The following is a 69,648-nucleotide window of genomic DNA, read 5'->3' as shown; positions in this document are numbered from 1 at the left end:
AAAACTCAGCAGTCCAGGTTCCTGATGTCAGTTTGTAGGGCTCCCTTGGGTCTATCAGGGCAGCACAAGTTTGAGGTGGGGACAACTTTGGTGTGGGGTCCATCCTTCGATATAAGGATTTTTTGTTGTGAGGACCCAGCCCAGGGCCAGGGGCCCCTGGGCACAACCTTTGGCCATTTACCCTGGGAAAGAAAACTCAGCAGTCCAGGTTCCTGATGTCAGTTTGTAGGGCTCCCTTGGGTCTATCAGGGCAGCACAAGTTTGAGGTGGGGACAACTTTGGTGTGGAGACAATCCTTCGATATAAGGATTCTTTGCAGTCAGGGCCAGGGGCCCAGGGCCAGGGACCCCTGGGCACATCCTTTTTCCATTTTCCCTGGGAAAGAAAACTCAGCAGTCCAGGTTCCTGATGTCAGTTTGTAGGGCTCCCTTGGGTCTATCAGGGCAGCACAAGTTTGAGGTGGGGACAACTTCGATGTGGGGTAGATCCTGTGATATAAGGATTCTTTGTAGCCAGGGCCAGGGGCCCCTGGGCACATCCTTTTTCCATTTTCCCTGGGAAAGAAAACTCAGCAGTCCAGGTTCCTGATGTCAGTTTGTAGGGCTCCCTTGGGTCTATCAGGGTAGCACAAGTTTGAGGTGGGGACAACTTTGGTGTGGGGTCCATCCTTCGATATAAGGATTTTTTGTTGTGAGGACCCAGCCCAGGGCCAGGGGCCCCTGGGCACAACCTTTGGCCATTTACCCTGGGAAAGAAAACTCAGCAGTCCAGGTTCCTGATGTCAGTTTGTAGGGCTCCCTTGGGTCTATCAGGGCAGCACAAGTTTGAGGTGGGGACAACTTCGGTGTGGGGTCCATCCTTCGATATAAGGATTTTTTGCAGTCAGGGCCAGGGGCCCCTGGGCACATCCTTTTTCCATTTTCCCTAGGAAAGAAAACTCAGCAGTCCAGGTTCCTGATGTCAGTTTGTAGGGCTCCCTTGGGTCTATCAGGGCAGCACCATTTTTAGGTGGGGACAACTTCGGTGTGGGGTCCATCCTTCGATATAAGGATTCTTTGCAGTCAGGGCCAGGGGCCCAGGGCCGGGTACCCCTGTGCACATCCTTTTTCCATTTTCCCTGGGAAAGAAAACTCAGCAGTCCAGGTTCCTGATGTCAGTTTGTAGGGCTCCCTTGGGTCTATCAGGGCAGCACAAGTTTGAGGTGGGGATAAATTCGGTGTGGGGTCCATCCTTCGATATAACGATTTTTTGCAGTCAGGACCAGGGGCCCCTGGGCACATCCTTTTTCCATTTTCCCTGGGAAAGAAAACTCAGCAGTCCAGGTTCCTGATGTCAGTTTGTAGGGCTCCCTTGGGTCTATCAGGGCAGCAGAAGTTTGAGGTGGGGACAACTTTGGTGTGGGGTCCATCCTTCGATATAAGGATTTTTTGCAGTCAGGGCCAGGGGCCCCTGGGCACATCATTTTTTCCATTTTCCCTGGGAAAGAAAACTCAGCAGTCCAGGTTCCTGATGTCAGTTTCTAGGGTTACTGTGGGTCTATCAGGGCAGAACATGTTTGAGGTGAGGACAACTTCGGTGTGGGGTCCATCCTTTGATATAAGGATTTTTGTTGTGAGGACGCAGCCCAGGGCCAGGGGCCCCTGGGCACATCCTTTTTCCATTTTCCCTGGGAAAGAAAACTCAGCAGTCCAGGTTCCTGATGTCAGTTTGTAGGGCTCCCTTGGGTCTATCAGGGCAGCACAAGTTTGAGGTGGGGACAACTTCGGTGTGGGGTCCATCCTTCGACAAAAGGATTCTTTGCAGTCAGGGCCAGGGGCCCAGGGCCGGGGGCCCCTGTGCACATCCTTTTTCCATTTTCCCTGGGAAAGAAAACTCAGCAGTCCAGGTTCCTGATGTCAGTTTGTAGGGCTCCCTTGGGTCTATCAGGGCAGCACAAGTTTGAGGTGGCGATAAATTCGGTGTGGGGTCCATCCTTCGATATAACGATTTTTTGCAGTCAGGGCCAGGGGCCCCTGGGCACATCCTTTTTCCATTTTCCCTGGGAAAGAAAACTCAGCAGTCCAGGTTCCTGATGTCAGTTTGTAGGGCTCCCTTGGGTCTATCAGGGCAGCACAAGTTTGAGGTGGGGACAACTTTGGTGTGGGGTCCATCCTTCGATATAAGGATTTTTTCAACTGAGGACCCAGCCCAGGGCCAGGGGCCCCTGGGCACATCCTTTTTCCATTTTCCCTGGGAAAGAAAACTCAGCAGTCCAGGTTCCTGATGTCAGTTTGTAGGGCTCCCTTGGGTCTATCAGGGCAGCACAAGTTTGAGGTGGGGACAACTTTGGTGTGGGGTCCATCCTTCGATATAAGGATTCTTTGCAGTGAGGTCCCTGCCCTGGTCCAGGGGCCCCTGGGCACAACCTTTGGCCATTTACCCTGGGAAAGAAAACTCAGCAGTCCAGGTTTCTGATGTCAGTTTGTAGGGCTCCCTTGGGTCTATCAGGGCAGCACAAGTTTGAGGTGGGGACAACTTTGGTGTGGAGACAATCCTTCGATATAAGGATTCTTTGCAGTCAGGGCCAGGGGCCCAGGGCCGGGGTCCCCTGGGCACATCCTTTTTGCATTTTCCCTGGGAAAGAAAACTCAGCAGTCCAGGTTCCTGATGTCAGTTTGTAGGGCTCCCTTGGGTCTATCAGGGCACCACAAGTTTGAGGTGGGGACAACTTTGGTGTGGAGACAATCCTACGATATAAGGATTCTTTGCAGTCAGGGCCAGGGGCCTAGGGCCAGGGACCCCTGGGCACATCCTTTTTCCATTTTCCCTGGGAAAGAAAACTCAGCAGTCCAGGTTCCTGATGTCAGTTTGTAGGGCTCCCTTGGGTCTATCAGGGCAGCACAAGTTTGAGGTGGGGACAACTTCGATGTGGGGTAGATCCTGTGATATAAGGATTCTTTGTAGCCAGGGCCAGGGGCCCCTGGGCACATCCTTTTTCCATTTTCCCTGGGAAAGAAAACTCAGCAGTCCAGGTTCCTGATGTCAGTTTGTAGGGCTCCCTTGGGTCTATCAGGGTAGCACAAGTTTGAGGTGGGGACAACTTTGGTGTGGGGTCCATCCTTCGATATAAGGATTTTTTGTTGTGAGGACCCAGCCCAGGGCCAGGGGCCCCTGGGCACAACCTTTGGCCATTTACCCTGGGAAAGAAAACTCAGCAGTCCAGGTTCCTGATGTCAGTTTGTAGGGCTCCCTTGGGTCTATCAGGGCAGCACAAGTTTGAGGTGGGGACAACTTCGGTGTGGGGTCCATCCTTCGATATAAGGATTTTTTGCAGTCAGGGCCAGGGGCCCCTGGGCACATCCTTTTTCCATTTTCCCTAGGAAAGAAAACTCAGCAGTCCAGGTTCCTGATGTCAGTTTGTAGGGCTCCCTTGGGTCTATCAGGGCAGCACAAGTTTGAGGTGGGGACAACATCGGTGTGGGGTCCATCCTTCGATATAACGATTTTTTGCAGTCAGGGCCAGGGGCCCAGGGCCGGGTACCCCTGTGCACATCCTTTTTCCATTTTCCCTGGGAAAGAAAACTCAGCAGTCCAGGTTCCTGATGTCAGTTTGTAGGGCTCCCTTGGGTCTATCAGGGCAGCACAAGTTTGAGGTGGCGATAAATTCGGTGTGGGGTCCATCCTTCGATATAACGATTTTTTGCAGTCAGGGCCAGGGGCCCCTGTGCACATCCTTTTTCCATTTTCCCTGGGAAAGAAAACTCAGCAGTCCAGGTTCCTGATGTCAGTTTGTAGGGCTCCCTTGGGTCTATCAGGGCAGCACAAGTTTGAGGTGGGGACAACTTTGGTGTGGGGTCCATCCTTCGATATAAGGATTTTTTGCAGTCAGGGCCAGGGTCCCCTGGGCACATCATTTTTTCCATTTTCCCTGGGAAAGAAAACTCAGCAGTCCAGGTTCCTGATGTCAGTTTCTAGGGTTACTGTGGGTCTATCAGGGCAGAACATGTTTGAGGTGAGGACAAATTCGGTGTGGGTTCCATCCTTTGATATAAGGATTTTTGTTGTGAGGACGCAGCCCAGGGCCATGGGCCCCTGGGCACATCCTTTTTCCATTTTCCCTGGGAAAGAAAACTCAGCAGTCCAGGTTCCTGATGTCAGTTTGTAGGGCTCCCTTGGGTCTATCAGGGCAGCACAAGTTTGAGGTGGGGACAACTTTGGTGTGGGGTCCATCCTTCGATATAACGATTTTTTGCAGTCAGGGCCAGGGGCCCCTGGGCACATCCTTTTTCCATTTTCCCTGGGAAAGAAAACTCAGCAGTCCAGGTTCCTGATGTCAGTTTGTAGGGCTCCCTTGGGTCTATCAGGGCAGCACAAGTTTGAGGTGGGGACAACTTTGGTGTGGGGTCCATCCTTCGATATAAGGATTTTTTCAACTGAGGACCCAGCCCAGGGCCAGGGGCCCCTGGGCACATCCTTTTTCCATTTTCCCTGGGAAAGAAAACTCAGCAGTCCAGGTTCCTGATGTCAGTTTGTAGGGCTCCCTTGGGTCTATCAGGGCAGCACAAGTTTGAGGTGGGGACAACTTTGGTGTGGGGTCCATCCTTCGATATAAGGATTCTTTGCAGTGAGGTCCCTGCCCTGGTCCAGGGGCCCCTGGGCACAACCTTTGGCCATTTACCCTGGGAAAGAAAACTCAGCAGTCCAGGTTTCTGATGTCAGTTTGTAGGGCTCCCTTGGGTCTATCAGGGCAGCACAAGTTTGAGGTGGGGACAACTTTGGTGTGGAGACAATCCTTCGATATAAGGATTCTTGCAGTCAGGGCCAGGGGCCCAGGGCCGGGGTCCCCTGGGCACATCCTTTTTCCATTTTCCCTGGGAAAGAAAACTCAGCAGTCCAGGTTCCTGATGTCAGTTTGTAGGGCTCCCTTGGGTCTATCAGGGCAGCACAAGTTTGAGGTGGGGACAACTTTGGTGTGGAGACAATCCTACGATATAAGGATTCTTTGCAGTCAGGGCCAGGGGCCTAGGGCCAGGGACCCCTGGGCACATCCTTTTTCCATTTTCCCTGGGAAAGAAAACTCAGCAGTCCAGGTTCCTGATGTCAGTTTGTAGGGCTCCCTTGGGTCTATCAGGGCAGCACAAGTTTGAGGTGGGGACAACTTCGATGTGGGGTAGATCCTGTGATATAAGGATTCTTTGTAGCCAGGGCCAGGGGCCCCTGGGCACATCCTTTTTCCATTTTCCCTGGGAAAGAAAACTCAGCAGTCCAGGTTCCTGATGTCAGTTTGTAGGGCTCCCTTGGGTCTATCAGGGTAGCACAAGTTTGAGGTGGGGACAACTTTGGTGTGGGGTCCATCCTTCGATATAAGGATTTTTTGTTGTGAGGACCCAGCCAAGGGCCAGGGGCCCCTGGGCACAACCTTTGGCCATTTACCCTGGGAAAGAAAACTCAGCAGTCCAGGTTCCTGATGTCAGTTTGTAGGGCTCCCTTGGGTCTATCAGGGCAGCACAAGTTTGAGGTGGGGACAACTTCGGTGTGGGGTCCATCCTTCGATATAAGGATTCTTTGCAGTCAGGGCCAGGGGCCCCTGGGCACATCCTTTTTCCATTTTCCCTAGGAAAGAAAACTCAGCAGTCCAGGTTCCTGATGTCAGTTTGTAGGGCTCCCTTGGGTCTATCAGGGCAGCACAAGTTTGAGGTGGGGACAACTTCGGTGTGGGGTCCATCCTTCGATATAACGATTTTTTGCAGTAAGGGCCAGGGGCCCAGGGCCGGGTACCCCTGTGCACATCCTTTTTCCATTTTCCCTGGGAAAGAAAACTCAGCAGTCCAGGTTCCTGATGTCAGTTTGTAGGGCTCCCTTGGGTCTATCAGGGCAGCACAAGTTTGAGGTGGCGATAAATTCGGTGTGGGGTCCATCCTTCGATATAACGATTTTTTGCAGTCAGGGCCAGGGGCCCCTGGGCACATCCTTTTTCCATTTTCCCTGGGAAAGAAAACTCAGCAGTCCAGGTTCCTGATGTCAGTTTGTAGGGCTCCCTTGGGTCTATCAGGGCAGCACAAGTTTGAGGTGGGGACAACTTTGGTGTGGGGTCCATCCTTCGATATAAGGATTTTTTCAACTGAGGACCCAGCCCAGGGCCAGGGGCCCCTGGGCACATCCTTTTTCCATTTTCCCTGGGAAAGAAAACTCAGCAGTCCAGGTTCCTGATGTCAGTTTGTAGGGCTCCCTTGGGTCTATCAGGGTAGCACAAGTTTGATGTGGGGACAACTTCAGTGTGGGGTCCATCCTTCGATATAAGGATTCTTTGCAGTGAGGTCCCTGCCCTGGTCCAGGGGCCCCTGGGCACAACCTTTGGCCATTTACCTGGGAAAGAAAACTCAGCAGTCCAGGTTTCTGATGTCAGTTTGTAGGGCTCCCTTGGGTCTATCAGGGCAGCACAAGTTTGAGGTGGGGACAACTTTGGTGTGGAGACAATCCTTCGATATAAGGATTCTTTGCAGTCAGGGCCAGGGGCCCAGGGCCGGGGACCCCTGGGCACATCCTTTTTCCATTTTCCCTGGGAAAGAAAACTCAGCAGTCCAGGTTCCTGATGTCAGTTTGTAGGGCTCCCTTGGGTCTATCAGGGCAGCACAAGTTTGAGGTGGGGACAACTTTGGTGTGGAGACAATCCTTCGATATAAGGATTCTTTGCAGTCAGGGCCAGGGGGCAGGGCCAGGGACCCCTGGGCACATCCTTTTTCCATTTTCCCTGGGAAAGAAAACTCAGCAGTCCAGGTTCCTGATGTCAGTTTGTAGGGCTCCCTTGGGTCTATCAGGGCAGCACAAGTTTGAGGTGGGGACAACTTCGGTGTGGGGTCCACCCTTTGATATAAGGATTTTTTGCAGTCAGGGCCAGGGGCCCCTGGGCACATCCTTTTTCCATTTTCCCTGGGAAAGAAAACTCAGCAGTCCAGGTTCCTGATGTCAGTTTGTAGGGCTCCCTTGGGTCTATCAGGGCAGCACAAGTTTGAGGTGGGGACAATTTCGGTGTGGGGTCCATTCTTCGACATAAGGATTCTTTGCAGTCAGGGCCAGGGGCCCAGGGCCGGGGACCCCTGGGCACAACCTTTTTCAATTATCCCTGGGAAAGAAAACTCAGCAATCCAGGTTCCTGATGTCAGTTTGTAGGGCTCCCTTGGGTCTATCAGGGCAGCACAAGTTTGAGGTGGGGACAACTTTGGTGTGGGGTCCATCCTTCGATATAAGGATTCTTTGCAGTCAGGGCCAGGGGCCCCTGGGCACATCCTTTTTCCATTTTCCCTGGGAAAGAAAACTCAGCAGTCCAGGTTCCTGATGTCAGTTTGTAGGGCTCCCTTGGGTCTATCAGGGCAGCACAAGTTTGAGGTGGGGACAACTTTGGTGTGGGGTCCATCCTTCGATATAAGGATTCTTTGCAGTGAGGTCCCTGCCCTGGTCCAGGGGCCCCTGGGCACATCCTTTTTCAATTATCCCTGGGAAAGAAAACTCAGCAGTCCAGGTTCCTGATGTCAGTTTGTAGGGCTCCCTTGGATGTATCAGGGCAGCACAAGTTTGAGGTGGGGACAACTTTGGTGTGGGGTCCATCCTTCGATATAAGGGTTTTTTGCAGTCAGGGCCAGGGGCGCCTGGGCACATCCTTTTTCCATTTTCCCTGGGAAAGAAAACTCAGCAGTCCAGGTTCCTGATGTCAGTTTGTAGGGCTCCCTTGGGTCTATCAGGGCAGCACAAGTTTGAGGTGGGGACAAATTCGGTGTGGGGTCCATCCTTCGATATAAGGATTTTTTGCAGTCAGTGCCAGGGGCCCCTGGGCACATCCTTTTTCCATTATCCCTGGGAAAGAAAACTCAGCAGTCCAGGTTCCTGATGTCAGTTTGTAGGGCTCCCTTGGGTCTATCAGGGCAGCACAAGTTTGAGGTGGGGACAAATTCGGTGTGGGGTCCATCCTTCGATATAAGGATTTTTTGCAGTCAGGGCCAGGGGCCCCTTGGCACATCCTTTTTCCATTTTCCCTGGGAAAGAAAACTCAGCAGTCCAGGTTCCTGATGTCAGTTTGTAGGGCTCCCTTGGGTCTATCAGGGCAGCACAAGTTTGAGGTGGGGACAACTTCGGTGTGGGGTCCATCCTTCGATATACTGATTTATTGCAGTCAGGGCCAGGGGCCCCTGGGCACATCCTTTTTCCATTTTCCCTGGGAAAGAAAACTCAGCAGTCCAGGTTCCTGATGTCAGTTTGTAGGGCTCCCTTGGGTCTATCAGGGCAGCACAAGTTTGAGGTGGGGACAACTTCGGTCTGGGGTCCATCCTTTGATATAAGGATTTTTTGTAGTGAGGCCCCAGCCCAGGGCCAGGGGCCCCTGGGTACATCCTTTTTCCATTTTCCCTGGGAAAGAAAACTCAGCAGTCCAGGTTCCTGATGTCAGTTTGTAGGGCTCCCTTGGGTCTATCAGGGCAGCACAAGTTTGAGGTGGGGACAACTTCGGTGTGGGGTCCATCCTTCGATATAAGGATATTTTGCAGTCAGGGCCAAGGGCCCCTGGGCACATCCTTTTTGCATTTTCCCTGGGAAAGAAAACTCAGCAGTCCAGGTTCCTGATGTCAGTTTGTAGGGCTCCCTTGGGTCTATCAGGGCAGCACAAGTTTGAGGTGGGGACAACTTCTGTGTGGGGTCCATCCTTCGATATAAGGATTTTTTGCAGTCAGGGCTAGGGGCCCCTGGGCACATCCTTTTTCCATTTTCCCTGGGAAAGAAAACTCAGCAGTCCAGGTTCCTGATGTCAGTTTGTAGGGCTCCCTTGGGTCTATCAGGGCAGCACAAGTTTGAGGTGGAGACAACTTCGGTGTGGGGTCCATCCTTCGATATAAGGAGTTTTTGTAGTGAGGCCCCAGCCCAGGGCCAGGGGCCCCTCGGCACATCCTTTTTCCATTTTCCCTGGGAAAGAAAACTCAGCAGTCCAGGTTCCTGATGTCAGTTTGTAGGGCTCCCTTTAGGTCTGTCAGGGCAGCACAAGTTTGAGGTGGGGACAACTTCGGTGTGGGGTCCATCCTTCGATATAAGGATTTTTTGCAGTCAGGGCTAGGGGCCCCTGGGCACATCCTTTTTCCATTTTCCCTGGGAAAGAAAACTCAGCAGTCCAGGTTCCTGATGTCAGTTTGTAGGGCTCCCTTTAGGTCTGTCAGGGCAGCACAAGTTTGAGGTGGGGACAACTTTGGTGTGGGGTCCATCCTTCGATATAAAGATTTTTTGCAGTCAGGGCCAGGGGCCCCCGGGGACATCCTTTTTCCATTTTCCCTGGGAAAGAAAACTCAGCAGTCCAGGTTCCTGATGTCAGTTTGTAGGGCTCCCTTGGGTCTATCAGGGCAGCACAAGTTTGAGGTGGGGACAACTTTGGTGTGGGGTCCATCCTTCGATATAAGGATTTTTTCAACTGAGGACCCAGCCCAGGGCCAGGGGCCCCTGGGCACATCCTTTTTCCATTTTCCCTGGGAAAGAAAACTCAGCAGTCCAGGTTCCTGATGTCAGTTTGTAGGGCTCCCTTGGGTCTATCAGGGCAGCACAAGTTTGAGGTGGGGACAACTTTGGTGTGGGGTCCATCCTTCGATATAAGGATTCTTTGCAGTGAGGTCCCTGCCCTGGTCCAGGGGTCCCTGGGCACAACCTTTGGCCATTTACCCTGGGAAAGAAAACTCAGCAGTCCAGGTTTCTGATGTCAGTTTGTAGGGCTCCCTTGGGTCTATCAGGGCAGCACAAGTTTGAGGTGGGGACAACTTTGGTGTGGAGACAATCCTTCGATATAAGGATTCTTTGCAGTCAGGGCCAGGGGCCCAGGGCCGGGGACCCCTGGGCACATCCTTTTTCCATTTTCCCTGGGAAAGAAAACTCAGCAGTCCAGGTTCCTGATGTCAGTTTGTAGGGCTCCCTTGGGTCTATCAGGGCAGCACAAGTTTGAGGTGGGGACAACTTCGGTGTGGAGACAATCCTTCGATATAAGGATTCTTTGCAGTCAGGGCCAGGGGGCAGGGCCAGGGACCCCTGGGCACATCCTTTTTCCATTTTCCCTGGGAAAGAAAACTCAGCAGTCCAGGTTCCTGATGTCAGTTTGTAGGGCTCCCTTGGGTCTATCAGGGCAGCACAAGTTTGAGGTGGGGACAACTTTGGTGTGGGGTCCACCCTTTGATATAAGGATTCTTTGCAGTCAGGGCCAGGGGCCCCTGGGCACATCCTTTTTCCATTTTCCCTGGGAAAGAAAACTCAGCAGTCCAGGTTCCTGATGTCAGTTTGTAGGGCTCCCTTGGGTCTATCAGGGCAGCACAAGTTTGAGGTGGGGACAAATTCGGTGTGGGGTCCATCCTTCGACATAAGGATTCTTTGCAGTCAGGGCCAGGGGCCCAGGGCCGGGTACCCCTGTGCACATCCTTTTTCCATTTTCCCTGGGAAAGAAAACTCAGCAGTCCAGGTTCCTGATGTCAGTTTGTAGGGCTCCCTTGGGTCCATCAGGGCAGCACAAGTTTGAGGTGGGGACAACTTCGGTGTGGGGTCCATCCTTCGATATAAGGATTTTTTCAACTGAGGACCCAGCCCAGGGCCAGGGGCCCCTGGGCACATCCTTTTTCCATTTTCCCTGGGAAAGAAAACTCAGCAGTCCAGGTTCCTGATGTCAGTTTGTAGGGCTCCCTTGGGTCTATCAGGGCAGCACAAGTTTGAGGTGGGGACAACTTTGGTGTGGGATCCATCCTTCGATATAAGGATTCTTTGCAGTGAGGTCCCTGCCCTGGTCCAGGGGCCCCTGGGCACAATCTTTTTCAATTATCCCTGGGAAAGAAAACTCAGTAATCCAGGTTCCTGATGTCAGTTTGTAGGGCTCCCTTGGGTCTATCAGGGCAGCACAAGTTTGAGGTGGGGACAACTTTGGTGTGGACACAATCCTTCGATATAAGGATTCTTTGCAGTCAGGGCCAGGGGCCCCTGGGCACATCCTTTTTCCATTTTCCCTGGGAAAGAAAACTCAGCAGTCCAGGTTCCTGATGTCAGTTTGTAGGGCTCCCTTGGGTCTATCAGGGCAGCACAAGTTTGAGGTGGGGACAACTTCGGTGTGGGGTCCATCCTTCGATATAAGGATTCTTTGCAGTGAGGTCCCTGCCCTGGTCCAGCGGCCCCTGGGCACATCCTTTTTCAATTATCCCTGGGAAAGAAAACTCAGCAGTCCAGGTTCCTGATGTCAGTTTGTAGGGCTCCCTTGGGTCTATCAGGGCAGCACAAGTTTGAGGTGGGGACAACTTTGGTGTGGGGTCCATCCTTCGATATAAGGATTCTTTGCAGTCAGGGCCAGGGGCCCCTGGGCACATCCTTTTTCCATTATCCCTGGGAAAGAAAACTCAGCAGTCCAGGTTCCTGATGTCAGTTTGTAGGGCTCCCTTGGGTCTATCAGGGCAGCACAAGTTTGAGGTGGGGACAAATTCGGTGTGGGGTCCATCCTTCGATATAAGGATTTTTTGCAGTCAGGGCCAGGGGCCCCTTGGCACATCCTTTTTCCATTTTCCCTGGGAAAGAAAACTCAGCAGTCCAGGTTCCTGATGTCAGTTTGTAGGGCTCCCTTGGGTCTATCAGGGCAGCACAAGTTTGATGTGGGGACATCTTCGGTGTGGGGTCCATCCTTCGATATAAGGATTTTTTCCAGTGAGGCCCCAGCCCAGGGCCAGGGGCCCTTGGGCACAACCTTTTTCCATTTTCCCTGGGAAAGAAAACTCAGCAGTCCAGGTTCCTGATGTCAGTTTGTAGGGCTCCCTTGGGTCTATCAGAGCAGCACAAGTTTGAGGTGGGGAACAGTTCGGTGTGGGTTTCATCCTTCGATATAAGGATTTTTTGCAGTCAGGGCCAGGGGCCCCTGGGCACATCCTTTTTCCATTTTCCCTGGGAAAGAAAACTCAGCAGTCCAGGTTCCTGATGTCAGTTTGTAGGGCTCCCTTGGGTCTATCAGGGCAGCACAAGTTTGAGGTGGGGACAACTTCGGTGTGGGGTCCATCCTTCGATATAAGGAGTTTTTGTAGTGAGGGCCAGGGGCCCAGGGCCAGGGGCCCCTGGGCACACCCTTTTTCCATTTTCCCTGGGAAAGAAAACTCAGCAGTCCAGGTTCCTGATGTCAGTTTGTAGGGCTCCCTTGGGTCTATCAGGGCAGCACAAGTTTGAGAAGGGGACAACTTCGGTGTGGGGTCCATCCTTCGATATAAGGATATTTTGCAGTCAGGGCCAGGGACCCCTGGGCACATCCTTTTTCCATTTTCCCTGGGAAAGAAAACTCAGCAGTCCAGGTTCCTGATGTCAGTTTGTAGGGCTCCCTTAGGTCTATCAGGGCAGCACAAGTTTGAGGTGGGGACAACTTTGGTGTGGGGTCCATCCTTCGATATAAGGATTTTTTGCAGTCAGGGCAAGGGGCCCCTGGGCACATCCTTTTTCCATTTTCCCTGGGAAAGAAAACTCAGCAGTCCAGGTTCCTGATGTCAGTTTGTAGGGCTCCCTTGGGTCTATCAGGGCAGCACAAGTTTGAGGTGGGGACAACTTCGGTGTGGGGTCCATCCTTCGATATAAGGATTTTTTGTAGTGAGGCCCCAGCCCAGGGCCATGGGCCCCTGTGCACATCCTTTTTCCATTTTCCCTGGGAAAGAAAACTCAGCAGTCCAGGTTCCTGATGTCAGTTTGTAGGGCTCCCTTGGGTCTATCAGGGCAGCACAAGTTTGAGGTGGGGACAACTTCGGTGTGGGGTCCATCCTTTGATATAAGGATTTTTTGTAGTGAGGCCCCAGCCCAGGGCCAGGGGCCCCTGGGCACATCCTTTTTCCATTTTCCCTGGGAAAGAAAACTCAGCAGTCCAGGTTCCTGATGTCAGTTTGTAGGGCTCCCTTGGGTCTATCAGGGCAGCACAAGTTTGAGGTGGGGACAACTTCGGTGTGGGGTCCATCCTTCGATATAAGGATTTTTTGTAGTGACGCCCCAGCCCAGGGCCATGGGCCCCTGGGCACATCCTTTTTCCATTTTCCCTGGGAAAGAAAACTCAGCAGTCCAGGTTCCTGATGTCAGTTTGTAGGGCTCCCTTGGGTCTATCAGGGCAGCACAAGTTTGAGGAGGGGACAACTTTGGTGTGGGGTCCATCCTTCGATATAAGGATTTTTTGCAGTCAGGGCCAGGGGCCCCTGGGCACATCCTTTTTCCATTTTCCCTGGGAAAGAAAACTCAGCAGTCCAGGTTCCTGATGTCAGTTTGTAGGGCTCCCTTGGGTCTATCAGGGCAGCACAAGTTTGAGGTGGGGACAACTTCGGTGTGGGGTCCATCCTTTGATATAAGGATTTTTTGTAGTGAGGCCCCAGCCCAGGGCCAGGGGCCCCTGGGCACATCCTTTTTCCATTTTCCCTGGGAAAGAAAACTCAGCAGTCCAGGTTCCTGATGTCAGTTTGTAGGGCTCCCTTAGGTCTATCAGGGCAGCACAAGTTTGAGGTGGGGACAACTTCAGTGTGGGGTCCATCCTTCGATATAAGGATTTTTTGCAGTCAGGGCCAGGGGCCCCTTGGCACATCCTTTTTCCATTTTCCCTGGGAAAGAAAACTCAGCAGTCCAGGTTCCTGATGTCAGTTTGTAGGGCTCCCTTAGGTGTATCAGGGTAGCACAAGTTTGAGGTGGGGACAATTTCGGTGTGGGGTCCATCCCTCGATAGAAGGATTTTTTGCAGTCAGGGCCAGGGGCCCCTGGGCACATCCTTTTTCCATTTTCCCTGGGAAAGAAAACTCAGCAGTCCAGGTTCCTGATGTCAGTTTGTAGGGTTCCCTTGTGTCTATCAGGGCAGCACAAGTTTGAGGTGGGGACAACTTCGGTGTGGGGTCCATCCTTCGATATAAGGATTTTTTGCAGTCAGGGCTAGGGGCCCCTGGGCACATCCTTTTTCCATTTTCCCTGGGAAAGAAAACTCAGCAGTCCAGGTTCCTGATGTCAGTTTGTAGGGCTCCCTTGGGTCTATCAGGGCAGCACAAGTTTGAGAAGGGGACAACTTCGGTGTGGGGTCCATCCTTCGATATAAGGATATTTTGCAGTCAGGGCCAGGGACTCCTGGGCACATCCTTTTTCCATTTTCCCTGGGAAAGAAAACTCAGCAGTCCAGGTTCCTGATGTCAGTTTGTAGGGCTCCCTTGGGTCTATCAGGGCAGCACAAGTTTGAGGTGGGGACAACTTCGGTGTGGGGTCCATCCTTCGATATAAGGATTCTTTGCAGTCAGGGCCAGGGGCCCCTTGGGCACATCCTTTTTCCATTTTCCCTAGGAAAGAAAACTCAGCAGTCCAGGTTCCTGATGTCAGTTTGTAGGGCTGCCTTAGGTCTATCAGGGCAGCACAAGTTTGAGGTGGGGACAACTTTGGTGTGGGGTCCATCCTTCGATATAAGGATTTTTTGCAGTCAGGGCAAGGGGCCCCTGGGCACATCCTTTTTCCATTTTCCCTGGGAAAGAAAACTCAGCAGTCCAGGTTCCTGATGTCAGTTTGTAGGGCTCCCTTGGGTCTATCAGGGCAGCACAAGTTTGAGGTGGGGACAACTTCGGTGTGGGGTCCATCCTTCGATATAAGGATTTTTTGTAGTGACGCCCCAGCCCAGGGCCATGGGCCCCTGGGCACATCCTTTTTCCATTTTCCCTGGGAAAGAAAACTCAGCAGTCCAGGTTCCTGATGTCAGTTTGTAGGGCTCCCTTGGGTCTATCAGGGCAGCACAAGTTTGAGGAGGGGACAACTTTGGTGTGGGGTCCATCCTTCGATATAAGGATTTTTTGCAGTCAGGGCCAGGGGCCCCTTGGCACATCCTTTTTCCATTTTCCCTGGGAAAGAAAACTCAGCAGTCCAGGTTCCTGATGTCAGTTTGTAGGGCTCCCTTGGGTCTATCAGGGCAGCACAAGTTTGAGGTGGGGACAACTTCGGTGTGGGGTCCATCCTTTGATATAAGGATTTTTTGTAGTGAGGCCCCAGCCCAGGGCCAGGGGCCCCTGGGCACATCCTTTTTCCATTTTCCCTGGGAAAGAAAACTCAGCAGTTCAGGTTCCTGATGTCAGTTTGTAGGGCTCCCTTAGGTCTATCAGGGCAGCACAAGTTTGAGGTGGGGACAACTTCAGTGTGGGGTCCATCCTTCGATATAAGGATTTTTTGCAGTCAGGGCCAGGGGCCCCTTGGCACATCCTTTTTCCATTTTCCCTGGGAAAGAAAACTCAGCAGTCCAGGTTCCTGATGTCAGTTTGTAGGGCTCCCTTAGGTGTATCAGGGTAGCACAAGTTTGAGGTGGGGACAATTTCGGTGTGGGGTCCATCCCTCGATAGAAGGATTTTTTGCAGTCAGGGCCAGGGGCCCCTGGGCACATCCTTTTTCCATTTTCCCTGGGAAAGAAAACTCAGCAGTCCAGGTTCCTGATGTCAGTTTGTAGGGTTCCCTTGTGTCTATCAGGGCAGCACAAGTTTGAGGTGGGGACAACTTCGGTGTGGGGTCCATCCTTCGATATAAGGATTTTTTGCAGTCAGGGCCAGGGGCCCCTGGGCACATCCTTTTTCCATTTTCCCTGGGAAAGAAAACTCAGCAGTCCAGGTTCCTGATGCCAGTTTGTAGGGCTCCCTTGGGTCTATCAGGGCAGCACAAGTTTGAGAAGGGGACAACTTCGGTGTGGGGTCCATCCTTCGATATAAGGATATTTTGCAGTCAGGGCCAGGGACCCCTGGGCACATCCTTTTTCCATTTTCCCTGGGAAAGAAAACTCAGCAGTCCAGGTTCCTGATGTCAGTTTGTAGGGCTCCCTTGGGTCTATCAGGGCAGCACAAGTTTGAGGTGGGGACAACTTCGGTGTGGGGTCCATCCTTCGATATAAGGATTCTTTGCAGTCAGGGCCAGGGGCCCCTTGGGCACATCCTTTTTCCATTTTCCCTAGGAAAGAAAACTCAGCAGTCCAGGTTCCTGATGTCAGTTTGTAGGGCTGCCTTAGGTCTATCAGGGCAGCACAAGTTTGAGGTGGGGACAACTTTGGTGTGGGGTCCATCCTTCGATATAAGGATTTTTTGCAGTCAGGGCAAGGGGCCCCTGGGCACATCCTTTTTCCATTTTCCCTGGGAAAGAAAACTCAGCAGTCCAGGTTCCTGATGTCAGTTTGTAGGGCTCCCTTGGGTCTATCAGGGCAGCACAAGTTTGAGGTGGGGACAACTTCGGTGTGGGGTCCATCCTTCGATATAAGGATTTTTTGTTGTGAGGACCCAGCCCAGGGCCATGGGCCCCTGGGCACATCCTTTTTCCATTTTCCCTGGGAAAGAAAACTCAGCAGTCCAGGTTCCTGATGTCAGTTTGTAGGGCTCCCTTGGGTCTATCAGGGCAGCACAAGTTTGAGGAGGGGACAACTTTGGTGTGGGGTCCATCCTTCGATATAAGGATTTTTTGCAGTCAGGGCCAGGGGCCCCTGGGCACATCCTTTTTCCATTTTCCCTGGGAAAGAAAACTCAGCAGTCCAGGTTCCTGATGTCAGTTTGTAGGGCTCCCTTGGGTCTATCAGGGCAGCACAAGTTTGAGGTGGGGACAACTTCGGTGTGGGGTCCATCCTTTGATATAAGGATTTTTTGTAGTGAGGCCCCAGCCCAGGGCCAGGGGCCCCTGGGCACATCCTTTTTCCATTTTCCCTGGGAAAGAAAACTCAGCAGTCCAGGTTCCTGATGTCAGTTTGTAGGGCTCCCTTAGGTCTATCAGGGCAGCACAAGTTTGAGGTGGGGACAACTTCAGTGTGGGGTCCATCCTTCGATATAAGGATTTTTTGCAGTCAGGGCCAGGGGCCCCTTGGCACATCCTTTTTCCATTTTCCCTGGGAAAGAAAACTCAGCAGTCCAGGTTCCTGATGTCAGTTTGTAGGGCTCCCTTAGGTGTATCAGGGTAGCACAAGTTTGAGGTGGGGACAATTTCGGTGTGGGGTCCATCCCTCGATAGAAGGATTTTTTGCAGTCAGGGCCAGGGGCCCCTGGGCACATCCTTTTTCCATTTTCCCTGGGAAAGAAAACTCAGCAGTCCAGGTTCCTGATGTCAGTTTGTAGGGTTCCCTTGTGTCTATCAGGGCAGCACAAGTTTGAGGTGGGGACAACTTCGGTGTGGGGTCCATCCTTCGATATAAGGATTTTTTGCAGTCAGGGCCAGGGGCCCCTGGGCACATCCTTTTTGCATTTTCCCTGGGAAAGAAAACTCAGCAGTCCAGGTTCCTGATGTCAGTTTGTAGGGCTCCCTTGGGTCTATCAGGGCAGCACAAGTTTGAGGTGGGGACAACTTCGGTCTGGGGTCCATCCTTCGATATAAGGATTATTTGCAGTCAGGGCTAGGGGCCCCTGGGCACATCTTTTTTCCATTTTCCCTGGGAAAGAAAACTCAGCAGTCCAGGTTCCTGATGTCAGTTTGTAGGGCTCCCTTGGGTCTATCAGGGCAGCACAAGTTTGAGGTGGGGACAACTTCGGTGTGGGGTCCATCCTTCGATATACTGATTTATTGCAGTCAGGGCCAGGGGCCCCTGGGCACATCCTTTTTCCATTTTCCCTGGGAAAGAAAACTCAGCAGTCCAGGTTCCTGATGTCAGTTTGTAGGGCTCCCTTGGGTCTATCAGGGCAGCACAAGTTTGAGGTGGGGACAACTTCGGTCTGGGGTCCATCCTTTGATATAAGGATTTTTTGTAGTGAGGCCCCAGCCCAGGGCCAGGGGCCCCTGGGTACATCCTTTTTCCATTTTCCCTGGGAAAGAAAACTCAGCAGTCCAGGTTCCTGATGTCAGTTTGTAGGGCTCCCTTGGGTCTATCAGGGCAGCACAAGTTTGAGAAGGGGACAACTTCGGTGTGGGGTCCATCCTTCGATATAAGGATATTTTGCAGTCAGGGCCAGGGACCCCTGGGCACATCCTTTTTCCATTTTCCCTGGGAAAGAAAACTCAGCAGTCCAGGTTCCTGATGTCAGTTTGTAGGGCTCCCTTGGGTCTATCAGGGCAGCACAAGTTTGAGGTGGGGACAACTTCGGTGTGGGGTCCATCCTTCGATATAAGGATTCTTTGCAGTCAGGGCCAGGGGCCCCTTGGGCACATCCTTTTTCCATTTTCCCTAGGAAAGAAAACTCAGCAGTCCAGGTTCCTGATGTCAGTTTGTAGGGCTGCCTTAGGTCTATCAGGGCAGCACAAGTTTGAGGTGGGGACAACTTTGGTGTGGGGTCCATCCTTCGATATAAGGATTTTTTGCAGTCAGGGCAAGGGGCCCCTGGGCACATCCTTTTTCCATTTTCCCTGGGAAAGAAAACTCAGCAGTCCAGGTTCCTGATGTCAGTTTGTAGGGCTCCCTTGGGTCTATCAGGGCAGCACAAGTTTGAGGTGGGGACAACTTCGGTGTGGGGTCCATCCTTCGATATAAGGATTTTTTGTTGTGAGGACCCAGCCCAGGGCCATGGGCCCCTGGGCACATCCTTTTTCCATTTTCCCTGGGAAAGAAAACTCAGCAGTCCAGGTTCCTGATGTCAGTTTGTAGGGCTCCCTTGGGTCTATCAGGGCAGCACAAGTTTGAGGAGGGGACAACTTTGGTGTGGGGTCCATCCTTCGATATAAGGATTTTTTGCAGTCAGGGCCAGGGGCCCCTGGGCACATCCTTTTTCCATTTTCATTGGGAAAGAAAACTCAGCAGTCCAGGTTCCTGATGTCAGTTTGTAGGGCTCCCTTGGGTCTATCAGGGCAGCACAAGTTTGAGGTGGGGACAACTTCGGTGTGGGGTCCATCCTTTGATATAAGGATTTTTTGTAGTGAGGCCCCAGCCCAGGGCCAGGGGCCCCTGGGCACATCCTTTTTCCATTTTCCCTGGGAAAGAAAACTCAGCAGTTCAGGTTCCTGATGTCAGTTTGTAGGGCTCCCTTAGGTCTATCAGGGCAGCACAAGTTTGAGGTGGGGACAACTTCAGTGTGGGGTCCATCCTTCGATATAAGGATTTTTTGCAGTCAGGGCCAGGGGCCCCTTGGCACATCCTTTTTCCATTTTCCCTGGGAAAGAAAACTCAGCAGTCCAGGTTCCTGATGTCAGTTTGTAGGGCTCCCTTAGGTGTATCAGGGTAGCACAAGTTTGAGGTGGGGACAATTTCGGTGTGGGGTCCATCCCTCGATAGAAGGATTTTTTGCAGTCAGGGCCAGGGGCCCCTGGGCACATCCTTTTTCCATTTTCCCTGGGAAAGAAAACTCAGCAGTCCAGGTTCCTGATGTCAGTTTGTAGGGTTCCCTTGTGTCTATCAGGGCAGCACAAGTTTGAGGTGGGGACAACTTCGGTGTGGGGTCCATCCTTCGATATAAGGATTTTTTGCAGTCAGGGCCAGGGGCCCCTGGGCACATCCTTTTTGCATTTTCCCTGGGAAAGAAAACTCAGCAGTCCAGGTTCCTGATGTCAGTTTGTAGGGCTCCCTTGGGTCTATCAGGGCAGCACAAGTTTGAGGTGGGGACAACTTCGGTCTGGGGTCCATCCTTCGATATAAGGATTATTTGCAGTCAGGGCTAGGGGCCCCTGGGCACATCCTTTTTCCATTTTCCCTGGGAAAGAAAACTCAGCAGTCCAGGTTCCTGATGTCAGTTTGTAGGGCTCCCTTGGGTCTATCAGGGCAGCACAAGTTTGAGGTGGGGACAACTTCGGTGTGGGGTCCATCCTTCGATATACTGATTTATTGCAGTCAGGGCCAGGGGCCCCTGGGCACATCCTTTTTCCATTTTCCCTGGGAAAGAAAACTCAGCAGTCCAGGTTCCTGATGTCAGTTTGTAGGGCTCCCTTGGGTCTATCAGGGCAGCACAAGTTTGAGGTGGGGACAACTTCGGTCTGGGGTCCATCCTTTGATATAAGGATTTTTTGTAGTGAGGCCCCAGCCCAGGGCCAGGGGCCCCTGGGTACATCCTTTTTCCATTTTCCCTGGGAAAGAAAACTCAGCAGTCCAGGTTCCTGATGTCAGTTTGTAGGGCTCCCTTGGGTCTATCAGGGCAGCACAAGTTTGAGGTGGGGACAACTTTGGTGTGGGGTCCATTCTTCGATATAAGGATATTTTTCAGTCAGGGCCAAGGGCCCCTGGGCACATCCTTTTTGCATTTTCCCTGGGAAAGAAAACTCAGCAGTCCAGGTTCCTGATGTCAGTTTGTAGGGCTCCCTTGGGTCTATCAGGGCAGCACAAGTTTGAGGTGGAGACAACTTCGGTGTGGGGTCCATCCTTCGATATAAGGAGTTTTTGTAGTGAGGCCCCAGCCCAGGGCCAGGGGCCCCTCGGCACATCCTTTTTCCATTTTCCCTGGGAAAGAAAACTCAGCAGTCCAGGTTCCTGATGTCAGTTTGTAGGGCTCCCTTTAGGTCTGTCAGGGCAGCACAAGTTTGAGGTGGGGACAACTTTGGTGTGGGGTCCATCCTTCGATATAAGGATTTTTTGCAGTCAGGGCCAGGGGTCCCTGGGCACATCCTTTTTCCATTTTCCCTGGGAAAGAAAACTCAGCAGTCCAGGTTCCTGATGTCAGTTTGTAGGGCTCCCTTGGGTCTATCAGGGTAGCACAATTTTGAGGTTGCGACAACTTCGGTGTGGGGTCCATCCTTCGATATAAGGATTTTTTGCAGTCAGGGCAAGGGGCCCCTGGGCACAACCTTTGGCCATTTTCCCTGGGAAAGAAAACTCAGCAGTCCAGGTTCCTGATGTCAGTTTGTAGGGTTCCCTTGGGTCTATCAGGGCAGCACAAGTTTGAGGTGGAGACAACTTCGGTGTGGGGTCCATCCTTCGATATAAGGATTTTTTGTAGTGAGGCCCCAGCCCAGGGCCAGGGGCCCCTGGGCACATCCTTTTTCCATTTTCCCTGGGAAAGAAAACTCAGCAGTCCAGGTTGCTGATGTCAGTTTGTAGGGTTCCCTTGGGTCTATCAGGGCAGCACAAGTTTGAGGAGGGGACAACTTCGGTGTGGGCTCCATCCTTCGATATAAGGATTTTTTGCAGTCAGGGCCAGGGGCCCCTGGGCACATCCTTTTTCCATTTTCCCTGGGAAAGTAAACTCAGTAGTCCAGGTTCCTGATGTCAGTTTGTAGGGCTCCCTTAGGTCTATCAGGGCAGCACAAGTTTGAGGTGGGGACAACTTCGGTGTGGGGTCCATCCTTCGATATAAGGATTTTTTGCAGTCAGGGCAAGGGGCCCCTGGGCACAACCTTTGGCCATTTTCCCTGGGAAAGAATACTCAGTAGTCCAGGTTCCTGATGTCAGTTTGTAGGGCTCCCTTGGGTCTATCAGGGCAGCACAAGTTTGAGAAGGGGACAACTTCGGTGTGGGGTCCATCCTTCGATATAAGGATTTTTTGTACTGAGGCCCCAGCCCAGAGCCAGGGGCCCCTGGGCACATCCTTTTTCCATTTTCCCTGGGAAAGAAAACTCAGCAGTCCAGGTTCCTGATGTCAGTTTGTAGGGCTCCCTTGGGTCTATCAGGGCAGCACAAGTTTGAGGTGGGGACAACTTTGGTGTGGGGTCCATCCTTCGATATAAGGATTTTTTGCAGTCAGGGCCAGGGGCCCCTGGGCACATCCTTTTTCCATTTTCCCTGGGAAAGAAAACTCAGCAGTCCAGGTTCCTGATGTCAGTTTGTAGGGCTCCCTTGGGTCTATCAGGGCAGCACAAGTTTGAGGTGGGGACAACTTCGGTGTGGGGTCCATCCTTTGATATAAGGATTTTTTGTAGTGCGGCCCCAGTCCAGGGCCAGGGGCCCCTGGGCACATCCTTTTTCCATTTTCCCTGGGAAAGAAAACTCAGCAGTCCAGGTTCCTGATGTCAGTTTGTAGGGCTCCCTTAGGTCTATCAGGGCAGCACAAGTTTGAGGTGGGGACAACTTCAGTGTGGGGTCCATCCTTCGATATAAGGATTTTTTGCAGTCAGGGCAAGGGGCCCCTGGGCACAACCTTTGGCCATTTTCCCTGGGAAAGAAAACTCAGCAGTCCAGGTTCCTGATGTCAGTTTGTAGGGTTCCCTTGGGTCTATCAGGGCAGCACAAGTTTGAGGTGGGGACAAATTCGGTGTGGGGTCCATCCTTCGATATAAGGATTTTTTGCAGTCAGGGCCAGGGGCCCCTTGGCACATCCTTTTTCCATTTTCCCTGGGAAAGAAAACTCAGCAGTCCAGGTTCCTGATGTCAGTTTGTAGGGCTCCCTTAGGTGTCTCAGGGTAGCACAAGTTTGAGGTGGGGACAATTTCGGTGTGGGGTCCATCCCTCGATATAAGGATTTTTTGCAGTCAGGGCCAGGGGCCCCTGGGCACATCCTTTTTCCATTTTCCCTGGGAAAGAAAACTCAGCAGTCCAGGTTCCTGATGTCAGTTTGTAGGGTTCCCTTGTGTCTATCAGGGCAGCACAAGTTTGAGGTGGGGACAACTTCGGTGTGGGGTCCATCCTTCGATATAAGGATTTTTTGCAGTCAGGGCCAGGGGCCCCTGGGCACATCCTTTTTCCATTTTCCCTGGGAAAGAAAACTCAGCAGTCCAGGTTCCTGATGTCAGTTTGTAGGGCTCCCTTGGGTCTATCAGGGCAGCACAAGTTTGAGGTGGGGACAACTTCGGTGTGGGGTCCATCCTTCGATATAAGGATTATTTGCAGTCAGGGCTAGGGGCCCCTGGGCACATCCTTTTTCCATTTTCCCTGGGAAAGAAAACTCAGCAGTCCAGGTTCCTGATGTCAGTTTGTAGGGCTCCCTTGGGTCTATCAGGGCAGCACAAGTTTGAGGTGGGGACAAATTCGGTGTGGGGTCCATCCTTCGATATACTGATTTATTGCAGTCAGGGCCAGGGGCCCCTGGGCACATCCTTTTTCCATTTTCCCTGGGAAAGAAAACTCAGCAGTCCAGGTTCCTGATGTCAGTTTGTAGGGTTTCCTTGGGTCTATCGGGGCAGCACAAGTTTGAGGTGGGGACAACTTCGGTGTGGGGTCCATCCTTCGATATAAGGATTTTTTGTAGTGAGGCCCCAGCCCAGGGCCAGGGGCCCCTGGGCACATCCTTTTTGCATTTTCCCTGGGAAAGAAAACTCAGCAGTCCAGGTTCCTGATGTCAGTTTGTAGGGTTCCCTTGGGTCTATCAGGGCAGCACAAGTTTGAGGAGGGGACAACTTCGGTGTGGGCTCCATACTTCGATATAAGGATTTTTTGTAGTAAGGGCCAGGGGCCCAGGGCCAGGGGCCCCTGGGCACATCCTTTTTCCATTTTCCCTGGGAAAGAAAACTCAGCAGTCCAGGTTCCTGATGTCAGTTTGTAGGGCTCCCTTGGGTCTATCAGGGCAGCACAAGTTTGAGGTGGGGACAACTTCGGTGTGGGCTCCATCCTTCGATATAAGGATTTTTTGCAGTCAGGGCCAGGGGCCCCTGGGCACATCCTTTTTCCATTTTCCCTGGGAAAGTAAACTCAGTAGTCCAGGTTCCTGATGTCAGTTTGTAGGGCTCCCTTAGGTCTATCAGGGCAGCACAAGTTTGAGGTGGGGACAACTTCGGTGTGGGGTCCATCCTTCGATATAAGGATTTTTTGCAGTCAGGGCAAGGGGCCCCTGGGCACATCCTTTTTCCATTTTCCCTGGGAAAGAATACTCAGTAGTCCAGGTTCCTGATGTCAGTTTGTAGGGCTCCCTTGGGTCTATCAGGGCAGCACAAGTTTGAGAAGGGGACAACTTCGGTGTGGGGTCCATCCTTCGATATAAGGATTTTTTGTACTGAGGCCCCAGCCCAGAGCCAGGGGCCCCTGGGCACATCCTTTTTCCATTTTCCCTGGGAAAGAAAACTCAGCAGTCCAGGTTCCTGATGTCAGTTTGTAGGGCTCCCTTGGGTCTATCAGGGCAGCACAAGTTTGAGGTGGGGACAACTTCGGTGTGGGGTCCATCCTTCGATATAAGGATTTTTTGTAGTGACGCCCCAGCCCAGGGCCATGGGCCCCTGGGCACATCCTTTTTCCATTTTCCCTGGGAAAGAAAACTCAGCAGTCCAGGTTCCTGATGTCAGTTTGTAGGGCTCCCTTGGGTCTATCAGGGCAGCACAAGTTTGAGGAGGGGACAACTTTGGTGTGGGGTCCTTCCTTCGATATAAGGATTTTTTGCAGTCAGGGCCAGGGGCCCCTGGGCACATCCTTTTTCCATTTTCCCTGGGAAAGAAAACTCAGCAGTCCAGGTTCCTGATGTCAGTTTGTAGGGCTCCCTTGGGTCTATCAGGGCAGCACAAGTTTGAGGTGGGGACAACTTCGGTGTGGGGTCCATCCTTTGATATAAGGATTTTTTGTAGTGCGGCCCCAGTCCAGGGCCAGGGGCCCCTGGGCACATCCTTTTTCCATTTTCCCTGGGAAAGAAAACTCAGCAGTCCAGGTTCCTGATGTCAGTTTGTAGGGCTCCCTTAGGTCTATCAGGGCAGCACAAGTTTGAGGTGGGGACAACTTCAGTGTGGGGTCCATCCTTCGATATAAGGATTTTTTGCAGTCAGGGCAAGGGGCCCCTGGGCACAACCTTTGGCCATTTTCCCTGGGAAAGAAAACTCAGCAGTCCAGGTTCCTGATGTCAGTTTGTAGGGCTCCCTTGGGTCTATCAGGGCAGCACAAGTTTGAGGTGGGGACAACTTCGGTGTGGGGTCCATCCTTCGATATAAGGATTTTTTGAAGTGAGTCTCCAGCCCTGGGCCAGGGGCCCCTGGGCACATCCTTTTTCCATTTTCCCTGGGAAAGAAAACTCAGCAGTCCAGGTTCCTGATGTCAGTTTGTAGGGTTCCCTTGGGTCTATCAGGGCAGCACAAGTTTGAGGTGGGGACAAATTCGGTGTGGGGTCCATCCTTCGATATAAGGATTTTTTGCAGTCAGGGCCAGGGGCCCCTTGGCACATCCTTTTTCCATTTTCCCTGGGAAAGAAAACTCAGCAGTCCAGGTTCCTGATGTCAGTTTGTAGGGCTCCCTTAGGTGTCTCAGGGTAGCACAAGTTTGAGGTGGGGACAATTTCGGTGTGGGGTCCATCCCTCGATATAAGGATTTTTTGCAGTCAGGGCCAGGGGCCCCTGGGCACATCCTTTTTCCATTTTCCCTGGGAAAGAAAACTCAGCAGTCCAGGTTCCTGATGTCAGTTTGTAGGGTTCCCTTGTGTCTATCAGGGCAGCACAAGTTTGAGGTGGGGACAACTTCGGTGTGGGGTCCATCCTTCGATATAAGGATTTTTTGCAGTCAGGGCCAGGGGCCCCTGGGCACATCCTTTTTCCATTTTCCCTGGGAAAGAAAACTCAGCAGTCCAGGTTCCTGATGTCAGTTTGTAGGGCTCCCTTGGGTCTATCAGGGCAGCACAAGTTTGAGGTGGGGACAACTTCGGTGTGGGGTCCATCCTTCGATATAAGGATTATTTGCAGTCAGGGCTAGGGGCCCCTGGGCACATCCTTTTTCCATTTTCCCTGGGAAAGAAAACTCAGCAGTCCAGGTTCCTGATGTCAGTTTGTAGGGCTCCCTTGGGTCTATCAGGGCAGCACAAGTTTGAGGTGGGGACAACTTCGGTGTGGGGTCCATCCTTCGATATACTGATTTATTGCAGTCAGGGCCAGGGGCCCCTGGGCACATCCTTTTTCCATTTTCCCTGGGAAAGAAAACTCAGCAGTCCAGGTTCCTGATGTCAGTTTGTAGGGCTCCCTTGGGTCTATCAGGGCAGCACAAGTTTGAGGTGGGGACAACTTCGGTCTGGGGTCCATCCTTTGATATAAGGATTTTTTGTAGTGAGGCCCCAGCCCAGGGCCAGGGGCCCCTGGGTTCATCCTTTTTCCATTTTCCCTGGGAAAGAAAACTCAGCAGTCCAGGTTCCTGATGTCAGTTTGTAGGGCTCCCTTGGGTCTATCAGGGCAGCACAAGTTTGAGGTGGGGACAACTTCGGTGTGGGGTCCATCCTTCGATATAAGGATATTTTGCAGTCAGGGCCAAGGGCCCCTGGGCACATCCTTTTTGCATTTTCCCTGGGAAAGAAAACTCAGCAGTCCAGGTTCCTGATGTCAGTTTGTAGGGCTCCCTTGGGTCTATCAGGGCAGCACAAGTTTGAGGTGGGGACAACTTCTGTGTGGGGTCCATCCTTTGATATAAGGATTTTTTGTAGTCAGGGCTAGGGGCCCCGGGGCACAACCTTTTTCCATTTTCCCTGGGAAAGAAAACTCAGCAGTCCAGGTTCCTGATGTCAGTTTGTAGGGCTCCCTTGGGTCTATCAGGGCAGCACAAGTTTGAGGTGGAGACAACTTCGGTGTGGGGTCCATCCTTCGATATAAGGATTTTTTGTAGTGAGGCCCCAGCCTAGGGCCAGGGGCCCCTGGGCACATCCTTTTTCCATTTTCCCTGGGAAAGAAAACTCAGCAGTCCAGGTTGCTGATGTCAGTTTGTAGGGTTCCCTTGGGTCTATCAGGGCAGCACAAGTTTGAGGAGGGGACAACTTCGGTGTGGGCTCCATCCTTCGATATAAGGATTTTTTGCAGTCAGGGCCAGGGGCCCCTGGGCACATCCTTTTTCCATTTTCCCTGGGAAAGAAAACTCAGCAGTCCAGGTTCCTGATGTCAGTTTGTAGGGCTCCCTTGGGTCTATCAGGGTAGCACAATTTTGAGGTTGCGACAACTTCGGTGTGGGGTCCATCCTTCGATATAAGGATTTTTTGCAGTCAGGGCAAGGGGCCCCTGGGCACAACCTTTGGCCATTTTCCCTGGGAAAGAAAACTCAGCAGTCCAGGTTCCTGATGTCAGTTTGTAGGGCTCCCTTGGGTCTATCAGGGCAGCACAAGTTTGAGGTGGGGACAACTTCGGTGTGGGGTCCATCCTTCGATATAAGGATTTTTTGTAGTGAGGCCCCAGCCCAGGGCCAGGGGCCCCTGGGCATATCCTTTTTCCATTTTCCCTGGGAAAGAAAACTCAGCAGTCCAGGTTGCTGATGTCAGTTTGTAGGGTTCCCTTGGGTCTATCAGGGCAGCACAAGTTTGAGGAGGGGACAACTTCGCTGTGGGCTCCATCCTTCGATATAAGGATTTTTTGCAGTCAGGGCCAGGGGCGCCTGGGCACGTCCTTTTTCCATTTTCCCTGGGAAAGTAAACTCAGCAGTCCAGGTTCCTGATGTCAGTTTGTAGGGCTCCCTTAGGTCTATCAGGGCAGCACAAGTTTGAGGTGGGGACAACTTCGGTGTGGGGTCCATCCTTCGATATAAGGATTTTTTGCAGTCAGGGCAAGGGGCCCCTGGGCACAACCTTTGGCCATTTTCCCTGGGAAAGAATACTCAGTAGTCCAGGTTCCTGATGTCAGTTTGTAGGGCTCCCTTGGGTCTATCAGGGGAGCACAAGTTTAAGAAGGGGACAACTTTGGTGTGGGGTCCATCCTTCGATATAAGGATTTTTTGTACTGAGGCCCCAGCCCAGGGCCAGGGGCCCCTGGGCACATCCTTTTTCCATTTTCCCTGGGAAAGAAAACTCAGCAGTCCAGGTTCCTGATGTCAGTTTGTAGGGCTCCCTTGGGTCTATCAGGGCAGCACAAGTTTGAGGTCGGGACAACTTCGGTGTGGGGTCCATCCTTCGATATAAGGATTTTTTGCAGTCAGGGCCAGGGGCCCTTGGGCACATCCTTTTTCCATTTTCCCTGGGAAAGAAAACTCAGCAGTCCAGGTTCCTGATGTCAGTTTGTAGGGTTTCCTTGGGTCTATCGGGGCAGCACAAGTTTGAGGTGGGGACAACTTCGGTGTGGGGTCCATCCTTCGATATAAGGATTTTTTGTAGTGAGGCCCCAGCCCAGGGCCAGGGGCCCCTGGGCACATCCTTTTTCCATTTTCCCTGGGAAAGAAAACTCAGCAGTCCAGGTTCCTGATGTCAGTTTGTAGGGTTCCCTTGGGTCTATCAGGGCAGCACAAGTTTGAGGAGGGGACAACTTCGGTGTGGGCTCCATACTTCGATATAAGGATTTTTTGTAGTAAGGGCCAGGGGCCCAGGGCCAGGGGCCCCTGGGCACATCCTTTTTCCATTTTCCCTGGGAAAGAAAACTCAGCAGTCCAGGTTCCTGATGTCAGTTTGTAGGGCTCCCTTGGGTCTATCAGGGCAGCACAAGTTTGAGGTGGGGACAACTTCGGTGTGGGGTCCATCCTTCGATATAAGGATTTTTTGCAGTCAGGGCCAGAGGCCCCTGGGCACAACCTTTTTCCATTTTCCCTGGGAAAGAAAACTCAGCAGTCCAGGTTCCTGATGTCAGTTTGTAGGGCTCCCTTGGGTCTATCAGGGCAGCACAAGTTTGAGGTGGGGACAGCTTCGGTGTGGGGTCCATCCTTCGATATAAATATTTTTTGCAGTCAGGGCCAGGGGCCCCTGGGCACATCCTTTTTCCATTTTCCCTGGGAAAGAAAACTCAGCAGTCCAGGTTCCTGATGTCAGTTTGTAGGGTTCCCTTGGGTCTATCAGGGCAGCACAAGTTTGAGGTGGGGACAACTTCGGTGTGGGGTCCATCCTTCGATATAAGGATTTTTTGCAGTGAGGGCCCTGCCCACTGCCAGGGGCCCCTGGGCACATCCGTTTCCCATTTTACCTGGGAAAGAAAACTCAGCAGTCCAGGTTCCTGATGTCAGTTTTTAGGGCTCCCTTGGGTCTATCAGGGCAGCACAAGTTTGAGGTGGGGACCACTTCGGTGTGGGGTCCATCTTTCGATATAAGGATTTTTTGCAGTCAGGGCCAGGGGCCCCTGGGCACATCCTTTTTCCATTTTCCCTGGGAAAGAAAACTCAGCAGTCCAGGTTCCTGATGTCAGTTTGTAGGGCTCCCTTGGGTCTATCAGGGCAGCACAAGTTTGAGGTTGGGACAGCTTTAGTGTGGGGTCCATCTTTCGATATAAGGATTCTTTGCAGTCAGGGCCCAGCCCAGTGCCAGGGACCCCTGGGCACATCCTTTTTCCATTTTCCCTGGGAAAGAAAACTCAGCAGTCCAGGTTCCTGATGTCAGTTTGTAGGGCTCCCTTGGGTCTATCAGGGCAGCACAAGTTTGAGGTGGGGACAACTTCGGTGTGGGGTCCATCCTTTGATATAAGGATTTTTTGCAGTCAGGGCCAGGGACCCCAGAGCACATCCTTTTTCCATTTTCCCTGGGAAAGAAAACTCAGCAGTCCAGGTTCCTGATGTCAGTTTGTAGGCCTCCCTTGGGTCTATCAGGGCAGCACAAGTTTGAGGTGGGGACAACTTCGGTGTGGGGTCCATCCTTCGATATAAGGATTTTTTGTAGTGATGTCCCTGTCCAGGGCCAGGGGCCCCTGGGCACATCCCTTTTCCATTTTCCCTGGGAAAGAAAACTCAGCAGTCCAGGTTCCTGATGTCAGTTTGTAGGGCTCCCTTGGGTCTATCAGGGCAGCACAAGTTTGAGGTGGGGACAACTTCGGTGTGGGGTCCATCCTTCGATATAAGGATTTTTTGCAGTCAGGGCCAGGGGCCCCTGGGCACACCCTTTTTCCATTTTCCCTGGGAAAGAAAACTCAGCAGTCCAGGTTCCTGATGTCAGTTTGTAGGGCTCCCTTGGGTCTATCAGGGTAGCACAATTTTGAGGTTGCGACAACTTCGGTGTGGGGTCCATCCTTCGATATAAGGATTTTTTGCAGTGAGGTTCCTGACCACGGCGGGGGCCCCTGGGCACATCCTTTGGCCATTTTCCCTGGGAAAGAAAACTCAGCAGTCCAGGTTCCTGATGTCAGTTTGTAGGGCTCCCTTGGGTCTATCAGGGTAGCACAAGTTTGATGTGGGGACAACTTCAGTGTGGGGTCCATCCTTCGATATAAGGATTTTTTGCAGTCAGGGCAAGGGGCCAGGGCCAGGGACCCCTGTGCACACCCTTTTTACATTTTCCCTGGGAAAGAAAACTCAGCAGTCCAGGTTCCTGATGTCATTTTGTAGGGCTCCCTTGGGTCTCTCAGGGCAGCACAAGTTTGAGGTGGGGACAACTTCGGTGTGGGGTCCATCCTTCGATATAAAGATTTTTTGCAGTCAGGGCCAGGCGCCCCTGGGCACATCCTTATTCCATTTTGCCTGGGAAAGAAAACTCAGCAGTCCAGGTTCCTGATGTCAGTTTGTAGGGCTCCCTTGGGTCTATCAGGGCAGCACAAGTTTGAGGTGGGGACAACTTCGGTGTGGGGTCCATCATTCGATATAAGGATTTTTTGCAGTCAGGGTCCCCTGCACAGGGCCAGGGGCCCCTGGGCACATCCTTTTTCCATTTTCCCTGGGAAAGAAAACTCAGCTGTCCAGGTTCCTGATGTCAGTTTGTAGGGCTCCCTTGGGTCTATCCGGGCAGCACAAGTTTGAGTTGGGGACAGCTTCGGTGTGGGGTCCATCCTTCGATATAAGGATTTTTTGAAGTCAGGGCCAGCGGCCCAGGGCCAGGGGCTCCTGTGAACATCCTTTTTCCATTTTCCCTGGGAAAGAAAACTCAGCAGTCCAGGTTCCTGATGTCAGTTTGTAGGGCTCCCTTGGGTCTATCAGGGCAGCACAAGTTTGAGGTGGGGACAACTTTGGTGTGGGGTCCATCCTTCGATATAAGGATTTTTGCAGTCAGGGCCAGGGGCCCCTGGGCACATCCTTTTTCCATTTTCCCTGGGAAAGAAAACTCAGCAGTCCAGGTTCCTGATGTCAGTTTGTAGGGCTCCCTTGGGTCTATCAGGGCAGCACAAGTTTGAGGTGGGGACAACTTCGGTGTGGGGTCCATCCTTCGATATAAGGATTTTTTGCAGTCAGGGCCAGGGGCCCCTGGGCACATCCTTTTTCCATTTTCCCTGGGAAAGAAAACTCAGCAGTCCAGGTTCCTGATGTCAGTTTGTAGGGCTCCCTTGGGTCTATCAGGGTAGGACAATTTTGAGGTTGCGACAACTTCGGTGTGGGGTCCATCCTTCGATATAAGGATTTTTTGCAGTGAGGTTCCTGACCATGGCCGGGGGCCCCTTGGCACATCCTTTTTCCATTATCCCTGGGAAAGAAAACTCAGCAGTCCAGGTTCCTGATGTCAGTTTGTAGGGCTCCCTTGGGTCTATCAGGGCAGCACAAGTTTGAGGTGGGGACAGCTTCCGTGTGGGGTCCATCCTTCGATATAAGGATTCTTTGCAGTCAGGGCCCTGCCCAGGGCCAGGGGCCCCTGGGCACATCCTTTGGCCGTTTTCCCCGGGAAAGAAAACCCAGCAGTCCAGGTTCCTGATGTCAGTTTGTAGGGCTCCCTTGGGTCTATCAGGGTAGCACAAGTTTGATGTGCGGACAACTTCTATGTGGGGTCCATCCTTCGATATAAGGATTTTTTGCAGTCAGGGCCAGGGACCAGGGCCAGGGGCCCCTGTGCACACCCTTTTTACATTTTCCCTGGGAAAGAAAACTCAGCAGTCCAGGTTCCTGATGTCATTTTGTAGGGCTCCCTTGCGTCTATCAGGGCAGCACAAGTTTGAGGTGGGGACAACTTCGGTGTGGGGTCCATCCTTCGATATAAAGATTTTTTGCAGTCAGGGCCAGGGGCCCCTGGGCACATCCTTATTCCATTTTCCCTGGGAAAGAAAACTCAGCAGTCCAGGTTCCTGATGTCAGTTTGTAGGGCTCCCTTGGGTCTATCAGGGTAGCACAAGTTTGAGGTGGGGACAACTTCGGTGTGGGGTCCATCCTTCGATATAAGGAATTTTTGCAGTCAGGGCCACGGGCCCCTGGGCACATCCTTTTTCCATTTTCCCTGGGAAAGAAAACTCAGCAGTCCAGGTTCCTGATGTCAGTTTGTAGGGCTCCCTTGGGTCTATCAGGGCAGCACAAGTTTGAGGTGGGGACAACTTCGGTGTGGGGTCCATCTTTCGATATAAGGATTTTTTGCAGTCAGGGCCATGGGCCCTTGGGCACATCCTTTTTCCATTTTCCCTGGGAAAGAAAACTCAGCAGTCCAGGTTCCTGATGTCAGTTTGTAGGGCTCCCTTCGGTCTATCAGGGCAGCACAAGTTTGAGGTGGGGACATCTTCGGTGTTGGGTCCATCCTTGGATAGAAGGATTTTTTGCAGTCAGGGCCAGGGGCCCCTGGGCACATCCTTTGGCCATCTTCCCTGGGAAAGAAAACACAGCAGTACAGGTTCCTGATGTCAGTTTGTAGGGCTCCCTTCGGTGTATCAGGGCAGCACATGTTTGAGGTGGGGACAATTTCGGTGTGGGGTCCATCCTTCGATATAAGGATTTTTTGCAGTGAGGTGTCAGCACAGGGCCAGGGGCCCCTGGGAACATCCTTTTTCCATTTTCCCTGGGAAAGAAAACTCAGCAGTCCAGGTTCCTGATGTCAGTTTGTAGGGCTCCCTTGGGTCTATCCGGGCAGCACAAGTTTGAGTTGGGGACAGCTTCGGTGTGGGGTCCATCCTTCGATATAAGGATTTTTTGCAGTCAGGGCCAGGGGCCCTTGGGCACATCCTTTTTCCATTTTCCCTGGGAAAGAAAACTCAGCAGTCCAGGTTCCTGATGTCAGTTTGTAGGGCTCCCTTGGGTCTATCAGGGCAGCACAAGTTTGAGGTGGGGACAACTTCGGTGTGGGGTCCATCCTTCGATATAAGGATTTTTTGTAGTGAGGCCCCAGCCCAGGGCCAGGGGCCCCTGGGCATATCCTTTTTCCATTTTCCCTGGGAAAGAAAACTCAGCAGTCCAGGTTGCTGATGTCAGTTTGTAGGGTTCCCTTGGGTCTAACAGGGCAGCACAAGTTTGAGGAGGGGACAACTTCGCTGTGGGCTCCATCCTTCGATATAAGGATTTTTTGCAGTCAGGGCCAGGGGCGCCTGGGCACGTCCTTTTTCCATTTTCCCTGGGAAAGTAAACTCAGCAGTCCAGGTTCCTGATGTCAGTTTGTAGGGCTCCCTTAGGTCTATCAGGGCAGCACAAGTTTGAGGTGGGGACAACTTCGGTGTGGGGTCCATCCTTCGATATAAGGATTTTTTGCAGTCAGGGCAAGGGGCCCCTGGGCACAACCTTTGGCCATTTTCCCTGGGAAAGAATACTCAGTAGTCCAGGTTCCTGATGTCAGTTTGTAGGGCTCCCTTGGGTCTATCAGGGGAGCACAAGTTTAAGAAGGGGACAACTTTGGTGTGGGGTCCATCCTTCGATATAAGGATTTTTTGTACTGAGGCCCCAGCCCAGGGCCAGGGGCCCCTGGGCACATCCTTTTTCCATTTTCCCTGGGAAAGAAAACTCAGCAGTCCAGGTTCCTGATGTCAGTTTGTAGGGCTCCCTTGGGTCTATCAGGGCAGCACAAGTTTGAGGTCGGGACAACTTCGGTGTGGGGTCCATCCTTCGATATAAGGATTTTTTGCAGTCAGGGCCAGGGGCCCTTGGGCACATCCTTTTTCCATTTTCCCTGGGAAAGAAAACTCAGCAGTCCAGGTTCCTGATGTCAGTTTGTAGGGTTTCCTTGGGTCTATCGGGGCAGCACAAGTTTGAGGTGGGGACAACTTCGGTGTGGGGTCCATCCTTCGATATAAGGATTTTTTGTAGTGAGGCCCCAGCCCAGGGCCAGGGGCCCCTGGGCACATCCTTTTTCCATTTTCCCTGGGAAAGAAAACTCAGCAGTCCAGGTTCCTGATGTCAGTTTGTAGGGTTCCCTTGGGTCTATCAGGGCAGCACAAGTTTGAGGAGGGGACAACTTCGGTGTGGGCTCCATACTTCGATATAAGGATTTTTTGTAGTAAGGGCCAGGGGCCCAGGGCCAGGGGCCCCTGGGCACATCCTTTTTCCATTTTCCCTGGGAAAGAAAACTCAGCAGTCCAGGTTCCTGATGTCAGTTTGTAGGGCTCCCTTGGGTCTATCAGGGCAGCACAAGTTTGAGGTGGGGACAACTTCGGTGTGGGGTCCATCCTTCGATATAAGGATTTTTTGCAGTCAGGGCCAGAGGCCCCTGGGCACAACCTTTTTCCATTTTCCCTGGGAAAGAAAACTCAGCAGTCCAGGTTCCTGATGTCAGTTTGTAGGGCTCCCTTGGGTCTATCAGGGCAGCACAAGTTTGAGGTGGGGACAGCTTCGGTGTGGGGTCCATCCTTCGATATAAATATTTTTTGCAGTCAGGGCCAGGGGCCCCTGGGCACATCCTTTTTCCATTTTCCCTGGGAAAGAAAACTCAGCAGTCCAGGTTCCTGATGTCAGTTTGTAGGGCTCCCTTGGGTCTATCAGGGCAGCACAAGTTTGAGGTGGGGACAACTTCGGTGTGGGGTCCATCCTTCGATATAAGGATTTTTTGCAGTGAGGGCCCTGCCCACTGCCAGGGGCCCCTGGGCACATCCGTTTCCCATTTTACCTGGGAAAGAAAACTCAGCAGTCCAGGTTCCTGATGTCAGTTTGTAGGGCTCCCTTGGGTCTATCAGGGCAGCACAAGTTTGAGGTGGGGACCACTTCGGTGTGGGGTCCATCTTTCGATATAAGGATTTTTTGCAGTCAGGGCCAGGGGCCCCTGGGCACATCCTTTTTCCATTTTCCCTGGGAAAGAAAACTCAGCAGTCCAGGTTCCTGATGTCAGTTTGTAGGGCTCCCTTGGGTCTATCAGGGCAGCACAAGTTTGAGGTTGGGACAGCTTTAGTGTGGGGTCCATCTTTCGATATAAGGATTCTTTGCAGTCAGGGCCCAGCCCAGTGCCAGGGACCCCTGGGCACATCCTTTTTCCATTTTCCCTGGGAAAGAAAACTCAGCAGTCCAGGTTCCTGATGTCAGTTTGTAGGGCTCCCTTGGGTCTATCAGGGCAGCACAAGTTTGAGGTGGGGACAACTTCGGTGTGGGGTCCATCCTTTGATATAAGGATTTTTTGCAGTCAGGGCCAGGGGCCCCAGAGCACATCCTTTTTCCATTTTCCCTGGGAAAGAAAACTCAGCAGTCCAGGTTCCTGATGTCAGTTTGTAGGCCTCCCTTGGGTCTATCAGGGCAGCACAAGTTTGAGGTGGGGACAACTTCGGTGTGGGGTCCATCCTTCGATATTAGGATTTTTTGTAGTGATGTCCCTGTCCAGGGCCAGGGGCCCCTGGGCACATCCCTTTTCCATTTTCCCTGGGAAAGAAAACTCAGCAGTCCAGGTTCCTGATGTCAGTTTGTAGGGCTCCCTTGGGTCTATCAGGGCAGCACAAGTTTGAGGTGGGGACAACTTCGGTGTGGGGTCCATCCTTCGATATAAGGATTTTTTGCAGTCAGGGCCAGGGGCCCCTGGGCACACCCTTTTTCCATTTTCCCTGGGAAAGAAAACTCAGCAGTCCAGGTTCCTGATGTCAGTTTGTAGGGCTCCCTTGGGTCTATCAGGGTAGCACAATTTTGAGGTTGCGACAACTTCGGTGTGGGGTCCATCCTTCGATATAAGGATTTTTTGCAGTGAGGTTCCTGACCACGGCCGGGGGCCCCTGGGCACATCCTTTGGCCATTTTCCCTGGGAAAGAAAACTCAGCAGTCCAGGTTCCTGATGTCAGTTTGTAGGGCTCCCTTGGGTCTATCAGGGTAGCACAAGTTTGATGTGGGGACAACTTCAGTGTGGGGTCCATCCTTCGATATAAGGATTTTTTGCAGTCAGGGTTCCCCTGCACAGGGCCAGGGGCCCCTGGGCACATCCTTTTTCCATTTTCCCTGGGAAAGAAAACTCAGCTGTCCAGGTTCCTGATGTCAGTTTGTAGGGCTCCCTTGGGTCTATCAGGGCAGCACAAGTTTGAGGTGGGGACAACTTCGGTGTGGGGTCCATCTTTCGATATAAGGATTTTTTGCAGTCAGGGCCAGGGGCCCCTGGGCACATCCTTTTTCCATTTTCCCTGGGAAAGAAAACTCAGCAGTCCAGGTTCCTGATGTCAGTTTTTAGGGCTCCCTTGGGTCTATCAGGGTAGCACAAGTTTGAGGTGGGGACAACTTCGGTGTGGGGTCCATCCTTCGATATAAGGATTTTTTGAAGTCAGGGCCAGCGGCCCAGGGCCAGGGGCCCCTGTGAACATCCTTTTTCCATTTTCCCTGGGAAAGAAAACTCAGCAGTCCAGGTTCCTGATGTCAGTTTGTAGGGCTCCCTTGGGTCTATCAGGGCAGCACAAGTTTGAGGTGGGGACAACTTTGGTGTGGGGTCCATCCTTCGATATAAGGATTTTTGCAGTCAGGGCCAGGGGCCCCTGGGCACATCCTTTTTCCATTTTCCCTGGGAAAGAAAACTCAGCAGTCCAGGTTCCTGATGTCAGTTTGTAGGGCTCCCTTGGGTCTATCAGGGCAGCACAAGTTTGAGGTGGGGACAACTTCGGTGTGGGGTCCATCCTTCGATATAAGGATTTTTTGTAGTGATGTTCCTGTCCAGGGCCAGGGGCCCCTGTGCACATCCCTTTTCCATTTTCCCTGGGAAAGAAAACTCAGCAGTCCAGGTTCCTGATGTCAGTTTGTAGGGCTCCCTTGGGTCTATCAGGGCAGCACAAGTTTGAGGTGGGGACAACTTCGGTGTGGGGTCCATCCTTCGATATAAGGATTTTTTGCAGTCAGGGCCAGGGGCCCCTGGGCACATCCTTTTTCCATTTTCCCTGGGAAAGAAAACTCAGCAGTCCAGGTTCCTGATGTCAGTTTGTAGGGCTCCCTTGGGTCTATCAGGGTAGGACAATTTTGAGGTTGCGACAACTTCGGTGTGGGGTCCATCCTTCGATATAAGGATTTTTTGCAGTGAGGTTCCTGACCATGGCCGGGGGCCCCTTGGCACATCCTTTTTCCATTATCCCTGGGAAAGAAAACTCAGCAGTCCAGGTTCCTGATGTCAGTTTGTAGGGCTCCCTTGGGTCTATCAGGGCAGCACAAGTTTGAGGTGGGGACAGCTTCCGTGTGGGGTCCATCCTTCGATATAAGGATTCTTTGCAGTCAGGGCCCTGCCCAGGGCCAGGGGCCCCTGGGCACATCCTTTGGCCGTTTTCCCCGGGAAAGAAAACCCAGCAGTCCAGGTTCCTGATGTCAGTTTGTAGGGCTCCCTTGGGTCTATCAGGGTAGCACAAGTTTGATGTGCGGACAACTTCTATGTGGGGTCCATCCTTCGATATAAGGATTTTTTGCAGTCAGGGCCAGGGACCAGGGCCAGGGGCCCCTGTGCACACCCTTTTTACATTTTCCCTGGGAAAGAAAACTCAGCAGTCCAGGTTCCTGATGTCATTTTGTAGGGCTCCCTTGCGTCTATCAGGGCAGCACAAGTTTGAGGTGGGGACAACTTCGGTGTGGGGTCCATCCTTCGATATAAAGATTTTTTGCAGTCAGGGCCAGGGGCCCCTGGGCACATCCTTATTCCATTTTCCCTGGGAAAGAAAACTCAGCAGTCCAGGTTCCTGATGTCAGTTTGTAGGGCTCCCTTGGGTCTATCAGGGTAGCACAAGTTTGAGGTGGGGACAACTTCGGTGTGGGGTCCATCCTTCGATATAAGGAATTTTTGCAGTCAGGGCCACGGGCCCCTGGGCACATCCTTTTTCCATTTTCCCTGGGAAAGAAAACTCAGCAGTCCAGGTTCCTGATGTCAGTTTGTAGGGCTCCCTTGGGTCTATCAGGGCAGCACAAGTTTGAGGTGGGAACAACTTCGGTGTGGGGTCCATCTTTCGATATAAGGATTTTTTGCAGTCAGGGCCATGGGCCCTTGGGCACATCCTTTTTCCATTTTCCCTGGGAAAGAAAACTCAGCAGTCCAGGTTCCTGATGTCAGTTTGTAGGGCTCCCTTCGGTCTATCAGGGCAGCACAAGTTTGAGGTGGGGACATCTTCGGTGTTGGGTCCATCCTTGGATAGAAGGATTTTTTGCAGTCAGGGCCAGGGGCCCCTGGGCACATCCTTTGGCCATCTTCCCTGGGAAAGAAAACACAGCAGTACAGGTTCCTGATGTCAGTTTGTAGGGCTCCCTTCGGTGTATCAGGGCAGCACATGTTTGAGGTGGGGACAATTTCGGTGTGGGGTCCATCCTTCGATATAAGGATTTTTTGCAGTGAGGTGTCAGCACAGGGCCAGGGGCCCCTGGGAACATCCTTTTTCCATTTTCCCTGGGAAAGAAAACTCAGCAGTCCAGGTTCCTGATGTCAGTTTGTAGGGCTCCCTTGGGTCTATCCGGGCAGCACAAGTTTGAGTTGGGGACAGCTTCGGTGTGGGGTCCATTCTTCGATATAAGGATTTTTTGCAGTCAGGGCCAGGGGCCCTTGGGCACATCCTTTTTCCATTTTCCCTGGGAAAGAAAACTCAGCAGTCCAGGTTCCTGATGTCAGTTTGTAGGGCTCCCTTGGGTCTATCAGGGTAGCACAAGTTTGAGGTGGGGACAACTTCGGTGTGGGGTCCATCCTTCGATATAAGGATTTTTTGCAGTCAGGGCCAGCGGCCCAGGGCCAGGGGCCCCTGGACACATCCTTTTTCCATTTTCCCTGGGAAAGAAAACTCAGCAGTCCAGGTTCCTGATGTCAGTTTGTAGGGATCCCTTGGGTCTATCAGGGCAGCACAAGTTTGAGAAGGGGACAACTTCGGTGTGGGGTCCATCCTTCGATAGAAGGATTTTTTGCAGTCAGGGCCAGGGGCCCCTGGGCACATCCTTTTTCCATTTTCCCTGGGAAAGAAAACTCAGCAGTCCAGGTTCCTGATGTCAGTTTGTAGGGCTCCCTTGGGTCTATCAGGGCAGCACAAGTTTGAGGTGGGGACAACTTCGGTGTGGGGTCCATCCTTCGATATAAGGATTTTTTGCAGTAAGTTTCCTGCCCACGGCCAGGGGCCCCTGGGCACATCCTTTTTCCATTTTCCCTGGGAAAGAAAACTCAGCAGTCCAGGTTCCTGATGTCAGTTTGTAGGCCTCCCTTGGGTCTATCAGGGCAGCACAAGTTTGAGGTGGGGACAGCTTCCGTGTGGGGTCCATCCTTCGATATAAGGATTCTTTGCAGTCAGGGCCCTGCCCAGGGCCAGGGGCCCCTGGGCACATCCTTTGGCCGTTTTCCCTGGGAAAGAAAACCCAGCAGTCCAGGTTCCTGATGTCAGTTTGTAGGGCTCCCTTGGGTCTATCAGGGTAGCACAAGTGTGATGTGCGGACAACTTCTATGTGGGGTCCATCCTTCGATATAAGGATTTTTTGCAGTCAGGGCCAGGGACCAGGGCCAGGGGCCCCTGTGCACACCCTTTTTACATTTTCCCTGGGAAAGAAAACTCAGCAGTCCAGGTTCCTGATGTCATTTTGTAGGGCTCCCTTGGGTCTATCAGGGCAGCACAAGTTTGAGGTGGGGACAACTTCGGTGTGGGGTCCATCCTTCGATATAAGGATTTTTTGCAGTGAGGACCCAGCACAGGGCCAGGGGCCCCTGGGCACATCCTTTTTCCATTTTCCCTGGGAAAGAAAACTCAGCTGTCCAGGTTCCTGATGTCAGTTTGTAGGGCTCCCTTGGGTCTATCCGGGCAGCACAAGTTTGAGTTGGGGACAGCTTCGGTGTGGGGTCCATCCTTCAATATAAGGATTTTTTGCAGTCAGGGCCAGGGGCCCTTGGGCACATCCTTTTTCCATTTTCCCTGGGAAAGAAAACTCAGCAGTCCAGGTTCCTGATGTCAGTTTGTAGGGCTCCCTTGGGTCTATCAGGGTAGCACATGTTTGAGGTGGGGACAACTTCGGTGTGGGGTCCATCCTTCGATATAAGGATTTTTTGCAGTCAGGGCCAGCGGCCCAGGGCCAGGGGCCCCTGGGCACATCCTTTTTGCATTTTCCCTGGGAAAGAAAACTCAGCAGTCCAGGTTCCTGATGTCAGTTTGTAGGGCTCCCTTGGGTCTATCAGGGCAGCACAAGTTTGAGGTGGGGACAGCTTCGGTGTGGGGTCCATCCTTCGATATAAGGATTTTTTGCAGTCAGGGCCAGGGGCCCCTGGGCACATCCTTTTTCCATTTTCCCTGGGAAAGAACACTCAGCAGTCCAGGTTCCTGATTTCAGTTTGTAGGGCTCCCTTGGGTCTATCAGGGCAGCAGAAGTTTGAGGTGGGGACAACTTCGGTGTGGGGTCCATCCTTCGATATAAGGATTTTTTGCAGTTAGGTTCCTGCCCACGGCCAGGGGCCCCTGGCCACATCCTTTTTCCATTTTCCCTGGGAAAGAAAACTCAGCAGTCCAGGTTCCTGATGTCAGTTTGTAGGGCTCCCTTGGGTCTATCAGGGCAGCACAAGTTTGAGGTGGGGACAACTTCGGTGTGGGGTCCATCTTTCGATATAAGGATTTTTTGCAGTCAGGGCCAGGGGCCCCTGGGCACATCCTTTTTCCATTTTCCCTGGGAAAGAAAACTCAGCAGTCCAGGTTCCTGATGTCAGTTTGTAGGGCTCCCTTGGGTCTATCAGGGTAGGACAATTTTGAGGTTGCGACAACTTCGGTGTGGGGTCCATCCTTCGATATAAGGATTTTTTGCAGTGAGGTTCCTGACCATGGCTGGGGGCCCCTTGGCACATCCTTTTTCCATTTTCCCTGGGAAAGAAAACTCAGCAGTCCAGGTTCCTGATGTCAGTTTGTAGGGCTCCCTTGGGTCTATCAGGGCAGCACAAGTTTGAGGTGGGGACAGCTTCCGTGTGGGGTCCATCCTTCGATATAAGGATTCTTTGCAGTCAGGGCCCTGCCCAGGGCCAGGGGCCCCTGGGCACATCCTTTGGCCGTTTTCCCCGGGAAAGAAAACCCAGCAGTCCAGGTTCCTGATGTCAGTTTGTAGGGCTCCCTTGGGTCTATCAGGGTAGCACAAGTTTGATGTGCGGACAACTTCTATGTGGGGTCCATCCTTCGATATAAGGATTTTTTGCAGTCAGGGCCAGGGACCAGGGCCAGGGGCCCCTGTGCACACCCTTTTTACATTTTCCCTGGGAAAGAAAACTCAGCAGTCCAGGTTCCTGATGTCATTTTGTAGGGCTCCCTTGCGTCTATCAGGGCAGCACAAGTTTGAGGTGGGGACAACTTCGGTGTGGGGTCCATCCTTCGATATAAAGATTTTTTGCAGTCAGGGCCAGGGGCCCCTGGGCACATCCTTATTCCATTTTCCCTGGGAAAGAAAACCCAGCAGTCCAGGTTCCTGATGTCAGTTTGTAGGGCTCCCTTGGGTCTATCAGGGTAGCACAAGTTTGAGGTGCGGACAACTTCTATGTGGGGTCCATCCTTCGATATAAGGAATTTTTGCAGTCAGGGCCACGGGCCCCTGGGCACATCCTTTTTCCATTTTCCCTGGGAAAGAAAACTCAGCAGTCCAGGTTCCTGATGTCAGTTTGTAGGGCTCCCTTGGGTCTATCAGGGCAGCACAAGTTTGAGGTGGGGACAACTTCGGTGTGGGGTCCATCTTTCGATATAAGGATTTTTTGCAGTCAGGGCCATGGGCCCTTGGGCACATCCTTTTTCCATTTTCCCTGGGAAAGAAAACTCAGCAGTCCAGGTTCCTGATGTCAGTTTGTAGGGCTCCCTTCGGTCTATCAGGGCAGCACAAGTTTGAGGTGGGGACATCTTCGGTGTTGGGTCCATCCTTGGATAGAAGGATTTTTTGCAGTCAGGGCCAGGGGCCCCTGGGCACATCCTTTGGCCATCTTCCCTGGGAAAGAAAACACAGCAGTACAGGTTCCTGATGTCAGTTTGTAGGGCTCCCTTCGGTGTATCAGGGCAGCACATGTTTGAGGTGGGGACAATTTCGGTGTGGGGTCCATCCTTCGATATAAGGATTTTTTGCAGTGAGGTGTCAGCACAGGGCCAGGGGCCCCTGGGAACATCCTTTTTCCATTTTCCCTGGGAAAGAAAACTCAGCAGTCCAGGTTCCTGATGTCAGTTTGTAGGGCTCCCTTGGGTCTATCCGGGCAGCACAAGTTTGAGTTGGGGACAGCTTCGGTGTGGGGTCCATCCTTCGATATAAGGATTTTTTGCAGTCAGGGCCAGGGGCCCTTGGGCACATCCTTTTTCCATTTTCCCTGGGAAAGAAAACTCAGCAGTCCAGGTTCCTGATGTCAGTTTGTAGGGCTCCCTTGGGTCTATCAGGGTAGCACAAGTTTGAGGTGGGGACAACTTCGGTGTGGGGTCCATCCTTCGATATAAGGATTTTTTGCAGTCAGGGCCAGCGGCCCAGGGCCAGGGGCCCCTGGACACATCCTTTTTCCATTTTCCCTGGGAAAGAAAACTCAGCAGTCCAGGTTCCTGATGTCAGTTTGTAGGGATCCCTTGGGTCTATCAGGGCAGCACAAGTTTGAGAAGGGGACAACTTCGGTGTGGGGTCCATCCTTCGATAGAAGGATTTTTTGCAGTCAGGGCCAGGGGCCCCTGGGCACATCCTTTTTCCATTTTCCCTGGGAAAGAAAACTCAGCAGTCCAGGTTCCTGATGTCAGTTTGTAGGGCTCCCTTGGGTCTATCAGGGCAGCACAAGTTTGAGGTGGGGACAACTTCGGTGTGGGGTCCATCCTTCGATATAAGGATTTTTTGCAGTAAGTTTCCTGCCCACGACCAGGGGCCCCTGGGCACATCCTTTTTCCATTTTCCCTGGGAAAGAAAACTCAGCAGTCCAGGTTCCTGATGTCAGTTTGTAGGCCTCCCTTGGGTCTATCAGGGCAGCACAAGTTTGAGGTGGGGACAGCTTCCGTGTGGGGTCCATCCTTCGATATAAGGATTCTTTGCAGTCAGGGCCCTGCCCAGGGCCAGGGGCCCCTGGGCACATCCTTTGGCCGTTTTCCCTGGGAAAGAAAACCCAGCAGTCCAGGTTCCTGATGTCAGTTTGTAGGGCTCCCTTGGGTCTATCAGGGTACCACAAGTGTGATGTGCGGACAACTTCTGTGTGGGGTCCATCCTTCGATATAAGGATTTTTTGCAGTCAGGGCCAGGGACCAGGGCCAGGGGCCCCTGTGCACACCCTTTTTACATTTTCCCTGGGAAAGAAAACTCAGCAGTCCAGGTTCCTGATGTCATTTTGTAGGGCTCCCTTGGGTCTATCAGGGCAGCACAAGTTTGAGGTGGGGACAACTTCGGTGTGGGGTCCATCCTTCGATATAAGGATTTTTTGCAGTGAGGACCCAGCACAGGGCCAGGGGCCCCTGGGCACATCCTTTTTCCATTTTCCCTGGGAAAGAAAACTCAGCTGTCCAGGTTCCTGATGTCAGTTTGTAGGGCTCCCTTGGGTCTATCCGGGCAGCACAAGTTTGAGTTGGGGACAGCTTCGGTGTGGGGTCCATCCTTCAATATAAGGATTTTTTGCAGTCAGGGCCAGGGGCCCTTGGGCACATCCTTTTTCCATTTTCCCTGGGAAAGAAAACTCAGCAGTCCAGGTTCCTGATGTCAGTTTGTAGGGCTCCCTTGGGTCTATCAGGGTAGCACATGTTTGAGGTGGGGACAACTTCGGTGTGGGGTCCATCCTTCGATATAAGGATTTTTTGCAGTCAGGGCCAGCGGCCCAGGGCCAGGGGCCCCTGGGCACATCCTTTTTGCATTTTCCCTGGGAAAGAAAACTCAGCAGTCCAGGTTCCTGATGTCAGTTTGTAGGGCTCCCTTGGGTCTATCAGGGCAGCACAAGTTTGAGGTGGGGACAGCTTCGGTGTGGGGTCCATCCTTCGATATAAGGATTTTTTGCAGTCAGGGCCAGGGGCCCCTGGGCACATCCTTTTTCCATTTTCCCTGGGAAAGAAAACTCAGCAGTCCAGGTTCCTGATTTCAGTTTGTAGGGCTCCCTTGGGTCTATCAGGGCAGCAGAAGTTTGAGGTGGGGACAATTTCGGTGTGGGGTCCATCCTTCGATATAAGGATTTTTTGCAGTTAGGTTCCTGCCCACGGCCAGGGGCCCCTGGCCACATCCTTTTTCCATTTTCCCTGGGAAAGAAAACTCAGCAGTCCAGGTTCCTGATGTCAGTTTGTAGGGCTCCCTTGGGTCTATCAGGGCAGCACAAGTTTGAGGTGGGGACAACTTCGGTGTGGGGTCCATCTTTCGATATAAGGATTTTTTGCAGTCAGGGCCAGGGGCCCTTGGGCACAACTTTTTTCCATTTTCCCTGGGAAAGAAAACTCAGCAGTCCAGGTTCCTGATGTCAGTGTGTAGGGCTCCCTTGGGTCTATCAGGGCAGCACAAGTTTGAGGTGGGGACATCTTCGGTGTGGGGTCCATCCTTCGATAGAAGGATTTTTTGCAGTCAGGGCCAGGGGCCCCTGGGCACATCCTTTGGCCATTTTCCCTGGGAAAGAAAACTCAGCAGTCCAGGTTCCTGATGTCAGTTTATAGGGCTCCCTTGGGTCTATCAGGGCAGCACAAGTTTGAGGTGGGGACAACTTCGGTGTGGGGTCCATCCTTCGATATAAGGATTTTTTGCAGTCAGGGCAAGGGGCCCCTGGGCACATCCTTTATCCATTTTCCCTGGGAAAGAAAACTCAGCAGTCCAGGTTCCTGATGTCAGTTTGTAGGGCTCCCTTGGGTCTATCAGGGCAGCACAAGTTTGAGGTGGGGACATCTTCGGTGTGGGGTCCATCCTTCGATATAAGGATTCTCTGCAGTCAGGGCTAGGGGCCCCTGGGCACATCTCTTGGCCATTTTCCCTGGGAAAGAAAACTCAGCAGTCCAGGTTCCTGATGTCAGTTTGTAGGGCTCCCTTGTGTCTATCAGGGCAGCACAAGTTTGAGGTGGGGACAACTTCGGTGTGGGGTCCATCCTTTGATATAAGGATTTTTTGCAGTCAGGGCCAGGGGCCCCTGGGCACATCCTTTTTCCATTTTCCCTGGGAAAGAAAACTCAGCAGTCCAGGTTCCTGATGTCAGTTTGTAGGGCTCCCTTGGGTCTATCAGGGCAGCACAAATTGGAGGTGGGGACCATTTCGGTGTGGGGTCCATTTTTTGATATATGTATTCTTTGCAGTGAGGCCCCAGCCCAGGGCCAGGGGCCCCTGGGCACATCCTTTTTCCATTTTCCCTGGGAAAGAAAACTCAGCAGTCCAGGTTCCTGATGTCAGTTTGTAGGGATCCCTTGGGTCTATCAGGGCAGCACAAGTTTGAGGTGGGGACATCTTCGGTGTGGGGTCCATCCTTCGATAGAAGGATTTTTTGCAGTCAGGGCCAGCGGCCCAGGGCCAGGGGCCCCTGGGCACATCCTTTTTCCATTTTCCCTGGGAAAGAAAACTCAGCAGTCCAGGTTCCTGATGTCAGTTTGTAGGGATCCCTTGGGTCTATCAGGGCAGCACAAGTTTGAGGTGGGGACAGCTTCGGTGTGGGGTCCATCCTTCGATAGAAGGATTTTTTGCAGTCAGGTCCAGGGGCCCCTGGGCACATCCTTTTTCCATTTTCCCTGGGAAAGAAAACTCAGCAGTCCAGGTTCCTGATGTCAGTTTGTAGGGCTCCCTTGGGTCTATCAAGGCTGCACACGTTTGAGGAGGGGACAACTTCGGTGTGGGGTCCATCCTTCAATATAAGGATTTTTTGCAATAAGTTTCCTGCCCACGGCCAGGGGCCCCTGGGCACATCCTTTTTCCATTTTCCCTGGGAAAGTAAATTCAGCAGTCCAGGTTCCTGATGTCAGTTTGTAGGGCTCCCTTGGGTCTATCAGGGCAGCACAGGTTTGAGGTGGGGACATCTTCGGTGTGGGGCCCATCCTTCGATGGAATGATTTTTTGCAGTCAGGGCCAGGGGCCCCTGGGCAGAACCTTTGGCCATGTTCCCTGGGAAAGAAAACTCAGCAGTCCAGGTTCCTGATGTCAGTTTGTAGGGCTCCCTTAGGTGTATCAGGGCAGCACAAGTTTGAGGTGGGGACATCTTCGGTGTGGGGTCCATCCTTCGATATAAGGATTTTTTGCAGTCAGGGCAAGGGGCCCCTGGGCACATCCTTTTTCCATTTTCCCTGGGAAAGAAAACTCAGCAGTCCAGGTTCCTGATGTCAGTTTGTAGGGCTCCCTTGGGTCTATCAGGGCAGCACAAGTTTGAGGTGGGGACATCTTCGGTGTGGGGTCCATCCTTCGATATAAGGATTCTCTGCAGTCAGGGCTAGGGTCCCCTGGGCACATCTCTTGGCCATTTTCCCTGGGAAAGAAAACTCAGCAGTCCAGGTTCCTGATGTCAGTTTGTAGGGCTCCCTTGGGTCTATCAGGGCAGCACAAGTTTGAGGTGGGGACAACTTCGGTGTGGCGTCCATCCTTCGATATAAGGATTCTTTGCAGTCAGGGCCAGGGGCCCCTGGGCACATCCTTTTTCCATTTTCCCTGGGAAAGAAAACTCAGCAGTCCAGGTTCCTGATGTCAGTTTGTAGGGCTCCCTTGGGTCTATCAGGGTAGCACAAGTTTGAGGTTGCGACAACTTCGGTGTGGGGTCCATCCTTCGATATAAGGATTTTTTGCAGTGAGGTTCCTGACCACGGCCGGGGGCCCCTTGGCGCATCCTTTTTCCATTATCCCTGGGAAAGAAAACTCAGCAGTCCAGGTTCCTGATGTCAGTTTGTAGGCCTCCCTTGGGTCTATCAGGGCAGCACAAATTTGAGGTGGGGACAGCTTCCGTGTGGGGTCCATCCTTCGATATAAGGATTCTTTGCAGTCAGGGCCCTGCCCAGGGCCAGGGGCCCCTGGGCACATCCTTTGGCCATTTTCCCTTGGAAAGAAAACTCAGCAGTCCAGGTTCCTGATGTCAGTTTGTAGGGCTCCCTTGGGTCTATCAGGGTAGCACATGTTTGAAGTGGGGACAACTTCAGTGTGGGGTCCATCCTTCGATATAAGGATTTTTTGCAGTCAGGACCAGGGGCCCCTGGGCACATCCTTTTTCCATTTTCCCTGGGAAAGAAAACTCAGCAGTCCAGGTTCCTGATGTCAGTTTGTAGGGCTCCCTTGGGTCTATCAGGGCAGCACAAGTTTGAGGTGGGGACAACTTCGGTGTGGGGTGCATCCTTCGATATAAAGATTTTTTGCAGTCAGGGCCAGGGGCCCCTGGGCACATTCTTTTTCCATTTCCCCTGGGAAAGAAAACTCAGCAGTCCAGGTTCCTGATGTCAGTTTTTAGGCCTCCCTTGGGTCTATCAGGACAGCACACATTTGAGGTGGGGACAGCTTCCCTGTGGGGTCCATCCTTCGATATAAGGATTCTTTGCAGTAAGGTTCCTGCCCAGGGCCAGGGGCCCCTGGGCACATCCTTTGGCCATTTTCCCTTGGAAAGAAAACTCAGCAGTCCAGGTTCCTGATGTCAGTTTGTAGGCCTCCCTTGGGTCTATCAGGGCAGCACAAGTTTGAGGTGGGGACAACTTCAGTGTGGGGTCCATCCTTCGATATAAGGATTTTTTGCAGTCAGGGCCAGGGGCCCCTGGGCACATCCTTTTTCCATTTTCCCTGGGAAAGAAAACTCAGCAGTCCAGGTTCCTGATGTCAGTTTGTAGGGCTCCCTTGGGTCTATCAGGGCAGCACAAGTTTGAGGTGGGGACAACTTTGCTGTGGGGTGCATCCTTCGATATAAAGATTTTTTGCAGTCAGGGCCAGGGGCCCCTGGGCACATTCTTTTTCCATTTCCCCTGGGAAAGAAAACTCAGCAGTCCAGGTTCCTGATGTCAGTTTCTAGGGCTCCCTTGGGTCTATCAGGGCAGCACAAGTTTGAGTTGGGGACAACTTCGGTGTGGGGTGCATCCTTCGATATAAGGATTTTTTACAGTCAGGGCCAGGGTCCCCTGGGCACATTATTTTTCCATTTTCCCTGGGAAAGAAAACTCAGCAGTCCAGGTTCCTGACGTCAGTTTGCAGAGCTCCCTTGGGTCTATCAGGGGAGCACAAGTTTGAGGTGGGGACAACTTCGGTGTGGGGTCCATCCTTCGATATAAGGATTATTTGCAGAGAGGTCCCCGCAAAGGGCCAGGGGCCCCTGGGCACATCCTTTTTCCATTTTCCCTGGGAAAGAAAACTCAGCAGTCCAGGTTCCTGATGTCAGTTTGTAGGGCTCCCTTGGGTCTATCCGGGCAGCACAAGTTTGAGGTGGGGACAACTTCGGTGTGGGGTCCATCCTTCGATATAAGGATTTTTTGCAGTCAGGGCCAGGGGCCCCTGGGCACATCCTTTTTCCATTTTCCCTGGGAAAGAAAACTCAGCAGTCCAGGTTCCTGATGTCAGTTTGTAGGGCTCCCTTGGGTCTATCAGGGTAGCACAAGTTTGAGGTTGCAACAACTTCGGTGTGGGGTCCATGTTTCGATATAAGGATTTTTTGTAGTGAGGTCCCTGTCCAGCGCCAGGGGCCCCTGGGCACATCCTTTTTCCATTTTCCCTGGGAAAGAACACTCAGCAGTCCAGGTTCCTGATGTCAGTTTGTAGGCCTCCCTTGGGTGTATCAGGGCAGCACAAGTTTGAGGTGGGGACAACTTCGGTGTGGGGTCCATCCTTCGATATAAGGATTCTTTGCAGTCAGGGCCAGGGGCCCCTGGGCACATGCTTTTTCCATTATCCCTGGGAAAGAAAACTCAGCAGTCCAGGTTCCTGATGTCAGTTTGTAGGGCTCCCTTGGGTCTATCAGGGTAGCACAAGTTTGATGTGGGGACAACTTGTACGTGGAGTCCATCCTTCGATATAAGGATTTTTTGCAGTCAGGGCCAGGGACCAGGGCCAGGGGCCCCTGTGCACACCCTTTTTACATTTTCCCTGGGAAAGAAAACTCAGCAGTCCAGGTTCCTGATGTCATTTTGTAGGGCTCCCTTGGGTCTATCAGGGCAGCACAAGTTTGAGGTGGGGACAACTTCGGTGTGGGGTCCATCCTTCGATATAAAGATTTTTTGCAGTCAGGGCCAGGGGCCCCTGGGCACATCCTTATTCCATTTTCCCTGGGAAAGAAAACTCAGCAGTCCAGGTTCCTGATGTCAGTTTGTAGGGCTCCCTTGGGTCTATCAGGGTAGCACAAGTTTGAGGTGGGGACAACTTCGGTGTGGGGTCCATCCTTCGATATAAGGATTTTTTGCATGCAGGGCCAGGGGCCCCTGGGCACATCCTTTTTCCATTTTCCCTGGGAAAGAAAACTCAGCAGTCCATGTTCCTGATGTCAGTTTTTAGGGCTCCCTTGGGTCTATCAGGGCAGCACAAGTTTGAGGTGGGGACAACTTCGGTGTGGGGTCCATCCTTCGATATAAGGATTTTTTGCAGTGAGGACCCAGCACAGGGCCAGGGGCCCCTGGGCACATCCTTTTTCCATTTTCCCTGGGAAAGAAAACTCAGCAGTCCAGGTTCCTGATGTCAGTTTGTAGGGCTCCCTTGGGTCTATCCGGGCAGCACAAGTTTGAGTTGGGGACAGCTTCGGTGTGGGGTCCATCCTTCAATATAAGGATTTTTTGCAGTCAGGGACAGGGGCCCTTGGGCACATCCTTTTTCCATTTTCCCTGGGAAAGAAAACTCAGCAGTCCAGGTTCCTGATGTCAGTTTGTAGGGCTCCCTTGGGTCTATCAGGGTAGCACATGTTTGAGGTGGGGACAACTTCGGTGTGGGGTCCATCCTTCGATAGAAGGATTTTTTGCAGTCAGGGCCAGCGGCCCAGGGCCAGGGGCCCCTGGGCACATCCTTTTTGCATTTTCCCTGGGAAAGAAAACTCAGCAGTCCAGGTTCCTGATGTCAGTTTGTAGGGCTCCCTTGGGTCTATCAGGGCAGCACAAGTTTGAGGTGGGGACAGCTTCGGTGTGGGGTCCATCCTTCGATATAAGGATTTTTTGCAGTCAGGGCCAGGGGCCCCTGGGCACATCCTTTTTCCATTTTCCCTGGGAAAGAAAACTCAGCAGTCCAGGTTCCTGATTTCAGTTTGTAGGGCTCCCTTGGGTCTATCAGGGCAGCACAAGTTTGAGGTGGGGACAACTTCGGTGTGGGGTCCATCCTTCGATATAAGGATTTTTTGCAGTAAGGTTCCTGCCCACGGCCAGGGGCCCCTGGGCACATCCTTTTTCCATTTTCCCTGGGAAAGAAAACTCAGCAGTCCAGGTTCCTGATGTCAGTTTGTAGGGCTCCCTTGGGTCTATCAGGGTAGCACAAGTTTGAGGTGGGGAGAACTTCGGTGTGGGGTCCATCTTTCGATATAAGGATTTTTTGCAGTCAGGGCCAGGGGCCCTTGGGCACATCTTTTTTCCATTTTCCCTGGGAAAGAAAACTCAGCAGTCCAGGTTCCTGATGTCAGTGTGTAGGGCTCCCTTGGGTCTATCAGGGCAGCACAAGTTTGAGGTGGGGACATCTTCGGTGTGGGGTCCATCCTTCGATAGAAGGATTTTTTGCAGTCAGGGCCAGGGGCCCCTGGGCACATCCTTTGGCCATTTTCCCTGGGAAAGAAAACTCAGCAGTCCAGGTTCCTGATGTCAGTTTGTAGGGCTCCCTTGGGTCTATCAGGGCAGCACAAGTTTGAGGTGGGGACAACTTCGGTGTGGGGTCCATCCTTCGATATAAGGATTTTTTGCAGTCAGGGCAAGAGGCCCCTGGGCACATCCTTTATCCATTTTCCCTGGGAAAGAAAACTCAGCAGTCCAGGTTCCTGATGTCAGTTTGTAGGGCTCCCTTGGGTCTATCAGGGCAGCACAAGTTTGAGGTGGGGACATCTTCGGTGTGGGGTCCATCCTTCGATATAAGGATTCTCTGCAGTCAGGGCTAGGGGCCCCTGGGCACATCTCTTGGCCATTTTCCCTGGGAAAGAAAACTCAGCAGTCCAGGTTTCTGATGTCAGTTTGTAGGGCTCCCTTGTGTCTATCAGGGCAGCACAAGTTTGAGGTGGGGACAACTTCGGTGTGGGGTCCATCCTTTGATATAAGGATTTTTTGCAGTCAGGGCCAGGGGCCCCTGGGCACATCCTTTTTCCATTTTCCCTGGGAAAGAAAACTCAGCAGTCCAGGTTCCTGATGTCAGTTTGTAGGGCTCCCTTGGGTCTATCAGGGTAGCACAAGTTTGAGGTTGCGACAACTTTGGTGTGGGGTCCATCCTTCGATATAAGGATTTTTGTAGTGAGGTCCCTGTCCAGGGCCAGGGGCCCCTGTGCACATCCCTTTTCCATTTTCCCTTGGAAAGAAAACTCAGCAGTCCAGGTTCCTGATGTCAGTTTGTAGGGCTCCCTTGGGTCTATCAGGGCAGCACAAATTGGAGGTGGGGACCATTTCGGTGTGTGGTCCATTTTTTGATATATGTATTCTTTGCAGTGAGGCCCCAGCCCAGGGCCAGGGGCCCCTGGGCACATCCTTTTTCCATTTTCCCTGGGAAAGAAAACTCAGCAGTCCAGGTTCCTGATGTCAGTTTGTAGGGCTCCCTTGGGTCTATCAGGGCAGCACAAGTTTGAGGTGGGGACAGCTTCGGTGTGGGGTCCATCCTTCGATATAAGGATTTTTTGCAGTCAGGGCCAGGGGCCCCTGGGCACATCCTTTTTCCATTTTCCCTGGGAAAGAAAACTCAGCAGTCCAGGTTCCTGATTTCAGTTTGTAGGGCTCCCTTGGGTCTATCAGGGCAGCACAAGTTTGAGGTGGGGACAACTTCGGTGTGGGGTCCATCCTTCGATAGAAGAATTTTTTGCAGTAAGGTTCCTGCCCACGGCCAGGGGCCCCTGGCCACATCCTTTTTCCATTTTCCCTGGGAAAGAAAACTCAGCAGTCCAGGTTCCTGATGTCAGTTTGTAGGGCTCCCTTGGGTCTATCAGGGCAGCACAAGTTTGAGGTGGGGACAACTTCGGTGTGGGGTCCATCTTTCGATATAAGGATTTTTTGCAGTCAGGGCCAGGGGCCATTGGGCACATCTTTTTTACATTTTCCCTGGGAAAGAAAACTCAGCAGTCCAGGTTCCTGATGTCAGTTTGTAGGGCTCCCTTGGGTCTATCAGGGCAGCACAAGTTTGAGGTGGGGACAACTTCGGTGTGGGGTCCATCTTTCGATATAAGGATTTTTTGCAGTCAGGGCCAGGGGCCATTGGGCACATCTTTTTTACATTTTCCCTGGGAAAGAAAACTCAGCAGTCCAGGTTCCTGATGTCAGTTTGTAGGGCTCCCTTGGGTCTATCAGGGCAGCACAAGTTTGAGGTGGGGATATCTTCGGTGTGGGGTCCATCCTTCGATATAAGGATTTTTTGCAGTCAGGGCAAGGGGCCCCTGGGCACATCCTTTATCCATTTTCCCTGGGAAAGAAAACTCAGCAGTCCAGGTTCCTGATGTCAGTTTGTAGGGCTCCCTTGGGTCTATCAGGGCAGCACAAGTTTGAGGTGGGGACATCTTCGGTGTGGGGTCCATCCTTCGATATAAGGATTCTCTGCAGTCAGGGCTAGGGGCCCCTGGGCACATCTCTTGGCCATTTTCCCTGGGAAAGAAAACTCAGCAGTCCAGGTTCCTGATGTCAGTTTGTAGGGCTCCCTTGGGTTTATCAGGGCAGCACAAATTGGAGGTGGGGACCATTTCGGTGTGGGGTCCATTTTTTGATATAAGTATTCTTTGCAGTGAGGCCCCAGCCCAGGGCCAGGGGCCCATGGGCACATCCTTTTTCCATTTTCCCTGGGAAAGAAAACTCAGCAGTCCAGGTTCCTGATGTCAGTTTGTAGGGCTCCCTTGGGTCTATCAGGGCAGCACAAGTTTGAGGTGGGGACAACTTCGGTGTGGGGTCCATCCTTCGATATAAGGATTTTTTGCAGTCAGGGCCAGGGGCCCCTGGGCACATCCTTTTTCCATTTTCCCTGGGAAAGAAAACTCAGCAGTCCAGGTTCCTGATGTCAGTTTGTAGGGCTCCCTTGGGTCTATCAGGGTAGCACAATTTTGAGGTTGCGACAACTTCGGTGTGGGGTCCATCCTTCAATATAAGGATTTTTTGCAGTGAGGGTCCTGACCACGGCCGGGGGCCCCTGGGCACATCCTTTTTCCATTTTCCCTGGGAAAGAAAACTCAGCAGTCCAGGTTCCTGATGTCAGTTTGTAGGGCTCCCTTGGGTCTATCAGGGCAGCACAAGTTTGAGGTGGGGACAGCTTCGTGTGGGGTCCATCCTTCGATATAAGGATTCTTTGCAGTCAGGGCCCTGCACAGGGCCAGTGGCCCCTGGGCACATCCTTTGGCCATTTTCCCTGGGAAAGAAAACTCAGCAGTCCAGGTTCCTGATGTCAGTTTGTAGGGCTCCCTTGGGTCTATCAGGGTAGCACAAGTTTGATGTGGGGACAACTTCTACGTGGGGTCCATCCTTCGATATAAGGATTTTTTGCAGTCAGGGCCAGGGACCAGAGCCAGGGGCCCCTGTGCACACCCTTTTTACATTTTCCCTGGGAAAGAAAACTCAGCAGTCCAGGTTCCTGATGTCATTTTGTAGGCCTCCCTTGGGTCTATCAGGGCAGCACAAATTTGAGGTGGGGACAGCTTCCGTGTGGGGTCCATCCTTCGATATAAGGATTCTTTGCAGTCAGGGCCCTGCCCAGGGCCAGGGGCCCCTGGGCACATCCTTTGGCCATTTTCCCTTGGAAAGAAAACTCAGCAGTCCAGGTTCCTGATGTCAGTTTGTAGGGCTCCCTTGGGTCTATCAGGGTAGCACAAGTTTGAAGTGGGGACAACTTCAGTGTGGGGTCCATCCTTCGATATAAGGATTTTTTGCAGTCAGGACCAGGGGCCCCTGGGCACATCCTTTTTCCATTTTCCCTGGGAAAGAAAACTCAGCAGTACAGGTTCCTGATGTCAGTTTGTAGGGCTCCCTTGGGTCTATCAGGGCAGCACAAGTTTGAGGTGGGGACAATTTCGGTGTGGGGTGCATCCTTCGATATAAAGATTTTTTGCAGTCAGGGCCAGGGGCCCCTGGGCACATTCTTTTTCCATTTTCCCTGGGAAAGAAAACTCAGCAGTCCAGGTTCCTGATGTCAGTTTGTAGGGCTCCCTTGGGTCTATCAGGGTAGCACAATTTTGAGGTTGCGACAACTTCGGTGTGGGGTCCATCCTTCGATATAAGGATTTTTTGCAGTGAGGTTCCTGACCACGGCCGGGGGCCCCTTGGCGCATCCTTTTTCCATTTTCCCTGGGAAAGAAAACTCAGCAGTCCAGGTTCCTGATGTCAGTTTGTAGGCCTCCCTTGGGTCTATCAGGGCAGCACACATTTGAGGTGGGGACAGCTTCCATGTGGGGTCCATCCTTCGATATAAGGATTCTTTGCAGTCAGGGCCCTGCCCAAGGCCAGGGGCCCCTGGGCACATCCTTTGGCCATTTTCCCTTGGAAAGAAAACTCAGCAGTCCAGGTTCCTGATGTCAGTTTGTAAGGCTCCCTTGGGTCTATCAGGGTAGCACAAGTTTGAAGTGGGGACAACTTCAGTGTGGGGTCCATCCTTCGATATAAGGATTTTTTGCAGTCAGGACCAGGGGCCCCTGGGCACATCCTTTTTCCATTTTCCCTGGGAAAGAAAACTCAGCAGTCCAGGTTCCTGATGTCAGTTTGTAGGGCTCCCTTGGGTCTATCAGGGCAGCACAAGTTTGAGGTGGGGACAACATTGCTGTGGGGTGCATCCTTCGATATAAAGATTATTTGCAGAGAGGTCCCCGCACAGGGCCAGGGGCCCCTGGGCACATCCTTTTTCCATTTTCCCTGGGAAAGAAAACTCAGCAGTCCAGGTTCCTGATGTCAGTTTGTAGGGCTCCCTTGGGTCTATCCGGGCAGCACAAGTTTGAGTTGGGGACAACTTCGGTGTGGGGTCCATCCTTTGATATAAGGATTTTTTGCAGTCAGGGCCAGGGGCCCCTGGGCACAACCTTTTTCCATTTTCCCTGGGAAAGAACACTCAGCAGTCCAGGTTCCTGATGTCAGTTTGTAGGGCTCCCTTGGGTCTATCAGGGTAGCACAAGTTTGAGGTGGGGACAACTTCGGTGTGGGGTCCATCCTTCGATATAAGGATTTTTTGTAGTGAGGTCCCTGTCCAGCGCCAGGGGCCCCTGGGCACATCCTTTTTCCATTTTCCCTGGGAAAGAACACTCAGCTGTCCAGGTTCCTGATGTCAGTTTGTAGGCCTCCCTTGGGTGTATCAGGGCAGCACAAGTTTGAGGTGGGGACAACTTCGGTGTGGGGTCCATCCTTCGATATAAGGATTCTTTGCAGTCAGGGCCAGGGGCCCCTGGGCACATGCTTTTTCCATTATCCCTGGGAAAGAAAACTCAGCAGTCCAGGTTCCTGATGTCAGTTTGTAGGGCTCCCTTGGGTGTATCAGGGCAGCACAAGTTTGAGGTGGGGACAACTTCGGTGTGGGGTCCATCCTTCGATATAAGGATTTTTTGCAGTCAGGGCCAGAAGCCCAGGGCCAGGGGCCCCTGGGCACATCCTTTTTCCATTTTCCCTGGGAAAGAAAACTCAGCAGTCCAGGTTCCTGATGTCAGTTTGTAGGCCTCCCTTGGGTCTATCAGGGGAGCACAAATTGGAGGTGGGGACCATTTCGGTGTGGGGTCCATTTTTTGATAGAAGTATTCTTTGCAGTGAGGCCCCAGCCCAGGGCCAGGGGCCCATGGGTACATCCTTTTTCCATTTTCCCTGGGAAAGAAAACTCAGCAGTCCAGGTTCCTGATGTCAGTTTGTAGGGCTCCCTTGGGTCTATCAGGGCAGCACAAGTTTGAGGTGGGGACAACTTCGGTGTGGGGTCCATCCTTCGATATAAGGATTCTTTGCAGTCAAGGCCCTGCCCAGGGCCAGGGGCCCCTGGGCACATCCTTTGGCCATTTTCCCTTGGAAAGAAAACTCAGCAGTCCAGGTTCCTGATGTCAGTTTGTAGGGCTCCCTTGGGTCTATCAGGGTAGCACAAGTTTGAAGTGGGGACAACTTCAGTGTGGGGTCCATCCTTCGATATAAGGATTTTTTGCAGTCAGGGCCAGGGGCCCCTGGGCACATTCTTTTTCCATTTCCCCTGGGAAAGAAAACTCAGCAGTCCAGGTTCCTGATGTCAGTTTGTAGGGCTCCCTTGGGTCTATCAGGGCAGCACAAGTTTGAGGTGGGGACAACTTCGGTGTGGGGTCCATCCTTCGATATAAGGATTTTTTGCATGCAGGGCCAGGGGCCCCTGGGCACATTCTTTTTCCATTTTCCCTGGGAAAGAAAACTCAGCAGTCCAGGTTCCTGATGTCAGTTTGTAGGGCTCCCTTGGGTCTATCAGGGTAGCACAATTTTGAGGTTGCGACAACTTCGGTGTGGGGTCCATCCTTCGATATAAGGATTTTTTGCAGTGAGGTTCCTGACCACGGCCGGGGGCCCCTTGGCGCATCCTTTTTCCATTTTCCCTGGGAAAGAAAACTCAGCAGTCCAGGTTCCTGATGTCAGTTTGTAGGCCTCCCTTGGGTCTATCAGGGCAGCACACATTTGAGGTGGGGACAGCTTCCGTGTGGGGTCCATCCTTCGATATAAGGATTCTTTGCAGTCAGGGCCCTGCCCAAGGCCAGGGGCCCCTGGGCACATCCTTTGGCCATTTTCCCTTGGAAAGAAAACTCAGCAGTCCAGGTTCCTGATGTCAGTTTGTAGGGCTCCCTTGGGTCTATCAGGGTAGCACAAGTTTGAAGTGGGGACAACTTCAGTGTGGGGTCCATCCTTCGATATAAGGATTTTTTGCAGTCAGGACCAGGGGCCCCTGGGCACATCCTTTTTCCATTTTCCCTGGGAAAGAAAACTCAGCAGTCCAGGTTCCTGATGTCAGTTTGTAGGGCTCCCTTGGGTCTATCAGGGCAGCACAAGTTTGAGGTGGGGACAACTTTGCTGTGGGGTGCATCCTTCGATATAAAGATTATTTGCAGAGAGGTCCCCGCACAGGGCCAGGGGCCCCTGGGCACATCCTTTTTCCATTTTCCCTGGGAAAGAAAACTCAGCAGTCCAGGTTCCTGATGTCAGTTTGTAGGGCTCCCTTGGGTCTATCAGGGCAGCACAAGTTTGAGGTGGGGACAACTTCGGTGTGGGGTCCATCCTTTGATATAAGGATTTTTTGCAGTCAGGGCCAGGGGCCCCTGGGCACATCCTTTTTCCATTTTCCCTGGGAAAGAAAACTCAGCAGTCCAGGTTCCTGATGTCAGTTTGTAGGGCTCCCTTGGGTCTATCAGGGTAGCACAAGTTTGAGGTGGGGACAATTTCGGTGTGGGGTCCATCCTTCGATATAAGGATTTTTTGTAGTGAGGTCCCTGTCCAGCGCCAGGGGCCCCTGGGCACATCCTTTTTCCATTTTCCCTGGGAAAGAACACTCAGCAGTCCAGGTTCCTGATGTCAGTTTGTAGGCCTCCCTTGGGTGTATCAGGGCAGCACAAGTTTGAGGTGGGGACAACTTCGGTGTGGGGTCCATCCTTCGATATAAGGATTCTTTGCAGTCAGGGCCAGGGGCCCCTGGGCACATGCTTTTTCCATTATCCCTGGGAAAGAAAACTCAGCAGTCCAGGTTCCTGATGTCAGTTTGTAGGGCTCCCTTGGGTGTATCAGGGCAGCACAAGTTTGAGGTGGGGACAACTTCGGTGTGGGGTCCATCCTTCGATATAAGGATTTTTTGCAGTCAGGGCCAGAAGCCCAGGGCCAGGGGCCCCTGGGCACATCCTTTTTCCATTTTCCCTGGGAAAGAAAACTCAGCAGTCCAGGTTCCTGATGTCAGTTTGTAGGGCTCCCTTGGGTCTATCAGGGGAGCACAAATTGGAGGTGGGGACCATTTCGGTGTGGGGTCCATTTTTTGATAGAAGTATTCTTTGCAGTGAGGCCCCAGCCCGGGGCCAGGGGCCCATGGGTACATCCTTTTTCCATTTTCCCTGGGAAAGAAAACTCAGCAGTCCAGGTTCCTGATGTCAGTTTGTAGGGCTCCCTTGGGTCTATCAGGGCAGCACAAGTTTGAGTTGGGGACAACTTCGGTGTGGGGTCCATCCTTCGATATAAGGATTTTTTGCAGTCAGGGCCAGGGGCCCCTGGGCACATCCTTTTTCCATTTTCCCTGGGAAAGAAAACTCAGCAGTCCAGGTTCCTGATGTCAGTTTGTAGGCCTCCCTTGGGTCTATCAGGGCAGCACAAATTTGAGGTGGGGACAGCTTCCGTGTGGGGTCCATCCTTCGATATAAGGATTCTTTGCAGTCAGGGCCCTGCCCAGGGCCAGGGGCCCCTGGGCACATCCTTTGGCCATTTTCCCTTGGAAAGAAAACTCAGCAGTCCAGGTTCCTGATGTCAGTTTGTAGGGCTCCCTTGGGTCTATCAGGGTAGCACAAGTTTGAAGTGGGGACAACTTCAGTGTGGGGTCCATCCTTCGATATAAGGATTTTTTGCAGTCAGGACCAGGGGCCCCTGGGCACATTCTTTTTCCATTTCCCCTGGGAAAGAAAACTCAGCAGTCCAGGTTCCTGATGTCAGTTTGTAGGGCTCCCTTGGGTCTATCAGGGTAGCACAGTTTTGAGGTTGCGACAACTTCGGTGTGGGGTCCATCCTTCGATATAAGGATTTTTTGCAGTGAGGTTCCTGACCACGGCCGGGGGCCCCTTGGCGCATCCTTTTTCCATTTTCCCTGGGAAAGAAAACTCAGCAGTCCAGGTTCCTGATGTCAGTTTGTAGGCCTCCCTTGGGTCTATCAGGGCAGCACACATTTGATTTGGCGACAGCTTCCGTGTGGGGTCCATCCTTCGATATAAGGATTCTTTGCAGTCAGGGCCCTGCCCAAGGCCAGGGGCCCCTGGGCACATCCTTTGGCCATTTTCCCTTGGAAAGAAAACTCAGCAGTCCAGGTTCCTGATGTCAGTTTGTAGGGCTCCCTTGGGTCTATCAGGGTAGCACAAGTTTGAAGTGGGGACAACTTCAGTGTGGGGTCCATCCTTCGATATAAGGATTTTTTGCAGTCAGGACCAGGGGCCCCTGGGCACATCCTTTTTCCATTTTCCCTGGGAAAGAAAACTCAGCAGTCCAGGTTCCTGATGTCAGTTTGTAGGGCTCCCTTGGGTCTATCAGGGCAGCACAAGTTTGAGGTGGGGACAACTTTGCTGTGGGGTGCATCCTTCGATATAAAGATTATTTGCAGAGAGGTCCCCGCACAGGGCCAGGGGCCCCTGGGCACATCCTTTTTCCATTTTCCCTGGGAAAGAAAACTCAGCAGTCCAGGTTGCTGATGTCAGTTTGTAGGGCTCCCTTGGGTCTATCAGGGCAGCACAAGTTTGAGGTGGGGACAACTTCGGTGTGGGGTCCATCCTTTGATATAAGGATTTTTTGCAGTCAGGGCCAGGGGCCCCTGGGCACATCCTTTTTCCATTTTCCCTGGGAAAGAAAACTCAGCAGTCCAGGTTCCTGATGTCAGTTTGTAGGGCTCCCTTGGGTCTATCAGGGTAGCACAAGTTTGAGGTGGGGACAACTTCGGTGTGGGGACCATCCTTCGATATAAGGATTTTTTGTAGTGAGGTCCCTGTCCAGCGCCAGGGGCCCCTGGGCACATCCTTTTTCCATTTTCCCTGGGAAAGAACACTCAGCAGTCCAGGTTCCTGATGTCAGTTTGTAGGCCTCCCTTGGGTGTATCAGGGCAGCACAAGTTTGAGGTGGGGACAACTTCGGTGTGGGGTCCATCCTTCGATATAAGGATTCTTTGCAGTCAGGGCCAGGGGCCCCTGGGCACATGCTTTTTCCATTATCCCTGGGAAAGAAAACTCAGCAGTCCAGGTTCCTGATGTCAGTTTGTAGGGCTCCCTTGGGTGTATCAGGGCAGCACAAGTTTGAGGTGGGGACAACTTCGGTGTGGGGTCCATCCTTCGATATAAGGATTTTTTGCAGTCAGGGCCAGAAGCCCAGGGCCAGGGGCCCCTGGGCACATCCTTTTTCCATTTTCCCTGGGAAAGAAAACTCAGCAGTCCAGGTTCCTGATGTCAGTTTGTAGGCCTCCCTTGGGTCTATCAGGGGAGCACAAATTGGAGGTGGGGACCATTTCGGTGTGGGGTCCATTTTTTGATAGAAGTATTCTTTGCAGTGAGGCCCCAGCCCAGGGCCAGGGGCCCATGGGTACATCCTTTTTCCATTTTCCCTGGGAAAGAAAACTCAGCAGTCCAGGTTCCTGATGTCAGTTTGTAGGGCTCCCTTGGGTCTATCAGGGCAGCACAAGTTTGAGGTGGGGACAACTTCGGTGTGGGGTCCATCCTTCGAGAAAAGGATTTTTTGCAGTCAGGGCCAGGGGCCCCTGGGCACATCCTTTTTCCATTTTCCCTGGGAAAGAAAACTCAGCAGTCCAGGTTCCTGATGTCAGTTTGTAGGGCTCCCTTGGGTCTATCAGGGCAGCACAAGTTTGAGGTGGGGACAACTTCGGTGTGGGGTCCATCCTTCGATATAAGGATTTTTTGCATGCAGGGCCAGGGGCCCCTGGGCACATTCTTTTTCCATTTCCCCTGGGAAAGAAAACTCAGCAGTCCAGGTTCCTGATGTCAGTTTGTAGGGCTCCCTTGGGTCTATCAGGGTAGCACAATTTTGAGGTTGCGACAACTTCGGTGTGGGGTCCATCCTTCGATATAAGGATTTTTTGCAGTGAGGTTCCTGACCACGGCCGGGGGCCCCTTGGCGCATCCTTTTTCCATTTTCCCTGGGAAAGAAAACTCAGCAGTCCAGGTTCCTGATGTCAGTTTGTAGGCCTCCCTTGGGTCTATCAGGGCAGCACACATTTGATGTGGGGACAGCTTCCGTGTGGGGTCCATCCTTCGATATAAGGATTCTTTGCAGTCAGGGCCCTGCCCAAGGCCAGGGGCCCCTGGGCACATCCTTTGGCCATTTTCCCTTGGAAAGAAAACTCAGCAGTCCAGGTTCCTGATGTCAGTTTGTAGGGCTCCCTTGGGTCTATCAGGGTAGCACAAGTTTGAAGTGGGGACAACTTCAGTGTGGGGTCCATCCTTCGATATAAGGATTTTTTGCAGTCAGGACCAGGGGCCCCTGGGCACATCCTTTTTCCATTTTCCCTGGGAAAGAAAACTCAGCAGTCCAGGTTCCTGATGTCAGTTTGTAGGGCTCCCTTGGGTCTATCAGGGCAGCACAAGTTTGAGGTGGGGACAACTTTGCTGTGGGGTGCATCCTTCGATATAAAGATTATTTGCAGAGAGGTCCCCGCACAGGGCCAGGGGCCCCTGGGCACATCCTTTTTCCATTTTCCCTGGGAAAGAAAACTCAGCAGTCCAGGTTCCTGATGTCAGTTTGTAGGGCTCCCTTGGGTCTATCCGGGCAGCACAAGTTTGAGTTGGGGACAACTTCGGTGTGGGGTCCATCCTTTGATATAAGGATTTTTTGCAGTCAGGGCCAGGGGCCCCTGGGCACATCCTTTTTCCATTTTCCCTGGGAAAGAAAACTCAGCAGTCCAGGTTCCTGATGTCAGTTTGTAGGGCTGCCTTGGGTCTATCAGGGTAGCACAAGTTTGAGGTGGGGACAACTTCGGTGTGGGGTCCATCCTTCGATATAAGGATTTTTTGTAGTGAGGTCCCTGTCCAGCGCCAGGGGCCCCTGGGCACATCCTTTTTCCATTTTCCCTGGGAAAGAACACTCAGCAGTCCAGGTTCCTGATGTCAGTTTGTAGGCCTCCCTTGGGTGTATCAGGGCAGCACAAGTTTGAGGTGGGGACAACTTCGGTGTGGGGTCCATCCTTCGATATAAGGATTCTTTGCAGTCAGGGCCAGGGGCCCCTGGGCACATGCTTTTTCCATTTACCCTGGGAAAGAAAACTCAGCAGTCCAGGTTCCTGATGTCAGTTTGTAGGGCTCCCTTGGGTGTATCAGGGCAGCACAAGTTTGAGGTGGGGACAACTTCGGTGTGGGGTCCATCCTTCGATATAAGGATTTTTTGCAGTCAGGGCCAGAAGCCCAGGGCCAGGGGCCCCTAGGCACATCCTTTTTCCATTTTCCCTGGGAAAGAAAACTCAGCAGTCCAGGTTCCTGATGTCAGTTTGTAGGGCTCCCTTGGGTCTATCAGGGGAGCACAAATTGGAGGTGGGGACCATTTCGGTGTGGGGTCCATTTTTTGATAGAAGTATTCTTTGCAGTGAGGCCCCAGCCCGGGGCCAGGGGCCCATGGGTACATCCTTTTTCCATTTTCCCTGGGAAAGAAAACTCAGCAGTCCAGGTTCCTGATGTCAGTTTGTAGGGCTCCCTTGGGTCTATCAGGGCAGCACAAGTTTGAGTTGGGGACAACTTCGGTGTGGGGTCCATCCTTCGATATAAGGATTTTTTGCAGTCAGGGCCAGGGGCCCCTGGGCACATCCTTTTTCCATTTTCCCTGGGAAAGAAAACTCAGCAGTCCAGGTTCCTGATGTCAGTTTGTAGGCCTCCCTTGGGTCTATCAGGGCAGCACAAATTTGAGGTGGGGACAACTTTGGTGTGGGGTCCATCCTTCGATATAAGGATTCTTTGCAGTCAGGGCCCTGCCCAGGGCCAGGGGCCCCTGGGCACATCCTTTGGCCATTTTCCCTTGGAAAGAAAACTCAGCAGTCCAGGTTCCTGATGTCAGTTTGTAGGGCTCCCTTGGGTCTATCAGGGTAGCACAAGTTTGAAGTGGGGACAACTTCAGTGTGGGGTCCATCCTTCGATATAAGGATTTTTTGCAGTCAGGACCAGGGGCCCCTGGGCACATTCTTTTTCCATTTCCCCTGGGAAAGAAAACTCAGCAGTCCAGGTTCCTGATGTCAGTTTGTAGGGCACCCTTGGGTCTATCAGGGTAGCACAGTTTTGAGGTTGCGACAACTTCGGTGTGGGGTCCATCCTTCGATATAAGGATTTTTTGCAGTGAGGTTCCTGACCACGGCCGGGGGCCCCTTGGCGCATCCTTTTTCCATTTTCCCTGGGAAAGAAAACTCAGCAGTGCAGGTTCCTGATGTCAGTTTGTAGGCCTCCCTTGGGTCTATCAGGGCAGCACACATTTGAGTTGGCGACAGCTTCCGTGTGGGGTCCATCCTTCGATATAAGGATTCTTTGCAGTCAGGGCCCTGCCCAAGGCCAGGGGCCCCTGGGCACATCCTTTGGCCATTTTCCCTTGGAAAGAAAACTCAGCAGTCCAGGTTCCTGATGTCAGTTTGTAGGGCTCCCTTGGGTCTATCAGGGTAGCACAAGTTTGAAGTGGGGACAACTTCAGTGTGGGGTCCATCCTTCGATATAAGGATTTTTTGCAGTCAGGACCAGGGGCCCCTGGGCACATCCTTTTTCCATTTTCCCTGGGAAAGAAAACTCAGCAGTCCAGGTTCCTGATGTCAGTTTGTAGGGCTCCCTTGGGTCTATCAGGGCAGCACAAGTTTGAGGTGGGGACAACTTTGCTGTGGGGTGCATCCTTCGATATAAAGATTATTTGCAGAGAGGTCCCCGCACAGGGCCAGGGGCCCCTGGGCACATCCTTTTTCCATTTTCCCTGGGAAAGAAAACTCAGCAGTCCAGGTTGCTGATGTCAGTTTGTAGGGCTCCCTTGGGTCTATCAGGGCAGCACAAGTTTGAGGTGGGGACAACTTCGGTGTGGGGTCCATCCTTTGATATAAGGATTTTTTGCAGTCAGGGCCAGGGGCCCCTGGGCACATCCTTTTTCCATTTTCCCTGGGAAAGAAAACTCAGCAGTCCAGGTTCCTGATGTCAGTTTGTAGGGCTCCCTTGGGTCTATCAGGGTAGCACAAGTTTGAGGTGGGGACAACTTCGGTGTGGGGACCATCCTTCGATATAAGGATTTTTTGTAGTGAGGTCCCTGTCCAGCGCCAGGGGCCCCTGGGCACATCCTTTTTCCATTTTCCCTGGGAAAGAACACTCAGCAGTCCAGGTTCCTGATGTCAGTTTGTAGGCCTCCCTTGGGTGTATCAGGGCAGCACAAGTTTGAGGTGGGGACAACTTCGGTGTGGGGTCCATCCTTCGATATAAGGATTCTTTGCAGTCAGGGCCAGGGGCCCCTGGGCACATGCTTTTTCCATTATCCCTGGGAAAGAAAACTCAGCAGTCCAGGTTCCTGATGTCAGTTTGTAGGGCTCCCTTGGGTGTATCAGGGCAGCACAAGTTTGAGGTGGGGACAACTTCGGTGTGGGGTCCATCCTTCGATATAAGGATTTTTTGCAGTCAGGGCCAGAAGCCCAGGGCCAGGGGCCCCTGGGCACATCCTTTTTCCATTTTCCCTGGGAAAGAAAACTCAGCAGTCCAGGTTCCTGATGTCAGTTTGTAGGCCTCCCTTGGGTCTATCAGGGGAGCACAAATTGGAGGTGGGGACCATTGCGGTGTGGGGTCCATTTTTTGATAGAAGTATTCTTTGCAGTGAGGCCCCAGCCCAGGGCCAGGGGCCCATGGGTACATCCTTTTTCCATTTTCCCTGGGAAAGAAAACTCAGCAGTCCAGGTTCCTGATGTCAGTTTGTAGGGCTCCCTTGGGTCTATCAGGGCAGCACAAGTTTGAGGTGGGGACAACTTCGGTGTGGGGTCCATCCTTCGAGAAAAGGATTTTTTGCAGTCAGGGCCAGGGGCCCCTGGGCACATCCTTTTTCCATTTTCCCTGGGAAAGAAAACTCAGCAGTCCAGGTTCCTGATGTCAGTTTGTAGGGCTCCCTTGGGTCTATCAGGGTAGCACAATTTTGAGGTTGTGACAACTTCGGTGTGGGGTCCATCCTTCGATATAAGGATTTTTTGCAGTGAGGTTCCTGACCACGGCCGGGGGCCCCTTGGCGCATCCTTTTTCCATTATCCCTGGGAAAGAAAACTCAGCAGTCCAGGTTCCTGATGTCAGTTTGTAGGCCTCCCTTGGGTCTATCAGGGCAGCACAAATTTGAGGTGGGGACAGCTTCCGTGTGGGGTCCATCCTTCGATATAAGGATTCTTTGCAGTCAGGGCCCTGCCCAGGGCCAGGGGCCCCTGGGCACATCCTTTGGCCATTTTCCCTTGGAAAGAAAACTCAGCAGTCCAGGTTCCTGATGTCAGTTTGTAGGGCTCCCTTGGGTCTATCAGGGTAGCACAAGTTTGAAGTGGGGACAACTTCAGTGTGGGGTCCATCCTTCGATATAAGGATTTTTTGCAGTCAGGACCAGGGGCCCCTGGGCACATCCTTTTTCCATTTTCCCTGGGAAAGAAAACTCAGCAGTCCAGGTTCCTGATGTCAGTTTGTAGGGCTCCCTTGGGTCTATCAGGGCAGCACAAGTTTGAGGTGGGGACAACTTCGGTGTGGGGTCCATCCTTCGATATAAGGATTTTTTGCATGCAGGGCCAGGGGCCCCTGGGCACATTCTTTTTCCATTTCCCCTGGGAAAGAAAACTCAGCAGTCCAGGTTCCTGATGTCAGTTTGTAGGGCTCCCTTGGGTCTATCAGGGTAGCACAATTTTGAGGTTGCGACAACTTCGGTGTGGGGTCCATCCTTCGATATAAGGATTTTTTGCAGTGAGGTTCCTGACCACGGCCGGGGGCCCCTTGGCGCATCCTTTTTCCATTTTCCCTGGGAAAGAAAACTCAGCAGTCCAGGTTCCTGATGTCAGTTTGTAGGCCTCCCTTGGGTCTATCAGGGCAGCACACATTTGATGTGGGGACAGCTTCCGTGTGGGGTCCATCCTTCGATATAAGGATTCTTTGCAGTCAGGGCCCTGCCCAAGGCCAGGGGCCCCTGGGCACATCCTTTGGCCATTTTCCCTTGGAAAGAAAACTCAGCAGTCCAGGTTCCTGATGTCAGTTTGTAGGGCTCCCTTGGGTCAATCAGGGTAGCACAAGTTTGAAGTGGGGACAACTTCAGTGCGGGGTCCATCCTTCGATATAAGGATTTTTTGCAGTCAGGACCAGGGGCCCCTGGGCACATCCTTTTTCCATTTTCCCTGGGAAAGAAAACTCAGCAGTCCAGGTTCCTGATGTCAGTTTGTAGGGCTCCCTTGGGTCTATCAGGGCAGCACAAGTTTGAGGTGGGGACAACTTTGCTGTGGGGTGCATCCTTCGATATAAAGATTATTTGCAGAGAGGTCCCCGCACAGGGCCAGGGGCCCCTGGGCACATCCTTTTTCCATTTTCCCTGGGAAAGAAAACTCAGCAGTCCAGGTTCCTGATGTCAGTTTGTAGGGCTCCCTTGGGTCTATCCGGGCAGCACAAGTTTGAGTTGGGGACAACTTCGGTGTGGGGTCCATCCTTCGATATAAGGATTTTTTGCAGTCAGGGCCAGGGGCCCCTGGGCACATCCTTTTTCCATTTTCCCTGGGAAAGAAAACTCAGCAGTCCAGGTTCCTGATGTCAGTTTGTAGGGCTGCCTTGGGTCTATCAGGGTAGCACAAGTTTGAGGTGGGGACAACTTCGGTGTGGGGTCCATCCTTCGATATAAGGATTTTTTGTAGTGAGGTCCCTGTCCAGCGCCAGGGGCCCCTGGGCACATCCTTTTTCCATTTTCCCTGGGAAAGAAAACTCAGCAGTCCAGGTTCCTGATGTCAGTTTGTAGGCCTCCCTTGGGTCTATCAGGGCAGCACACATTTGAGGTGGGGACAGCTTCCGTGTGGGGTCTATCCTTCGATATAAGGATTCTTTGCTGTCAGGGCCCTGCCCAAGGCCAGGGGCCCCTGGGCACATCCTTTGGCCATTTTCCCTTGGAAAGAAAACTCAGCAGTCCAGGTTCCTGATGTCAGTTTGTAGAGCTCCCTTGGGTCTATCAGGGCAGCACAAGTTTGAGGTGGGGACAACTTTGCTGTGGGGTGCATCCTTCGATATAAAGATTATTTGCAGAGAGGTCCCCGCACAGGGCCAGGGGCCCCTGGGCACATCCTTTTTCCATTTTCCCTGGGAAAGAAAACTCAGCAGTCCAGGTTCCTGATGTCAGTTTGTAGGGCTCCCTTGGGTCTATCCGGGCAGCACAAGTTTGAGTTGGGGACAACTTCGGTGTGGGGTCCATCCTTTGATATAAGGATTTTTTGCAGTCAGGGCCAGGGGCCCCAGGGCACATCCTTTTTCCATTTTCCCTGGGAAAGAAAACTCAGCAGTCCAGGTTCCTGATGTCAGTTTGTAGGGCTCCCTTGGGTCTATCAGGGTAGCACAAGTTTGAGGTGGGGACAACTTCGGTGTGGGGTCCATCCTTCGATATAAGGATTTTTTGTAGTGAGGTCCCTGTCCAGCGCCAGGGGCCCCTGGGCACATCCTTTTTCCATTTTCCCTGGGAAAGAAAACTCAGCAGTCCAGGTTCCTGATGTCAGTTTGTAGGCCTCCCTTGGGTGTATCAGGGCAGCACAAGTTTGAGGTGGGGACAACTTCGGTGTGGGGTCCATCCTTCGATATAAGGATTCTTTGCAGTCAGGGCCAGGGGCCCCTGGGCACATGCTTTTTCCATTTACCCTGGGAAAGAAAACTCAGCAGTCCAGGTTCCTGATGTCAGTTTGTAGGGCTCCCTTGGGTGTATCAGGGCAGCACAAGTTTGAGGTGGGGACAACTTCGGTGTGGGGTCCATCCTTCGATATAAGGATTTTTTGCAGTCAGGGCCAGGGGCCCAGGGCCAGGGGCCCCTGGGCACATCCTTTTTCCATTTTCCCTGGGAAAGAAAACTCAGCAGTCCAGGTTCCTGATGTCAGTTTGTAGGCCTCCCTTGGGTCTATCAGGGGAGCACAAATTGGAGGTGGGGACCATTTCGGTGTGGGGTCCATTTTTTGATATAAGTATTCTTTGCAGTGAGGCCCCAGCCCAGGGCCAGGGGCCCATGGGTACATCCTTTTTCCATTTTCCCTGGGAAAGAAAACTCAGCAGTCCAGGTTCCTGATGTCAGTTTGTAGGGCTCCCTTGGGTCTATCAGGGCAGCACAAGTTTGAGGTGGGGACAACTTCGGTGTGGGGTCCATCCTTCGATATAAGGATTTTTTGCAGTCAGGGCCAGGGGCCCCTGGGCACATCCTTTTTCCATTTTCCCTGGGAAAGAAAACTCAGCAGTCCAGGTTCCTGATGTCAGTTTGTAGGGCTCCCTTGGGTCTATCAGGGTAGCACAATTTTGAGGTTGTGACAACTTCGGTGTGGGGTCCATCCTTCGATATAAGGATTTTTTGCAGTCAGGGCCAGGGGCCAGGACCAGGGACCCCTGTGCACACCCTTTTTACATTTTCCCTGGGAAAGAAAACTCAGCAGTCCAGGTTCCTGATGTCATTTTGTAGGGCTCCCTTGGGTCTATCAGGGCAGCACAAGTTTGAGGTGGGGACAACTTCGGTGTGGGGTCCATCCTTCGATATAAGGATTCTCTGCAGTCAGGGCTAGGGGCCCCTGGGCACAACTCTTGGCCATTTTCCCTGGGAAAGAAAACTCAGCAGTCCAGGTTCCTGATGTCAGTTTGTAGGGCTCCCTTGGGTCTATCAGGGCAGCACAAGCTTGAGGTGGGGACAACTTCGGTGTGGGGTCCATCCTTTGATATAAGGATATTTTGCAGTCAGGGCCAGGGGCCCCTGAGCACATCCTTTTTCCATTTTCCCTGGGAAAGAAAATTCAGCAGTCCAGGTTCCTGATGTCAGTTTGTAGAGCTCCCTTGGGTCTATCAGGGTAGCACAAGTTTGAAGTGGGGACAACTTCAGTGTGGGGTCCATCCTTCGATATAAGGATTTTTTGCAGTCAGGACCAGGGGCCCCTGGGCACATCCTTTATCCATTTTCCCTGGGAAAGAAAACTCAGCAGTCCAGGTTCCTGATGTCAGTTTGTAGGGCTCCCTTGGGTCTATCAGGGCAGCACAAGTTTGAGGTGGGGACAACTTTGCTGTGGGGTGCATCCTTCGATATAAAGATTATTTGCAGAGAGGTCCCCGCACAGGGCCAGGGGCCCCTGGGCACATCCTTTTTCCATTTTCCCTGGGAAAGAAAACTCAGCAGTCCAGGTTCCTGATGTCAGTTTGTAGGGCTCCCTTGGGTCTATCCGGGCAGCACAAGTTTGAGTTGGGGACAACTTCGGTGTGGGGTCCATCCTTTGATATAAGGATTTTTTGCAGTCAGGGCCAGGGGCCCCAGGGCACATCCTTTTTCCATTTTCCCTGGGAAAGAACACTCAGCAGTCCAGGTTCCTGATGTCAGTTTGTAGGCCTCCCTTGGGTGTATCAGGGCAGCACAAGTTTGAGGTGGGGACAACTTCGGTGTGGGGTCCATCCTTCGATATAAGGATTCTTTGCAGTCAGGGCCAGGGGCCCCTGGGCACATGCTTTTTCCATTATCCCTGGGAAAGAAAACTCAGCAGTCCAGGTTCCTGATGTCAGTTTGTAGGGCTCCCTTGGGTGTATCAGGGCAGCACAAGTTTGAGGTGGGGACAACTTCGGTGTGGGGTCCATCCTTCGATATAAGGATTTTTTGCAGTCAGGGCCAGAAGCCCAGGGCCAGGGGCCCCTGGGCACATCCTTTTTCCATTTTCCCTGGGAAAGAAAACTCAGCAGTCCAGGTTCCTGATGTCAGTTTGTAGGCCTCCCTTGGGTCTATCAGGGGAGCACAAATTGGAGGTGGGGACCATTTCGGTGTGGGGTCCATTTTTTGATAGAAGTATTCTTTGCAGTGAGGCCCCAGCCCAGGGCCAGGGGCCCATGGGTACATCCTTTTTCCATTTTCCCTGGGAAAGAAAACTCAGCAGTCCAGGTTCCTGATGTCAGTTTGTAGGGCTCCCTTGGGTCTATCAGGGCAGCACAAGTTTGAGGTGGGGACAACTTCGGTGTGGGGTCCATCCTTCGAGAAAAGGATTTTTTGCAGTCAGGGCCAGGGGCCCCTGGGCACATCCTTTTTCCATTTTCCCTGGGAAAGAAAACTCAGCAGTCCAGGTTCCTGATGTCAGTTTGTAGGGCTCCCTTGGGTCTATCAGGGTAGCACAATTTTGAGGTTGTGACAACTTCGGTGTGGGGTCCATCCTTCGATATAAGGATTTTTTGCAGTGAGGTTCCTGAC

Source organism: Lonchura striata, chromosome 22 (assembly GCF_050655825.1).
Source record: "Lonchura striata isolate lonStrDom1 chromosome 22, ASM5065582v1, whole genome shotgun sequence".
NCBI classification, from domain to species: domain Eukaryota; kingdom Metazoa; phylum Chordata; class Aves; order Passeriformes; family Estrildidae; genus Lonchura; species Lonchura striata.
The sequence above is the reverse complement of the archived record's forward strand: the minus strand, read 5'-3'. Positions refer to the sequence as shown.